Here is a 68576-nt window from a genome sequence, read left to right on the forward strand (position 1 = left end):
GTCACTCTTGAGATTTGAAACTTCTGACTTTTGATCTGTACTTTCCGGTTTCTGTGTCTTTGTGCATTATGATCCGGTTGAGGTGTAGTCTTCTGTTCTTTGCTAACCGGTTGCTTGAGAAAGTGAAGCCGGTTCCTGTGATCATTTATCTTGATCACTTGAAGCCGGTTTCTTTGAAGTGGTAACAACTGGTTATTGATGCAAGATTTCCGGTTCCGGTTTGTTCAGTACCTGCACATGAAATTTAACTTCTGTTTAGTTTGTCTGGCCGGTTCCAAAATTAATCTACTTAATTTTTCTATCAATTTCTCCCTTTTTGATTATTTAGAATAAATATTCAAAAATTGTAATGTATGGCCGGTTTTAAGAAAATTAACTTACTTAATTTTTCTATCATGTAGGGATTACATAAACAATCTTCGTCGGCAGCATGAAATATTTCGTGAGCGTTGTTGTTGAGAGTATGTGTTTTTTTCAGATAGTTTGTTGGGATGTATCATTTGGGAGATTCTCTGTGATGGAAAACTTGTACAATGAAGATCAACTGGTGGAAAACATCTTCAGTTACCACGAATGCTTGATACTTCAAGTAGAAACTACCGATCAAATGAAGATCATTCGTGTCCACTGCTGGTGGGAAGTGCCAGCTTTGGGAGATTCCCTGGGATGGAAAACATCTCAAGAGATAACTCAACAGGTGTATGACCCCAGTTATGCGTGAGAGATCCGCTGTGGTCGCTTCAATGGAGATGCCTTGAAGCTGGAGATGCAGATGAATATTGTTAAAATGCACAAATGTTTATGAAACGTAGAAATGTTTATGAAACTTGTAATGAAATTTTGTACGTCGAATTAGAATAATTATTTGTTATTTATATTTTCATGCACATGTCATTAAACATTTATAAAATAACGAATTTATTATAAATAATAAAGTATTATAATATCAACTCTTTTGGCTAATTATACGTTTCCCATAAGTGAAATCATTGCCATAATTGTAATCTGACGTGACATGTAATGTAAAATGTTTTGGCGCTTCTTCAATCATTCAACCATTCATTGGATTTAATATACAAGCGAACACATTTTCGTTCAATTTTGGCGACCTCAAATATGAATATCAAGCGAATAGTATTTCGTTTCGTAACAATGTTGTGTTTAATATAGAAACTTACAGGCGAATGATTCTTCGTTTTCAAATTCATTAGAGTATGAAGCGAACAAATGTCCGTTCGATTTACTGATTAGATACTGTGTAATGAAGCGAACAACCAATCAATGGATCAATTTAAGGGTTTTACATGAACACATCAGTTGTTTTACATTATACTTTGAATTGATCATGACATCCAAATTGCAATCAAACAATCAAACATAACGACAATGATTCGATTTATATCACTCCAGAATAAACTAACTACATAATGTAAAATATAACTTCAGACTATAATCAAACATAACTTCATAATATTGTTGAATACAGAAAAACATTCCATAATCCGTTTACATAAGTACTGCACAGATTAACCAACAAAATAGCTGTTCAAAAATACAAATGAAGCTCTAGTCTGATTCATGAGAGGATGACTCGTTAATCGGTCCTGTCAGCGACACGACCTCATGTTCGATGACGGGTGGAATGTATAGCTGAATGGCTTCGTTCACAGCATTGATCCATCGGTTGGGGATTAAAACCGTCAAAGAATTTTCAATTATTGATGCGTACTCTAGGTAAAGATGGTGAGGAGTAAGCATGAAGTCCTCCGGAGGATTGAGTCCATTCGAAGGTAGGGGATTCCGTAGGCCAAATTGTCTGTATATGACAGTTGTGCAGTAGGAGGTAGTTCCCTCAAGGCCCAACAAAATGATGAATGGAGAACCCCTCATCTCGTACATCATTACAGTAAAGAGATACCACGGAACAATGAACCTAATTGGGTGAATATCCGAAATAAAATTCGGAGGCACGAGTCCATTGACCCTTTGCACTTGTAGATTGGCAAAGGAAGTGTAGGGAATTGAAGGACGGGGCAACCAATGCAACTTGTCTAACAACCAGAGGTAGAGAACCAAAGGTGATCCACGGCGAGAATAGTTTTTTTCCTCTGGAACAAATTCGTTAAGACCAAGTAATGTCTCAGCAAGTACCAGGCTAGCCAGGTTTGGGGCGTTTCCCATCAGTGCAGGAACTACCTGCAAGATCCTTTCCGAAGGCCGTCGTCCTGCAGCCGGACATAAAAAAAAATGAGCCAGAACCACAAGCACGATCAGTTTGCTTTGTGTGTGGTTAATGGTCCTCTCAGCTCCCTGGACACGCCAAATGTACTCGTCTATGTTTGTCATATTGAGAAATCCATGTTGGAGGGTAAACAAAAGAGCATCAAACATTGTACATCCATAGAAGCTGTCGCAAATGTGGACGGCCATATGAGGATCTTGATTGACAGGCAAAATCATGAGTGCAGGACTACCACACCTAAGGATTGAAGCAAAGTCCTCTATCGTCGGGCATATGTGCATTTCCCCAATAACAAAAGAACGGGAGTCTGTATTCCATCTGCTTTGCATGTGGGCCATCAGTCCGTCGTTAACGTTTATTCGTAATAGAGGTAGAATCTCATCTACATGATAGACACTAAAAGGGACAGGGTCATCGTTGATCAGACTTAAGTATCGCTCCAGCTGTTGCTGCGATAAAACCAGCATGTCTGGGTCCATCTCTACATCCATCTTATGAGTTTTACACTAAATGACTGAAGGAAAGACGCCGGTAGATAGAGATTTGGGAAGGAAAGAGTCAAAACAGAGAGAGAGGTGAGAGTGAGAGTGAGAGTGAGGGTATGAGAGTGATGATCTTGATACAGCAGTAGTTGAAGTAATAAATGAGTTTTCATTTTGAATTGACATCAATACAGAACTCCGGTAGGGGCATTACATGTTGCGAGGATATCTTCGTTTATGAATTGGCAAACATATAGTGAAGAAGATATCTTCGTCTCGGATTTTCAAAATATGGATTGCACCAAAAAAGAACATAAGAAGATATCTTCGTTTAGGAATTTGAAAATTTATAGTTAAGAGGATATCTTCGTTTATGAATTTGAAAAGATATAGTGAAGAAGATATCTTCGTCTCGGATTTTCAAAATATGGATTGCACCAAAAAAGAACATAAGAAGATATCTTCGTTTAGGAATTTGAAAATTTATAGTTAAGAACAGGGCCACACGAAGACATAAGAATATAATTTCGTTTCAAATAAGGTCATTATGTCAATATTACGGTTGCAAGTTTATCAGTTTCATGATGTTAACAATATATCTTCGTTTAAGAATATTAAAACACACAGTTAAGAAAATAACCCCGTTTATGATTTTAAAAAAATGGGTACAAGAAGACACATCAAACATCAATACATTATAACTCCATACATTAAGATCTGAATTGCAGTCCATACATTAAGATCTGAATTGCATTATAAGTTATAATTCACTATCAAACATCCATACATTAAAAATATGTGAATTGACCTGTGTAAACATAAGAATTACTGTACAAGTATAATTCCGTATAACACATACAAATCCCTAATATCTTGATCTAATTGCAGTCTTTAACTTGAACCTATTGACATTGTGCTCAGACATAAGAATTATGTATAAATATTTTATCCTCAACGTACTCAAAGCTTCTCCGGCCTTCAAAAGAACAAGAGAAAGTATAAGAACATCTAAAATTGTTCAATGTCATACACTAACATATGGTATAACACTTACATTATTTTCGTTGATGTCAATAGACCAATCCTTCGTCGTTCCTCTATATGTTTCCATATGTCTCATTAAATATACACCACAGTCTGTCTTGTTTGTTTGGTCTTGCCAGTCCAGCTTTGGGGTCGTTATCCTGTATTTTTTAACCTTTGCAGCCATTCTTTCCATGCCTTGACTTACCAAGAAAGTCACAAAACAATCGAGTTGTTTCCTCAAAGTGACATACTTGTCCATAATTTTCATTCTATGAGGACGACCGGAGTTGTCTAGTACAATGATTTTGGAGTCTTTAATATTAACACAAACAAGGAAGAAATGTCTGGAAAAGACAACGGGTAGGAATATCTGTAAAAAGAACACAAACATTTATTATTTTATTGCATACTCGTTACTTGGAATTGAGGGATATGTACATACCACGTCAGCGAAGATGAGGTCTTCTTTTGTGACTTCGTAGTTTCTCATGTCTTCTTCAATGGATTGGGAAAATAAGGTGGCATCATGCTCCATATTAACCTGCAAAATAAGGGCAGAGCATCAAAGTCATGAACATTGAAGGATACATAGCACAAAAAAATAGAAGCACTTACATGTGAAATTGATGAGAAATAAATTATTCTTGGTTCATGCCTTGGCAACCTACGGCATTTGAAGTGCACAATTATGGACCAAGCGTCAATCACTTCGCTCGCAATTTCTTCACCCATTTTCATTGTTTGAAATAGCCGACGGGTGATATTACCCGATGCACCTTCGTACAGAACGTCACTGCAAAATACATTCATTTAGAAGACCATAACTAACTAATTTCATTTTTCAAATTTCTAAAAGCATGCGAACTAACTTACAATGGAGGCAGGTCTTCATCAAACACAAAATCGGCTAATCTCTATTCCTTGTTGGTTATTTTGTGGTCCAACATATCAGCAACCTGTTGCATGTAAGGGGGTCGAAGGTGCACAGGAATTTTTGAGATCTTCCTCTTAGGATATTCTCTAATGTTGATGCGTCCCCCCCCCCATCACCTTCATCTTCATCTTCAGAAGATTCAACGGCCTTAGAAGCCTCAACCTGTTGCTTGCCTTCACCCTGATCATTTGGTTCAACATGCTGAGATTTGGGTTCCTCAACCTGTTCCTTGCCTTCACCCTGATCACTTGGTGCAACAGACTGAGCTTGGGGTTCCGCAACATTTTCCTTCCCTGCACCCTGATCATTTGGTTCAACATGCTGAGATTTGGGTTCCTCAACCTGTTCCTTCCCTTCACCCTGATCATCGTCTTCAACAGTGGTTGTCTGCACTTTGTGTGCCTCATCCGGTTCCTTCCCTTCACCCTCATGATCAGTTGGTTCAACACTGGGTGAGTCATCTTTGTTGGGCAGAACTGAATCCTTAGGTTCGTCCTGTTCAGGAGGGGGTGACTTGGCTTGAATGTGCTGAAATACAGCCTCTACATCTTCCTGTTCAAGAATGAGTGATTCATCTTCAATGTCCTAACCTACATCCTCAACATCTTTCGGTTGCACAGGGGGTGACGGAGCTTCATTGTGCAGAACGGCATCATCGAGATCATTCGGTTCAACGTGATCTGATGGATTTTCTTGATTTGACATCACTGCATCCTCAAAATCATTCAGTTCGACCCGTGCTGGTGGATTGTCTGCATTGTCGTCCACTGGATTCTCACAGGAGTATTCAACTGGGGGACTATTGATTTTCAAGCCCGCACACAGTATAGTGTCCCTAAGTGCCTCACTTGGAGGATCTTCCACACCTACACGAACATCACCATCGTTCACCACCTTCAAGTGTTTCATGAACCCTTCAGACTCTCTTAGGTTCGGGAAACCGGCCTCAAAAAAAGGCTTCGGATCGATGTTGCGTTTCTCCAACTCCCCTAATAGGTAATTCAGCTGTTGGGTTGTATCTTTAAAAGTTTGCAGGATTTTGGATGTCAACATCTGTACATTATGAAAAACAGATTTCATTAATCTTGAAAACAGGATAATATAGACAAATGGGAGTCAATTTCTTGTTTCCACATACCTCATTATCGTCTTCTGTTACTTCAACTGAGTCAACTGGATTCTCGGGTTGTTTAGCTGCTAAGCGCGCCCTTGCACGGCCCTTCCCAAAACCACCGGCACAAACTTCTAAGTTGGTAAACTCTAACACGGTGACGTCATCCCAACAATAGATTATTGGAAATTTTTTTTCGTAGGGGATACGTTCACCTTCCACAAAAACACCATCTAGGTAGCAAATCTGGAGTAAAGGAATGGGAAACATGTTAGAAAATATACAAGAGAGGCAACAATACTTACCAATAAAAGGGTTATAGGTCCATCGAAATATGGATTTTTATCTTTACTGGCTTTTTCTTTCCAACTTCTTACACTGTCAACCAATCGTTGTAGTGTGAAGTGGCACCAGTTCAGTTCCTTTATGTTATCAACATCCATTAAGGATTTGAGAATTTTGAACCTGAAATGAAAAAAATACATGTGTCAGTATTCACAAATATAATTAGATATATAATAGGTTTGAATACATGTTTACCTTGCTCGTGAATTTTGAACTGGACATAAAAAACTTGAGACAACAAAGACAACGAAGTCGATTTTGAAATCGTTGTCTGCACTTGTGTTACTTAATATCTTGGGGATCATAGAAAGTGTTTCGGGAGCTTTTGAGTCTTCCCCGGTCCATCTGGTCTTCCAATCCCTCAAGAAATTAAAATAATCAGGGTCCTTAGTCTTGTCCCCCCCAACGGACTCGACTACGTTCGTTGCCCCTCTAGGGAGGTTCATCACGAGTTGTACGAGATCTTCATCGATAAGGATCTCATCACCGTTGTCCAATACCAGAGAACTCTTATCCGGGTCAAAACATTGGATTACGTGTCTGGAAAAATGCGCCAGGCACTTGGAGACACCCATTGTAAGAAGAGAACCAAATCCGATTTCCTTCACAGCTTCCCTCTGTTCTACGCTCAATTTAGGAATCAGTTGAGCGAGGCCATGAGGTGATGATCTGGTTAGAAATGTCAGTTTACGTTTCTTGAGGGTTTTGGTTTTTGGGGAAGATGGTGGTAACTCTTCATCGAATGGGGTAGTACACGGAGAAATATTAGTGGTTTTTGGGGGTGGTTATGGTAACTCTTCATCGACTGTTGGAGTGGATGTAGGAATAACATTGGGTTTTTTTTTAGGGGGAAAAGGTGGTGGTAAAATCTCATCAAAATGGGTAGTACTTACAGCAACATCAGTAGCTTCGACAGCAACTGTGGAAACTGATTCAGCAGTCGATGACGACTTAGTATTCGTCTTCGGATTTCTCTTCCTCTTCCTTTCATATGTAAAGTTATTAAACCTCGAAGTCATTATTTTTGGTGGGATAGCATAAATCAGTATTCAACGAAATAAAGTGAATAAACAGGTGTAAAATTAGTATAAACACAATAAGATTAACATACCTCTCTGGTTTATTGCTGGGATTGACGTTGGATGCAGGAGTGGAGGCAGTTTCGCTTTCGTTTATGCTCCTACAGACTTCCAAGACGACCTCTTGAGAGTCGATGGTATCCAATTCCATGTTGTTGCCTTGGTTCCCTGACATCTTCAGAAGAAATCCTTGTAGAATAAAAGAAATATCTAGGGTTTCGACGTTGAGTGTTTGGATTATCGCCGGGAGATAGAGAGAGAAGAATATGAACAGTTGCTTATGAAAATGAAAATGATGGAGAGTGGGATTGTAGCGGGAAATTGAAATTATATCAACTAGTAATGGAAGCGAATAAATATTCGTTCGATATCGTAACTTCTTAAAAAAATTCAAAAATTAAATTGAAAATGAAAACTGTTATTCGAAGCGAAGATTTATTCGCGGGATGTAAATGCACGGGTAAGTGAATTTACATGACAGGCAAGTTGGCTTCTCATGGGAGGGGAGGGGGTTTTACATGAACGTCAGGCTACAAATAATTGAAAAGAAGAAATCTTCGCTTTCAATCGTCTCCTCGAAAAACAAAATTAAAGCGAATATTTGGTCGTTTACTGCATGTCATTTTAAATTAATTGAATTTACATTTATTAATAAACGGAAATATAAAATTAATAAAAATAAAATAGCCAAGTAATTGAGGCGAAGATTTGTTCGGTTGCTGCATGTGATTTTTAATAAATTAATTTAATATTTAATAAACGGAAATATAAAATCCATGCCATTTGGGTCTTTACATGCACGAGTAAGTGTATTCACATGGGAGGCAGGCGGTCTTCTCTTGGGTGGGTTGTGGAGTTTACATGAGGTTTTTATTAAAATTAATTGAAGCAAATATATCTTCGCTCCTGAGAGTCTCCAAGCCGAAAAAATGAAATAAAAAATTAAATAAAATTCCTAGAAAAAAAATGAATGAATTACTTGAAGCGAATATTATATCGTTGCATGTGTTTTTTAATAAATTAAATTAATATTTAATAAACGTAAACATAAAATCCCTGTCAATTTGGTCTTTACATAGACGGGTAATTGTATTTTCATGGAAGGCAAGCGGTCTTCTCATGGGTGGGTATGGGGGGTTTACATGAGGGTCAGGGCAACGGGCGTGTAGATCTTCGCTCCCATCGCATCTCACTCTTCCCTCTGACACGGTGCCCTGAGCGAAGATATGTTATCTGGGTATCATATGAATATTATATAATTTCCTGGCGTTAACAGGCGCTGCCGTTAACGGCGTCTGGTGTGAACCCGGGCCGAAACCCGGATTCCGGATTCTCCCTCCCTCCGTCTCCTATCCAGATTGATTTATTATTAAAATAATAATGCTGCAATCTGATTGGTCCGCCACAGGGAAACACAGCAATCGGTAGCAGAATATCTGAATTGAAGGAAGAGAATGACTGGAAAAAACCTCAGTCTAGGCTTTATAATAATCCATAAAAAAAAATGTGCATAATAGATTCAAATAATTTAAAGTAATTCAATAATATAAAGCAGAATAGATTCAAATAATTTAAAGTAATTCAATAATATAAATATTTTAAAAAGTGATGCAAATAGAATATGTTAAAAAAATAAAGGAAAATATATTTGTTGATGTGTGTTTTTCATTTTATTAAAAAAATTATAAGTATAATTAAAATATTATTATTTATCAATTTTAAGTATAAAAGAATATTTTAAATAATATTTTGAATAAATATTATTTTATTAAACAAAATAAAAAAAAATCCAAAATCAAATTAATCATGTTGTTAGGGTTAGGGGCAGTCAACAGCATAGTAACTTTGATTTTAAGCGCTAAAGAGAGATTTTGAAAATTGAAAGTACTTGAGAATGGGATAAAATTTAAAAAATAAAAGAATCAATATAATTATAAATTTCAACATCATTTTTATTTTTTATAATTATATTTATGTTTAAATGAAAAAAGAAAAAATCTCAAATATTTTTTACTTTAAAGTTTGTTGTTTCTACTTTTCTAGTGTTGGACCGACCCCTGTCTGTAACAGTTGTCTCTTCTTCACTTTCTTTCTTCTTTTAAAATTTGAAATTTGAGAGTCCGTTCACACAACAACATTATAGTAATAATAGTAGAAGAAGAAAGAAGAAGAAAGAAGAAGAGAAGAATGGGGGGTTGCGTTTCGTCTGCTCTACTGATGAACCAACAACAACAACAAAAGGATTTCATGAGCAGGCAAATGGAAGGAAGAAACTCTTCTTCTCTGGGCCACCACATTGTCTGTCTCACTAGCTCCACCTATGGCCTTCTTTCTCTCGATCCTCCTAATTCCTCCGACGAAGACGACGACGAAAAACCCCCCGCACCACCCGAAATCATCAATTCATGGGAGCTCATGGCCGGCCTCGACCACCTAATAATCACCAACAACAAAGAAAGCAGCTTCCGGGGTTTTCCTCGGCCGAAGAAGCCATTGGTGGAGGAGGGTGAAGACGATGATGACGATGATAAGGAGAACTCAAATCCAAATAATAATAATAATAATAATAATAATAACAACGGGGTGCTAGAGAGATACTGCAGGAAGGTAATTGGGGGTGGACCAAAGGGGGGAGAGGAGAAAGTGGTGGTGTACACGACGTCGTTGGGAACAGTGAGGAAGACATTGGAGGAATGCAAGGCGGTGAAGGCGGTGTTGGAAGGTATGGGAGTGGCGTTTTGCGAGAGGGACATTTCAATGGACATCGGTTGGAGACAGGAGCTCACAGATCTCCTCCTCTTGTCCACCTCCTTCAACAACAACAACAACAATAGTAATAATAATAAAACTCCTACTCCACCTCGGGTATTCGTCAAAGGAATGTACTTGGGAGGGACCCAAGAGTTTATGACATTAGCCGAACAAGGCATCTTACCCCTTTTGCTCCAAGGTTTCCCCACCCCCCCTGCTTCTTCCTGCCACGGATGCGGAGGACTTAGGTTCCTCCCTTGCCTTTCCTGCAATGGAAGCTGCAAAATACTCCGGATCCAAGAACAACCCAGCATTATGGACCTTAAACAACAACAACATAATACTACAACAACAACCACCGGATCAAGAAGACCTACATCCACCACCACCCTGCAGGTCGTCCCATGTCCACACTGTAACGAGAATGGTTTGATGCTTTGCCCCATCTGTAACTAGCTATCTTCTTTCTTCTCCTTAAACTCAAATCACCTGTTTCAGTTGTTGAACAATGTACTACATCTTGTTGTTCTTACTGCTACGTAAAAACTTTAACAACAACAACAACCATCTTATCTGTCCATCCTCCTATTATTATTATTATTATTATAAACTAAATTGACACCATTCACACTTTTGTTTTCATTAGCTTGTTTTTTCAAAAATTGAAAAACTCCATCCATACTATCTTTTTTCATCACAACTTTCTCAATGCATTAAGAGCTGTGTCAATTTCATTTCCTTCCATAACAAGGTAAATGTCAATCAAACAAAGAAAAATAATCACATTATTGGCTTACAATATTATGCATACATGTACTAATCTTTTTGTTCAGCCACCACCACCACGGATTCTTTTTTTTCTTCCTTTTAAGCTAGCTAAGAAAAATGAACCATGTCCCAAAAATGGATGGGTTGCAGCTAGCAATAGAAAAGAGATTCATGGATGGATTGGTCTCTCAGCAATGATTGCATAAGTTGTTAGAATTAGGAGGAGGCTGGATATTAGGGTCTAGGGTTACGGTGAGTCTCGGCAAAGTCCCTAAGTAAAAGCTTGAGAAGCTTTCCTCTTTTCCCTTGCATATGGGCTGCTGCTGCCCCACCACCATTGTAATTGCTTTCATCAACACCACCACCACTTCGAGCTTCAACATAATCCCTGGCTGCTCCACCTAAAGCTTTCATCCATATTGGTACTAGAGTCCCTGCTTCCCCTTGCCTCAGGTACTCCTTTGGCAAACCCTGAACCTGTAGAGAGAGTCAGATTTTCATTCCATCTTTTATATATATATATAAAAGTAGACACTACTATACTAGACTCGTCTGATTATTAAGGGCTTAATGCGGTTAGTTCGATGTTACCAGTACATGCACTACATTTATCTATTAAGAAATAGCCACATATACAAAGAGAAAAAAATCAACAAATTAGAGAGGTGATATTTCACTCGTGTATAAGTGTCACTTCATGAGTGAGATACATGTAGTGCATGTACTAGTATACTAGACTCGTCTGATTATTAAGGGCTTAATGCAGTTAGTTCGATGTTACCAGTACATGCACTACATTTATCTATTAAGAAATAGCCACATATACAAAGAGAAAAAAATCAACAAATTAGAGAGGTGATATTTCACTCGTGTATAAGTGTCACTTCATGAGTGAGATACATGTAGCGCTTAATGCTAAGTGTCTTTTGCTTATACAAGAATAGAGGATTTTATAGAAAAAAATATAAAAAAACATTAATTTTATTAGCATCTAACCCTTCTATTTTATTTTTACTCCACCCCTTCTCTACAACATTCAAACACTTTTTGAGTGTTTTTAAATAAAAAGTTTGACCTTTTAAAAAAAATTAAAAAAACATTATAATAATTAAAACAACTAAAAACTCAAATAACTTTATTTTTAATCAAATAAGAATTATTTTTATAAACCAAGTAAAAATCTCAAATAAACCAACATCAACAAGCTCTATAACTAGTAATAATGGACCATTATCAGAAGAGAGAGAGAGTAGAGTGTTGTTACTGCAACAAGTAGCCACCCATGCAATGACTCCCAAGAAAGAATTGCTTTCCACACTGTTCTCTCTGTTAGACTGCATATTGCACCCAACTGCTGCAAGATAGTTGCACATTTATGAACCTGCCACCACCAAGGTGTATGAATGAAAGACTGATTGTCAGTTGTAATTTACATTTCCATTGAAACATATCTTCCTAGTTTATTATTATTATAATGTTATTTCTACCCACAAAATTTACTTAATTTACTTATTCTACTCTACGATCTCGTTTGAGCTTGTTTTACCAAAATCCTCCTCAAATATTATTTCTTTTCAATCATTCAATTCATCAACTAAATATTCTTTAACATTTTTGTAAAATTTAAATTATACAAAAGGATATTATAGTAATTCAACCCATTAAAAACCCAAATAATCTACTTTTTCATCAAACAATATTTTTTTCAAAAAACCCAAACAAAATCCCAAATAATCCAACATCAAACAAACTCTACCTTACAACAACAACTCTTCTACTTGTTGCTCTTCTAATGATTTCCTCTTCACACTAATAACCAACTTTTAAGCCCACTAGTATCCAACTCTCATAATAAACAGTAGAGAAAATCACAACAGTGAACTTCTTAATTTCTACTAGAAATAAACCTCAAGCATCTTGAAATTAATTACCCGTGACATTGCTGAAATGCCAAGCAAAGCATACACCATATTTGATATCAGTCCCTCCCCACTACAGGATAAGACCCGCACTGCCACAACATCAAATGGTTCTTCAAGGCCACATGACAAAGATCTGAACAAAGATAACAACCCAATCTCCAAGAAACCTACAAATCATCACATCAACATGCAAAAATTATAAATTTGTAAATCATCAACAAATCCTAGCATCATATCAACTTGCAATTTGAAGTGCAACAGGAAGAATAATTTGACAGTGTCTATGGAAAGCTTAGCATAGTGGTGCTTACAAGATATGTAAGCCATTGCTGATAATGCTGCTCCTCGGTGCATAGCGGTACAACATATAGTTGCCTTCTGAAAGGAAACCTCAAGCAGTGAACCAGAAGCTACTAAAACTTCCTGAAACAATGATAAATCTGTATAGTGGTTCAACTTCATATGCAAGTACTAATATCCAAAAGATGATTATCAGATATATCTGCAATCTTGGGAGGGATATGTGTAGAGGAAATTTATATAATAAAATTAGACACTTGGCAAACTAACCTTCGGAGAGCTACGGACAAATGTAAATGCAAAATTAGTGTATGCCTCCACAAGATCAGGCTCTTGGTCACATATATATGAAGAATTAATGGCCATTACTGATGCTGCATATGTAAATCTCTCAAAAGTACTGATAAATAAAGTTCTGTATTCCTCATTCCCACCAAATTCCTTAATGACAACAGAAGCTGAAAAGTTTATGTCAGGAAACAATACAATGAAAACTGAACACATAGGTGATTAATTTGAATTCTCAAGCATAATACACTAAAAAACAATTGTATGAAACAAGATCATCAGCTTTCACGGCTAGAAGGAGATTTTAGGGGTCATCAGCTACACATCATATATCTTATACTTGGTTGGATATTGAAGGCTTAGGAGTTAGAATTTGTACACAGGAATTAACTATAACATTCATGTCTGTAATCAATAAAATGAATTGAAGATAAAGGAAATCAATATGAACATTAAGAGCTATACGTGTGAAATTAATAATCAGTTTTATAGGTAGTTATACCTATTTATACAAGTGTAGGAACTGCTTTTCCTTAATTATAGTAAATCAGAATCCCTAAAATATCAAAACTAATATAATTTTAATTTTCTAAAATAACTCAACTAATTTATTCTAATATATACATAAATAAATTAGAGTAAAATAAAATAAATCTAGTTTGACTATTTCCACACTCCTCAAACTAGAGGGCATATTTTCCAAACCAAGACATGTGAGTGACTTGATTCAGCCCCAATGAGTGACTTTGAGGACAATCGACAACCAGATGGTTGATGTCAATACTCTCACAGAGAGGCGTCTGGAGTGTCTCCATGGTGGCGTCCCCTAGATTGACATAGTCGGCGTTTAAGTGTTGCAAAGATACGACAATGGAGTCTCTGAGGAGGTGATGCCGAAATTAAATGAGTGGTGAAGACAATGGTCAATGTCGAGACTCGAGGTGCGCGTGGAGTGTCTGCAGAGCGGTGTCCGCTAGATTGACAAATCAGCGTTGAAGAGGTACAACGGTGAAGATTCTGTAGAGGTGATGCCAAATCTTTAGTTGTTGATAAGTCGCCCGAGACTGAATTGGGTTGTTAATTTTTACAAAAGTCTGGCTTGCCTTGAATCTATATAAATGACCAAATAGAGTTCGCTCCCAACTAGATCGCTTCTAATTTTCACTCACATCCATCTAAACTATAAGGTTCTGATAACCTCTCACACTAGTAACTAAGAGCGACATGGTATAACGTCTTAAACAATGTTTATTCTGGTTCTGATGTTAAAGAATTTGAAGCTGTAAGCTGAAGATGAAAGACATACTAAACACACTAGCATTAATATACATAAGATGTGTTCGGCGGAGAGTCTAGAAAAACCATTATACAAGTGAAAGTAATGGCTAATAAAGAGTGCTAGTCAGGTGAGTCTCTTTGCACCGTTTTTTAGATATAGAAAACAATTAGAAGTGACTCTATGCCACTAGGTTTTTCTGCTCAACGAAACCACCAAAGGCTCTTGTCATGGTTGCAGTACATATCTTGAAGTCCTCTATGTGCTGACCAATCACAACACGGGTCCTTACAACATGTCAAATATTAAGGCCCGGGGACCATTCAAAAAATAAGCCTAAACTTGTTGCTAGAGTTTGTTGATTTGTTCAACAACCTGGACCTGAACTTGAATATATTTTAGTTTGACAAATTTTCTTGAGCCTTGGGGCATAGGATAATTATTCCACTTAAGTACGTGAGCCTTGGGGGCATAGAAGATAGGGATCCCTAGAAGATACTAAGGAATATTTAGTACTTAAAGAACACTATAAAGTGGTAATATCCAATAAACTTAAAGCTTACACATTCAAATGAACATGACATCAGCTAACCTGCTCTGATGTACCAATCATGGTTTTGGAATAATATGAAATTTGACAATAGACAATCTAGCGCTTTAGGCAACAATGTTCCCAAGTGTTGACCTGCAAACGAAAAAAGTAAGTTGCCACAGCTATAAAAAATAATATATTAATAATTAGCATATTGTTACCAGAGGAAAGAATTGCTTGTGATAGAGTCTTGCAGGCTGCCAAGGATAAACTCCCATTTTCCATATGTTTTGACCTAAAAAGCTTTTCAAGCATTGGCCAGAAAACTCCTAGCAAAGCGAGTGAAGTGTTGTCTGAAGTAGGACTAGTTGATAGAGGAACTGCCAAATGGCTAAATACGGATGCCATCCTAGAACAAGATCAGTTTTTTAGCATTTGTTGTCCAAGAAGATCAATAATGTATATTAATAGCATTTGTAGTTCAACGAAGATCAATAATGTAATATCAATAATTGGCTCAATGTAAACTCCAGATATATGTTATTCTAACGTAATATCGGGATTGAGTTTTAAATGTCTCTGGATCACTCAGAATCATAACGTATAGAGCAAGCTGATGTAAATGATAAACGGACCATAAGGCTGCAACTACAGAAGACTCTGAAGTGAATATCATTTTGAAGATGTTTACCCTAAAAATTGGGCCCAAAAAGTACCACAAATAACCAAATGATTGAACTTCAAAACAAACCTGTGCAAACCCCTTGTTGCAGCACCAACAACCAGTGTATAGTTAGCAGGATTCAGTATCGACGACTTTTCTTCGTCAATCTAAAAGAAGGATAAGTAAATATGATTGGATAATGAAGATAGATGAAAGCCTTAAATTACCAAAAGTTCTGGAGAACATAATTTTATTCGGTGAAATCCTAGCATTCATATAAATATTTCAAACCATGAACTTGCTGGACTATGTACGCAAATGAGTAGTTTTTTTATTCACAAAACAATGTCTTCCATGTGCATGGATAAGGAGGTTTCAGGCGCAAGCATGGAATTAAAGACAAGCGGAAATGTGTACAGAATAACCAACAAGACATCATACTGACAGCTGCAGGTGTAAAACAAGAACTCTTAAAATTTCACATATCATGATTGATTTTGATCATAAGATGTTATTCATTGCTTTCTACAACCCTCTGTTATAAACTAGTATAAAACAGACATAATACCATCAAGACTTTGTTGTTTGATATCATCAATGTTCCTCTAGTATGTTCTATACAAAATATCAATTGGTCAAAGGAAATATAATAGAACACATATATTCTTTCCTGCCACTATTCGTAAAATCATATATTCAAGTGGCCCGCCAATTGTGTAGTTGTTTCCAAATTACATCAATTGGGCGACCATGCCTTGTTTTAGTTTTTTTAAAAGTTCAACTTGTCATTAGAAAGGAAACGCAAGAAGCGATTCGAAGTATTACAGATTGAAGGGAGAAGAGAAACAAAAAGAATAGAGGGAAAAAAAAGGCACAAAGGAAGGCTAGCTAAATGCCAATAAGATTGAAAAATTATCATCCCATATAAAATCCCTTTTTTCGGATAGAAGCAAAAGCATGGATCGTGCCTTGTCTTAGTAGCACTCCCACGTCACTCAAGCACAAAGTTTCACCTAATATACCAGTTATCTAACTGTAGACACTCATTTTTTACCCCCAATTTATAATTTCAAATAATCTCGAGCCATCAAATTATTTTAGATTGCTAACCATGTCAATTTCCTCATAGGATACATGTTGCTTATTTGGAAGAACAGGATTATCCATGCTGCGTCCAAAAAGAGCAATTATGATGAGCGTATTTTTGGTAGAATAAATATCCTCTGAAATGAGGAACACCATTCACTGGACGATCAATTATCATTTCCAGAATCCAAATGACCCGACTCAACACATAACTAACAGATTGGGGATTTAACCCTTCTTCTCCAACTAGGAATCACCCATTTCCATACACTAGTCATATGCAACAAGAGGTGGATATCCCCCAGGCCTCTATGAGGTCCTGGGTTCGAGCCCGTCAGGCGGCAACTTCTGCGCCTGGTTAATTGGTTAAATATGTTTGCGGGCTATGTACTTAACCCGCGGGGATTAGTCGCACTCCATAGGAGCAGCGGAACCCAGCGTTCTTAAAAAAAAATAATAATAAATAAATAAAAAATAAATAAATAAATAAATAAATAAATAAATAAATAAATAAAATCAGGAGTCAAGAGTCTGCCTGGCCAACTGGGATAATTACCATGTGGTAGCCACACATAACATCAGAGTCAACAACTTAAGACATCGAAGATTGTGAAAGTTGCACTTGCATAATCAATATCAGGTCTTTCATGATTATTTTGGTTTTGTGATTCTCTTCCTAAAGCATAAATAGATCGGGAGGGTTTTGATACGTTTGTATTATACGATATGATATCAGGTTTTTATTTTCCCCCATAATGTTCAAACGTTTCTTGCGTTTTTTTCAATAAAGTTGACCTTTACAAAACAAAACAAAACAAAAAACGATATGATATAGGTGTTTGTGGGATTTATATGCCCTGACTCTAGTTAATGACTTAGCTACCTATACGATATTTTAACCAATTAATAGGGTATTTAATGGATCATAGCTTGATGATATTGTTTTCACCAATTCAATTAAGACTTAAGCATCTCAAATGTTCTCACACGAATAGAACGCTGGTAAAAGATGATATGTTGCTCAACTAGCACATGACGAGTCTTCCAAGTTAAGAGAATGTGGCCACCTTTTGCCAGTATCTTCTATAGCATTGGGAAAATGTTTGTGGAAATGTCACTCATAACCAGAGAGTAGAACATAGTAGCAAAATATAAACATGGCCTCAGCAACGTTTTGATGATAATTTAAATACAATCATACTATTCTTGTTATGACAAGAATGGATGCGCTTTTCTTTTTCTCTTTTGCGACTAGGGTATAGTCCCTATAAGAGGCCAATAAAACATTACGGCCACGACACTCACTTAAATCAAGGTGTTCTTAGTGAGAAACGAACATGATACCTTAGTTTATTAGGCTAATACTCTTTCCACTTGAACTACACTGGGTGGGTGACAAGAATGAACTTAACATAGTGGAATTACCAAATGAAGGTGATGATGTTTCTAGAGACTAGAGAGTTGTTGAAAAATCAATAATGCAATAAGCTTTGCATTAGCACATGAAGATGGAAAAAACAATAATCCTTAGTATTGGTGTAACTTTCTTGCACTCAATATGTTACTTTGTTTATACTCTAACACATTGCTTTGTTGTCATTTCTTTACTTTTATTGTGTTCAATGTCCTTTATATATCACACATTTATCATGTAAATCATAAGTCAATATTTTGAATAATATTGTCACTTTCACTCTCAATCTTAAAAGCTCAACATTTTACCGTTCCAGATGGAAAAGAGAGATATAATACAAAGGTTTAGTCAAAATACAATTTGAAGGATTTTGTAGATTCATTACCCAATACATAGAGGCAGAACACCTAAGCTCTAAAACTTGAAAAACAAGAATTTGAATACAAATTATTTGTGGAAACAAATCAATTCTGGCAATGCAGAAGACTAGAAGGACCAACAAAAATCCAATATTGCAGTGATTCTAAGCTTTGCTTAAGAAATGCTATCAAGGTGTAATTCATGATCAAATCCCAGAAGACAGAGAATATAAACAACTATGCCTTCATAGATGAAACCAAGCAACTGGTATGATCATCCTCACACCATTCATTTTGATATTTAAGATATTAGACATGTACAATCCTCCACTGGAGTGATCTTTATTGGATGCTACTATGAATCATCAAATAATAGATGGGAACAATTTAAAGTCAGATTAACAAGACCCCAACAATAGTATAATATAATATTTTCCCCCAAAAATAAAAACAATAGTATAATACTTCCCCTTGATTATGCTCTCTAGCATCTCTTGATTTTTAGTATTGCAAGGAAGAAAAGATGTGAGAGATACTTACGAGTTCACCTATAGCTTCATAAGTAGAGGAAAGTAATTTGGTTAACAAGTTGATCTTTATCTCCTTGTTCGGGACATTGCTAACTATTAGAATAATTGCACCAATAACTTCCTCCTCGCATTCTAGAGGTAAATGCTTCTTCTTCAATTCCTTACATTGGAAAGACAAAAAGTTGTTGATGGATATTGAGGAATGAAATGTATAAGTTACAATGTTCAAAATGAAATAGTCTTGCAAGATATAGGGAGCACGGAGATGGCAGTCTAATACTCACAAGACACATGATTTAAAAAATATATTAATGGAGAACCAAGAAACATCATATGTAGTAAAAGACCATGCATTCTCAGAGTAAATAATCATGGTCAGCTAAACCAATTTTGCTTGAAAACCAAAAGATGATAACATCATGATACTTTCTCAAATCGCAAACAAGTAGCAAGTAAAAGGAAACAAAGACGAGGAAAATAATCACGGATATTTTATGTTTAAGGTCCGTCTGTAGGAGTACAAGCTATATAAAGTACAAGTTGTATGGGGATATAAATTGTAGGCAGTATAAATTATTGTTGTTTGGTTTATAGTATAATAAAGAATATAATTTGATGTTTAGTAAATGGTATTTTCTAATACGTATTTATTTTAATATTATTAAATAGCCTTTATTTTATTTGGTATTAGCTGTTATAATATTTAAATTAGCAAAATGTACAATTTTAATTATATATACATTTATAACTGATATTTTGTTGTTATTAGTATTTTCATTTTGTTATTTTATTAACTATTATCATTATAATATTAATGTTATTAGTATTTTTTATTGTATTTTTAATTATTTGTTTATATTATTGTATATGTTTTTCGGTTTAAGCAAAATGAAATATTATTGTATATGAACTTATTGGCATTTAGTCTTTTTCTTCTCCTTCTGTTCTTTTGTTTTTGTTTCTCTTCTCCTTCATCTGTAATTCACTAAACGCATCTTGCATTTTACTTTCAATGAAAAGTTGATCTTTTTAAAAAAAAAATGGAATATTATTGTATATGTAAAGTAAACTTCAAGATGTATATATATTATTTATTTAATTACATAATGTCCTACTTTTAAATTTCTTTATTTATAATTATGTATTATTTATATTATTATTTTACTTAATTATGTAGCAGGGTAGGAATCATTTAAGTGAAAAAGTATTCATTTTTTAATACAGTTTAGCGTAAGGATAAAATGGGTCATTAATTGTTTTCTGTTATTGTAATAGGAGGGATATGTACATGTTTATACCTCCTCAAGGGTATAAGTTGTACTATTTTTTTTACTATTGGGATAGTACTAATATCAACCAAACACCCTTTTATATTTACTGTAGATACAGTTATATTGTCCCTATAGTCTTGTACTACGGACCATAAAAATAAGATGCTTCCTTAAAAAGTAACTCACCTCGCCTAACCATATCAAAATTTCCAAACTAGATGGCTCATACATTTCAGCAGAAGCATCTTCACAGAGTTTATGCAGAGCAGATGCACAAGCATTGGAAGAAAGAGGCTCAAGAATCCCACCAGCAAGAAACAATCTGAAAGAAGAAAAGTTAACCACTTAACGTAGGACCATTGAAGAACAGTGTGTTCACTTAACGTAGGACCATTGAAGAACAGTGAACACATTAGCTTTGAAGTGCAATTACAGAATTATTAATATTTCAAACAGTAGCGTTGGTGCCTTACAGTAAGGGTCTAACATTGGATTGGCAAGTAGATAAACATTTGGAATAGGATCCCACCACCTCTGCAAGAGATCTGTATACCTAAATAAAGGATACAACCATCCAGAAAATGAAACAAGAAAGATTAGCAAAACAAATCAAGTGAAACAGAATGTCAAGCATAAATAGCCTTATATTAAAGCCATAGAATCAAATCACTATTCCTTATGGAGGAAAATGTAAAAAACAAAGGAACTTAAATGTGCAATGTATAACCTACGATGAGCATGAAGCCTATGAGCTCGTCAGGAGTCCTAGTTGACAAGACAGCGATCAAGTTCATAACCATGGAGAGATCAAAAGCCTGACATTCACATAGTACAACATCTGCAACCTGTGACAAGGTATTAGCTCAGAATTAATGATGAAAATAATGATATGGTTAACTATTCTTAAATGTGTACCCAATTACCAGTACCATACTACAGCAATACTATTTTTTTAATGATAGATGTAGGTTATGGCTCTATTAGACGGTTATCATTACTGAAGAAAGCGGGACAATGGCATAACAAAAACAGTCACACACGCTATATAAACCTGTCCTTTATTTCAATAAGATCCCTACAAACGTAGCGATCTTTAATTTCAAAACAATGAATGAAATTGGTCCATGCTCATATTATCACAGCCCGAACCCAGCTTACAGGAACAATAGATGACATAGGCTCAAGTTGAGATAAAATAGATATATAACTTCTAAGCATGAAAAATATTCAAATATCCTTAGCAAGTAAATAAATTTCAGATTTACAAGTTTAAGCCTGCTCTGCAACATGTGTAAAATTTCCAGTCAAATGAGGCTCCATACCACATTAAGAGCGAACATTCTAACTTCCACCTCCTTCCAAGGAATTTGCAACATTGAGAAACTCCAATCACCAACGAAAATCTGAAGAAACATTAGAAGCCTTATACCAAGAAAAAAAGTTTCTGAAACAGCAAGCAAACACAATGAATTTGTATAAACTTTAATATTAAGTTCTTAGGCAGACAGTAATATTGTCAAGAGTTACTGGTGCCAGCACTTTATTCTCCTCAAAAAAGTCATGAAAAAACTTGACACGATCACTAGAGACTTTGTTTGGAGAAATTGTGGTAGAGGCAGCAAAAAAGTTAAGTGGACACAGGTGTGCAAGCCAAAACGAGAAGGGGAAATCGGAATTAAAAGCCTTGAAGAATGGAATAAAGCACATACCATCAAGCAACTCTGGGCCATTTTGGAGAGACATGATGCACTGTGGATCAAGTGGGTTCACTCCAGATTCATAAAAGAGGACTTCTGGCTCTGGATGTCGTGGTTACTCAAGAAGATCATCAGAACAAGAGAGATAGCTCACAACATGATTGAATACAAGGCTGGAGACGGAAAGAACACTCTTTTTTGGCTTGACCCATGGTTCAAGAATAGACCGATCATTCTCTAGACTGAATTTCTGAATGCTAGGATCAGACACAGGGACAAGCGTCTGAGTGTCAGAGAGGTTCGTGAGGGCAAGCGTCGTGAAATCCTTCGACAGACTAGCGAGGGAATCAGGATCTTGTCAAAGCTTGAAGCTATGTACATGGTTGACAACAGAGAAAAATATGGATTTGTAAAGCCGAAGAATACAAGTATAGCTTGGAATGGAATTAGAGAGAAAAGCCCAAAGTTAATTGGTGGAGAGTGGTATAGCTTCCATCAAAAATCTCGTTTTTTGGTTGGGAAGCTATTAATGGAGGAGTATTGACAACTAACAAACTGAAAAAGAAAGGATTTCATCTCGCTAGCAGATGCAACATTTGTTTGAAGAGTGAAGAATCCATTGATCACATTCTTCTACATTGTGACCTTGCCAAGAGCATGTGGACTCTTCTGCAGAACCTTCTTCAATTTCAATGGGATACACCATCAAAATTCGTTGATTTATGGGTCAAATGGATTGAATTGTGTTCTAGCAATAAATCGCGGACGACTGGAAACCAATTCCCCTCATCATGTGGTGGACAGTCTGGAAAGAAAGAAATAGAAGAATTTTCGAATGGAAAAGTTATGGATACGGGCGTCTCAAAAGGTTTATGTTACACGCGTTCGCCTCAATCCGAAAAAGAGGGGCTTGTACGGGATGGGAATTTTTTGATCTTATTGGCATTTAAAATTTTATGTTGTTTTCTTATTTATTGTTTTGTTTTTTACTTCCCTTTTGTAACGTTTGAATGCATCTTGCATTCTATTTAATAAAAGTTGACATTTTTCAAAAAAAAAAAATGTTTCTACCCTTTTCCATTGAGATTTATATAAAATGACTTTTCCATTGAGATTTATATAAAATGACGTAAGTTGCTTCCTCAATATATATATAGGAGAAATATAGCATAAACAAGAAAGTTGTTGTATGATAAGCACCTTTTGTATAAATGTAGATGATCGTAAAAGCTGACAAATATCAACAAAAAGCTCCACCAAGTTGATCCTAAATTGAGAAAGACCATCAGGCAGCTCTACAGTACCCTTCTTGATATTCAAGGTAGAATCATTCACCTGTCAAATATGGATTTAAATTAAGAAATTTAAGGGGGGTAAACATAATATGTTTATCTGCTTAGTTGTGGTAGTTGGGGACACTCCTTAAATAAAAAGCATCAGCATCATAATGAGAGAACATAACTGTTAACTTTGGAGTATTTAGTTTCTGCTAGAATATAAATCAAATAATATTCCATAAACAAGGGACTTGATTAGATTAAGAGAATTTAATTAGATTTAAGTTACTTGACACCTGTTTTTATGCAATCAAAATTCCACAAACAGAGATTAAATGCCCATTGTAATCAATAAGGGTCTTGTGAAAAAAACAAACCAAGGTCCTTTTAATAGCAAATAGGTTGGAAAACAAATCCAGTGATAGTTAAAAGCTATCATATCTAAACCCATTTGCTCCTATACCTCTGTGTTCAATTGCATCCACATAAATGCAAGTGGGGTAATAATATGGCAAAGCAAGAGGGGGCATATTTTGTAGAAAAAGTCTTTAACCACAAAACCGGTTCTTGTATACAAGAACATGAATACATGATTTGCATTGCTTATTCAAAGACAGACACCACAAAGGCATGTATACCTGGGCCCGCAATAGAAGGGCATCAAGTAATGCTGAGAACACAGAAAAAAATGTGTCTTCAGCAACCTTCCTATTGCTTACAGAATCCAAATTGAGGGCAAGAATAGAGCTTGTAAGGCTGCACCTGAAGAGTAAATGGATTAGGAAAGACAATAGAACATTGACTCAGTTTTAAAAACACATAGAAAGATCGAAATTGGAGAATAATTACAATGTAAAGAATTATAGATATTACATATTTCTTGGTAACATTTTGGCAACAAAATTTCGATCTTGAACTATCTAGTGCATAAGCTTATTAAACAAAGTCTAAATATCAATGTCAAATACATAAAAGCATTCAAAAAAACTAAGCACCACATAGGTATATATATGTGCTACCACAGTAATCTAATGCTTAAAATGATAAAGAAATATTGGATCACTAGTGGAAATAAAATAAAGCATGCTCCTCTATTGGCTCATTTTGAAGGAACCTAAAATGGCATTTTCATCTCTAAAACTTTATATTAAAGTTATCTGTACTAACAATTTCTCAAATTCAAATTAAAGTACTCACATGCAAGCATATTACGCTCCGCCAGCCCTATTAGCAACCGTTTCCATATGGGTATATGTGCACAAAAAACATACTTTTTTTTCTTTTTGAGAAAGGATAAAATTTTCATTAAAGACAAGATTCAATTAGTACAAAACAAGTTGAAAGAGAAATGAAACAAAGTCAAAGAAAAATTAGATTCCAATAAGATCAAGGAAGTCTCATCTGTTGCACAAACACATACATATATTTATACATAGACAAACAGAAGCTTGTATGCTCATTCATTCAAGAACTCGCATACTCTAGAACATCTGCAGCAATAAGCCAATAAAGCATACCAGAACTGCAGTGTTGAATCAGCAATTTCCCATGCTTCAGTTGGATATGCTACACAACTGCCAAAATAGCAGCATCTCAGATTTAGAACAGCTTTTTTGCTCAAAAAATGTCATTAAATAATTAATCTACTCACAAATGCATATTATTCTGAAAGGTAGACAGTTATACATCTATGCAAAAGTAGTTAAGATAAAAATAAAAAATAGCCAGATGCTGACTGTTTATAACCCATGCTCAGACATCTCTAAGTGCTTACACAACCATCCTCCTGCTAAATATGCTTTCTAAATGTCATCTTTGAACCTTTTTTTTAAGAGAACCCTGATACACAAGTAGATTATAAGCAACAATATACAAGTTTGAGACATCACATTCTCATGTTTACTCTGTGAGCATGAAAGAACAAAAGAGGGGGACATGCACTGGATGAGATTATTATGATCTCATAGGAATTTAACTTCCCTGTCCTTTTGGAGTTTTGATTTGTTTTGTTTTCTTGTAATGTAATCCGAACGTTTTTCCTGTTCTTCCTCCTTTATTTATATTAATGAAAAGTTGACCTACTTAAAAAAAAAGCTTACCTCAGTAGGGCGTCTGCCAACAGAAGTCCTTCAGCATTTGTTTCTACAATCAGACACAGTGCCTAGAGTACAGTAATCAACCAGGAAAAAGTCAGTGTTAAAAATTCTGAGATTTTCTTATAGATTTATCTGCACAAGACGACTGAATGATTTGAGACATACACCAAACATTATAATTCATAAAAACTTAAATCACTTACAGCCTGACCAATTTCTGACATCAAGCGTGCAAGACCACCAATCATTTTCTCATCACCATTAGTGAGAGCTGGGCAGAGAAGTACTTCTTTAATGAACCCTACTCTGCATAATAATACCTGTGATACCCCCTAGTATAGCCAGGTAAATTAATTAGATGAGATATCACACTTCAATAAAATTTGTTATCATAAAATATAAAGAAAGTGCAACATTATCAGGGAATATTTGGTGGAAACTCAATCTACATTTAATGTATTGCTCCAAGGGGTTCTCTTTCAAACAAAGGGATTCACTTTACTGTTAATAAACCTAAATGAAAAAGTAATGTTAATATTGATTAACTTGCCCTAGAATTTATTAGAAATAGACATTCTGCATGGCCTTTAACTGAGAGTCATTGAGGTTCTGGAATGGAATGGTTTGATTCGTTGGCCATCCTGAATTACCTTCAGTTGAGAGTCATTGGAGCCTCATTTTTTTGTGGTGTTGGTGGTCAAGGGAAAGTGGGGTGGATAGGCCCATTGTAATTTTTTTACTAGAACTCTTAGAACCCCCCCCCCCCCCCCCCCCCCCCCCCCCCCCCCCTTTTTTTATTTGTTACAAGGGCACATAAAATATGAGGGTTGTCTGAAGCAAATGCAATATGAAAAAAGAAGGCTCTATATAAAGGTTTGAGTGGAATTGCCTTTACATTATGGAACCAAAAAAATCTAAACAAGATAATGATGTGACAACAGTACCTCGTCATATACTGGAAAAGTTGCCAACAAATGTAAGTTGTTTTTCCAGAATATACATAATGTCTAGAGATACAAGGTTACACTACAATCTTGCAGTCGCAATAAATCCAGAGAGTAGCAATGCAAGAATTCAAATTAAAAGGAAAATACCTCATGTCGACCCATAAGCTCCACAAGTACTTCAATGGCCAAATCAAAGGAAAGTGGAGCCTACATCATTAGAAAAATAACTTATTGCATTATGCAGTCAAGGAAGAAGGTTAAGATTACTACAATAAATCGATGAAAGACAACCTGCAAAGAGTTGAAAACAAAATTTAGCAGCGGATGTGTTGACAATGAATCAATGGGAACCTTTGAAAAGCATCCAACCCGAACCTGAATGCATTGTGGCATGGCTAATAAGAAAAACTAAAATTGTTCTTAATCACAGAAATTTCCTCATGAAAGTAAGCAGAACAATCTCAAAAAGTTGATTTTTTAAGTCCTAACTTATAGATAATACATGAAAGAAATACCCCATTGAAGGAGGAATAGATGAACATAGCCACTCATGAAAAAATATTTTGCGACTCGTTTTTGTGACATTTCCATCCCTTCCAACAACTCCTCTACTCACATTCCCTAGTGCTATAAAATCTTTTGAAAAATGTCGACGCAAGTTGCGTTGAAAAGTTGCGCTTGACAGTTTAATGATACAAGAGATACCAGAACATTTATATCATGTACACATGGGAAGATTTAAAATATGATTGCGTTTAATTTAAAAATATGATTGTAATACAATGATGCTAACATCATTGAAGTATGAAATGGAAGCTGCTGATAATGTAACAAGAAGGCACTCATACTCCATGGCATATCATCATGAAAGGGGGAGTTTTGGATTACAACCTATATCCTATAAACACATGTAGACAGCAGGAAAGGATTACTTCAAACGAGGAAGACGAAAACAAACAACCGTGCAGAATATACTGTAGCAGAAAACTAGTTGAGGAATTGAAGAGGTTGTGAAAGGATAATTGATATTTTAATTAAACTTGACTCGCTAAATGCACCAGTAAATGCTTTAACTATACTTCTTACCCAACAAGGCACGTTCTTCGTTTTGGGAGTCTAGGCAATTCTAACAACAGATTATAACTCCAACAATAGCTTATCATCGTAATTATCTTACCCAACTCAATAAGCAACGCAATATTTTTCTGTCCCTCTCCTTGAGGTGGATGCTGCTATCAACAATATTCTCAGATTGCTGTAGCAGAAATTGGAGAACCATCGAGGTGCATGAAAGAAGCTGCTTCAAAAAAACAACATGCATATACATTTGATTAACATCAATGTCCTTTGACATGATGCAATGACAAAGACGATAAGAAACATAAATTTTAAAATACATTTAATAGAAAGATTGCTCAAAACCTCTTGCTGGTACTCGCTTCGGCGAGATGAATTTATACTGCAACTGTTAGTTTGGTCCTCTACAACTTCAGGAAGTACAGTCAGCATTTCCAAAATAGCATTATTACCACCCTCCTGTCTCTGCAAATTTTGTAGGCTGTAGAAAAGCTGCTCTATCGGCTTGCTGTGCTCTCCGGAATGAAGAAGTATAAGAGTTGAGAGTGCGAGACAGATTTGTGTTAAGAGCTGTCACAGAATATATATGAGGAGCATATTTTGTGTTCTACAACATTCAATAATAAAATAGAATAATTTCACATTGACTAAAAGAATTATATTTTCAGAAAAGATGGCATAAATTCAGAACACATCACAGGACTGGTAGTTTCAGTGGTGACAAAAGATGATGCACCTGTGGAGGGCCAGAATTAAATCTTTTAGCAGCTAAAAGTAAAGAATTGAGCAAAGTATCTTTGGCTCCAATCTGCAAGTAACATCCTTCAGATTGGATCTGTAAAATGACAAATAAAAAAAATAAAAAAATTGAGATGTCAGGTAAAATACAAACATCTTGGCTTAGACCAACACACTCTGAGAATAACTGGATATTATGATGGTTTGAGATGGATAACATTTTGCTTAAGCAAGGAATTGTCCACACGATTATGTCAGCATCATTTTCTTCAAAGAGAATGAATGAACCCCATAAGATGTTTGTTGGAATTTTGGGAGAATAAAGAGCTGAATTTTTGTTTGTAAAATAATGAAGCATATACACTCGTGATAGCTTGCAACTTGTCCAGTAGAGCACTATATTTAATCAAGCGCCCACACATCCCAGACTCGTAGTCATTAAAACCCACAACATAAATAGTCCATTTTCCCCTTTAGATGAAATATAAATATCGTACTTTCACTCGTTGAACAAAAAATTCTAGTGGTTTCCATATAAATGATTTAATATTATTGTTCATGGGTTTTCAGTGTCATGACAGAAAAATGAACTCTACTCGTTCCAGTATAGGTACCTTTCTTTTGAGAATCTGAGCGGCGAAAAATTCAACCTCAAAGTCATTTATAATTGGTGGCTGATCTGATGCAAGGATTGAAGTAGCAACCTCCCAAGCTACGTCTGTCTGCTGAAACTGAACCAGCCATTGATTTGCAGCAACGCGGTTGCAGGATTGAGAATCATGGTTGAGGATGTGAACTGCCTGTGCCACCTTAAATTGCAGCTCCATATATATATATATATATATATATATATATTTCCCTGTTTGTTCAAATCCTCAATAGACTGAAGTATATCACAGACTGGAACAACTGAACAATAATGAGGAGGCCAAGCTCCATATTTCACTATATGCTCAATTACTCAGTGGATTAAAGTAAAATCAGAGACTGGAACAGGAAAATAATTGAGTGAGGGCCACTAGAATCAGAATATTTTGAGGACTGCCTCCTCACCGCTATTTCTGCACAACTCCATGGCTTTGTCGGCAGTTGTTTCCGGTGAACCGCCTGATGGATTGCATGCGCCGGAGAATGCTCTAATAAATAATCGGAGCAAAATTCCTTACAAGGGATCCGTACGTGTTCTGGTATAGTCGGACCAGGATAAGCTGATTCTGCAATTGATTGTGCTGAGTGGTTGGTTGGCTGAGGAGGTAACTCGGGTGAAAATTTAAGAGTTCTCTTTCCTCTCTTCTTTCGACAAGCGGCGATTGTAGCACTTACGCACTTACGCTTTTTGTTTAAGTATAATAATTTTATATATTTCAGGTTCAGCAACCATTTCGAAGGATTTTTCAAGATCTTATAGGATCATCATTTGAAAGCCCACTAAGGTTAGAGCATTAATACTTAGCTGGGCACTGATTTTTGTATACTCGGGAAAGGGAATGAGAATGAATTTCGATGTTTGATGTTTGATCGGTGGTTTTAATTGCAGATTTAATTTTCGGATACTCAGGATTAATCTGATCCTCTCTAAATTATAAAATAAATTAACTAATAATAATATAATAAGGAGTGATAGAGTGAGGGAATTTGGTGAGGGCGCATCACCTTCATTGGTTGGAAAATGTAAACGTGGAAGAAAAGAGAAAAAAAACAGAAATTATTTAATTTTTTTAGCGAATAAGATTATGCCAAGTCATTCCCTCACCAAATTCCATCACCTAAATCCTAATCATTTCCCTAATATAATTAGTTTTATATAATTAATTTTAAATATTATATATTAATAATAAAATTAAAATAAATTAATTAAAATATAAAATATAAAATATAAAATATAAAACTAAAAATAAAATAACAATTTTATATAAAAAAAATATTAAAAAGTTAAATATGAAATATTTTAGCCAAAGTTATTATTAAAAAAATTATATCATGTTATAATATATTATTAAATAAAATATATTTAATTTAAATTTATCTACTATTAATATATAATATTTAAAAAACTTTTGTTTTATATTATTTATATTTAATAAATAATTATTTATTTATAATTAGTAAAAAATTAAAACATTCAACCTTTTTTGTTATAAGTATTTTTATTTTTATTTTAAAAATATATAATTAATATAATAAAATATTAGATATTTATATTTTATTAAATGATGTTACTTAAATATTTTGGTTATTTTAAACAAATATATTATAAAAATAATAATATTTTATATTTTTAATTTAATAAAAAATAAAATAAAAATAAAAATATTAATCCTAATTTTAATAATAAAATTATATTTATAATTTTCTCTTATAAATCCAAACATTATCAATGGGAATATGGATGATTAAAACTCTTAACCAAACACTACACTTTTTATCAATTATACACATTCTAATTCCACACATCTATCAATCTCAATCTTATTCTTATTTCCTTATTTGAACTAAATACCCCCTTAATGGTTTTTGCACTTGGGAATGAAAAAAAAAAGAATAATATTAAATATTTCTCAAATACTAATTTAATTCTCGAATATTCAGAATCATCAATTTCACTCTAAATTGAGAATTGAGAGGAATAAATCACCTCATTATCTTCACTCTCCTATTTTAACATTCTCTTCATAATTATATTTATAATATTATATATATTTTTATTTTATAATTATATTACAATGTTTTTTATAATTAAAATAACAATAAATTTTTAATTAATTTATTAAAAGAAATTATTTCAATTATCTAAATAATATTAATAAATTATTTAAAATATAATTAATAAATAAAAGTTTAATAATAATTACTATAACTAATAATAATACTATAATATTTTATATAATTAATTTTAAATATTATATATTAATAATAAAATTATAATAAATTAATTAAAATATAAAAACTAAAAATAAAATAACAATTTTATATAAAAAAAATATCTAAAAAAATATTAGAAATGTTAAATATAAAATATTTAAATAAAATTATGATTAAAAAAATTATACCAAGTTATATATTATTAAAGAGAAATGATTAGGTGAGGGAATTTGATGAGGGAATTTGGTGAGGGAATGACGTGCCATAATCTTATTCGCTGAAAAAATCAAATAATTTCTCTTTTTTTTTTCTTTCCTCTCACTTTTACATTTTCCAACGGTGATGCCACGTCATTCCCTCACCAAATTCCCTCACCAAATTCCCTCCCTCTATCACTCCTCATTATTAAATAAAGAGTATATATTTAACCAAAAATTGTTTATCCACTATTAATATATAATATTTTAAAAAACTTTATTTTATAATATTTATGTTTACTAGATAATTTTTGATTTATAATTAAAAAAAAATTGAATTATTCAACTTTTTTTTTGTTATAATAAAAAAAATGTAATTAATATGTGAAATATTAAATGTTTATATTTTATTAAATGATAACACACTTAAATATTTTATATATTTTAAATAATTATATATAAAAATAATAATATTTTATATTTTTAATTATATAAAATATAATAAAAAAATAAAATAGTTTTAATTATAAAATAATAATAATAATTTTTTTTGGATAGATCCAAACATTATCAATTGGAATTGGAATGAAAATGATTAATATTTTTAACCAAATACTACACTGAATCATACTCATTCTCATTCCATACATCTATCAATTACATTTCTATTCTCATTCCCTTAATTGAACCAAGCACCCCCTAAGGTATTGCTCCTCACGAGTAATACATATTGCTCATCACGAGTAATATATATTGCTCCTCGCGAGTAATATGTACAGAGTGCGTGTCTACATGCGCCACACTCTAATATATAAAGTGCCCTCGCGAGTAATATGTATAGAGTGCGTGTCTACATGCGCCACACTCTAATATATAAAGTGCCTGATGACAAACCTTACCCATTTAATTTAAAATTTATGAAGGGCGTTTCATCACCCTACCCATCATCTCTCCCTCTCCGTCTTTAGTTGTTCATCATCTCTCCGTCGCCGTCTAATCATCTCGTGAGTTTAGGGTTTAGGGTTTATACACATGCATCGAAATTGACTCTGTAAAAACAATGCATCGATTCATCGTCTCCGTCTCCAACTGCTCATCATCACCCCCTCGACTCATCGTCTCCATCTTTGTCTTTAACTTCAAAGCTCGTCTCGTCGCTCTTTAAGGTGAGTTTAGGGTTAAGAGAGTATACACCATGCATCATGCATCGAAACTGACTATGTAAATACACCATGCATCGAAATTGACTCTGTAAGCATAATAATAAGAACATTAGGAGTAAGATGTATTATCATCGAAATTGACTCTGTATATACACCATGCATCGTTAGTTTATTGTTTCTTTTCGTGGCTTAGTCTATAGAAAACATTGAAATAGTAATGTTCCTCACAATTTTTACTTACTGTAATGTTCCTAACGTGTATTACAATGTTCCTTATGAGTATTGTAATGTTCTCGCGTATTGTAATGTTCCTCACGTGTATTGTCACAATTTTTACTTACTTACTTATTGTAATGTCCCTCACAATTTTTACTTTACTTACTGTTGTTCATTTTTTAAGATGACGTCAACCATAGCTTAGAAGTTTTCTGCTATGGTTTCATAGAAATCAAATCTGTCAAAAATTACCCATAAGTTTGCAATGGATCTAATGGATAGGGCTCTAGAAACCCAATTTAGATATTTATTCAAAACCTCGGGATTTTTGTTCTCATGAACAATAATTCATCAAATGCTTCTTAGAAAATCATCATAAATTCTAAGGAGATGAAGTTCTTCATGAATGGAGAGGAGTTGTACTTTGGAAGATTCCCTACGATGGAAAACATCTTCAACTAAGTTGAAGAATGTCCACATTTGGTGGTTAAATATTTTAAGAGTAATATGATTGTTAGATTTTTCGACTTTGAGTCAAGATTTCTGCTATGCTCTAATAAAGAAGATGTATGGAAAATGGGCCTGGTATTCCTGGTTTGCCAATATCTTTTCTCCCTTGACGCAAGGAGGATAATAAATATCAAAATCCTCTGCATGGTCGATGACATTGACACTTTTCTCCAATTTCTATGGGGAAATGTGTCCTTTAGAGCAACTTTAAAGGGTTTAACAAGGTCATGAAACACCACAAGTCGATATATCTGGCCAAGAAGAAAGTCTTGAAATAAAAGAATGGGTTAAGGGGGACGTTGGATGTTGTTTATACCGTATTTGGGTTCGCATTAGCCTTCCGAGTGTAGACCTATGAGATTATCAAAATGTTTGTCCCCAAATTGGCCAATAGGACAGAGCTGTTGTATGAGCATGAGCCTTTCTATCCAAGAATATTACTATACAAATCCAGTAGGAAGAACACCGCCTCGGATCTTCACACTGCCCTGAAGGGAAAGGTTGTCAAAAAGATGGAAGTGTATGAAGAGGAGAAGATCTTGTACAGGGTGGAGGAATTTGAAGATATGAGAGGTAATTTTTTGATGCATTATTCGAACTAGATTCGAGGAAGAGAAAACATGAAGAGATTGAAGATATAGTTCATTTGTTCCTCCAAACCTTCCAAGAGGAGACTAATTACTCCCCTTCAGCCTTAGCACCTCTCATTTTGTCCCATCACCGCGACTCAATCAAATGATTCATCAACATCTTGTTTGAGATCTTCACCAACAACACATGTTCATCAAATGACTTCAACATCTGATTTGAGAGCTTCACCAACAGCACCCTAGACTGATGTTGGATGTAAATTGGATGAACTGACGAATGAGGTAAATGGATTAAAAACTAAAATAAATTTATAAAAAAGAATCAACTTCTGATGTTCAACCAACTACAAAAACTGTAACGTTTTGCCTTTAGTATAGGAATTAATATCAACCATCAATTGTTTTTGGTTTACATTAATTTCAGTTACATCACATTTATTCTACAGGCTTATTAAGTTAGGTGTTTTACGTTTTTTTTCTTCTTCTGAATTTAGATAGTTGTAATCTTTTTCCTTTGCAATAATCTTTTTATCTTTGACAATAAGAAATCTCTCTTCATTTGTTTTTTCCACACTTCATTGTTCATCACTTTCTTGCATTCCGCACAACAATTGGTATCAAAGCGGGTTAGATCTGATCAAGATTATCACTATTTGTTTTCTAGCAAGAAGATGTCTTCAATGAATCTAAAAATCGAAAAATTCACAGGGCGAAATAATTTTGGTCTATGGTAGATCAAAATGCGAGCTTTTTTTAAACAACAAGGCATCTGGACACCATTATCAAAGGAAAAGGCGAAGATAGTTGCAGGTCCTGCAAAGGAGTCTACCTTTGGTAAAATCACTACTGAGCTTGAGGTCTTGGAAGAGAAGACACACTCAATAATTTTACTCTATCTGGCTGATGAAGTGATTACTGAGGTATCAGATGAAGATACCGCAATCGGTCTGTGGTCGAAGTTATAGGCTTTGTATATAAAAAAGTCACTAACTAACAAGTTTGTATTGAAGCAACGTTTGTTCAGTCTTTGTATGCTTGAAGGTAAGTCTCTTCGTGAACATCTTGATAAGTTAAACACTATATTACTTGAATTGAGAAATATAGATGTTAAGATCGAAGATGAAGATGCTGCATTAATTCTGTTGGTATCTTTTCCCAACTCATTTGAAAATTTTGTTCAATCGTTCGTTGTGGGTAAAGACTCTATAACTCTAGAGGAAGTTCGATCAGCACTTCATATTAGAGAACTGCGTCATAAGGCGAGCGGTGAAATTGTAGACAGTCAAGAATCTGGGTTGATTTTCAGCACAGTCAACTACAAAGGGTCTGGAAAGAAGAATGATCAAAAATACAAAGCTAAGAGCCCTAGTGCTAAAGACATCTGCAATTACTATAAAGAACCAGGTCATGGGAAGAATAATTGTCCTAAGAAAATGGGCAAATATTTTACGGCTAATATAGTACATAAAGACAGAGACACCGACTCGGAGGAGGACATTGCCCTTGTAGCTAACACTTCTCTACACCCTCTTGATATGTGGGTGTTGGATTTAGGGTGTTCATATCATATGAGTTCGAACAAAGAATGGTTCGATACCTATGAAGATTATGATGGTGGAAACATTGTCATGGGAAATGATGCCATATGTAGAATAATGTGTATTGAGACTATCAAAATTCTGACTAATGATGGTAAGATACGGACCCTAACTAGCGTTCGACATATTCCTCAACTAAAGATGAACTTAATATCTTTAGGCATTTTAGATGCTAAAGGTTTCAAGTTTAGCGATGAAGAAGGAACATTGTGCATCAGTAATGGTTCAAAAATAATACTAAAAGGTATCAAGCAGAATACTTTGTATATACTACAAGGTAAGACGCTGACAGGTTCCACTACGGTCGCATCCAAATCTATGAATCAACCACCTTGATGTAACCAAGTTGTGGCATATGCGACTTGGACATATGGGGGAGAGGGGAATGCAAATTATGTCCAAACGAGATCTTCTATGTGGCCACAAGGTTACCAACCTTGAGTTGTGTGAATACTGCATTTTCGAGAAAAACCATCGTAGTAAGTTCAGTAAGGGAGTTCACAAAACTAAGGGCACACTGGATTGTATCTACTCAAGTTGAAGGTATAGGAGGTTATAGCTATTTTGTAACATTCATAGATGATTACTCAAGGATGACCTAGTTGTATCTTCTGAGACATAAGAGCGATGTATTTAAGATCTTCAAACATTGGAAGGCACTGGTAGAGAATCAAACTAGAAAGAAGGTTAAGAGGCTACGAACAAATAATGGACTTGAATTATGTTCATCTGAGTTTAATGAGTTCTGCATGGAGATGGGGGCTTCAAGACATCACACTATCCGAGTTACACCACACAAAAATGGTGTAGCAGAAAGGGTGAATCAAACACTACTTGAGAGAGTTAGAAGCATGCTCTCTAATGCTGGATTGACTAGAAAGTACTGGAGTGAGGTTGTCTTAACGACTTACTATTTAATAAATTGTGCATCGCATACTGGGATTGATTGCAGAATCCCTTATGAGGTATGGTCTAACGTCGTTGATTATTCTCATTTGAAAGTCTTTGGATGCACATCTTACTATCATGTTAATGAAGGGAAGTTGAAACCAATGACAAAATAGAGTATTTTCATGGGCTATGGAGATGGAGTCAAGGGATATAGAATCTGGTCATTTTCTGAAGGTAAAGTAATCCTCAGCAGGGATGTCACATTTAATGAGAAATTTATACTTAACTCCTCTATCAAGCCATCACTTTCTGGAGAAAATGATAATACCGAGAAACAGGTGGAGCTTGAGGTAGCTCCAATTCAAGGGATAACTGACATGACACACGATACTGATAAACCATTTGAGGAAGTTGATCAATTTGGAGTACCTGAAAGTCAATATGACATTACTACACAGCCAAGAAGGCAAATTAAAGCTCCTGACAGGTTATTTCATTCAATCGAGAGAAGAAATATCTCAACTGGTCCTGGAAGTGGGACAATCAGTCCCTCTATGAATGTTACTGAAGAAATGGTAAGTTATGCACTTCAGGTAGCTGAAGATGTCATACATAATGAGCCATCTTCTTATAATGAAGTTGTTAATAGTGGTGATTCTGCGCAATGAATTGCTGCCATGTGTGAGGAAATGGAATCATTTCACAAGAATAATACATGAGAGCTAGTTACTTTACCTAAGGGGAGAAGAGTCATTGGGTGCAAATGAATTTTCAAAAAGAAAGATGGAACCTCTAGTGCTGAAGGGACCAGATATAAACCACGATTAGTTACAAAGGGATTCAGTCAAAAGGAAGGCGTATACTACAATGAGATATTCTCACATGTACTTCAACACACTTCTATTAGGGAACTACTAGCTATAGTAGCACATCAGGATCTGGAACTCGAGCAATTAGACGTGAAGACGACTTTCTTACATGGTGAGATTGAAGAGGATATATTGGTGAGTCAGCCTGAAGGGTTTCTTGTTCATGATAAGGAAACACATGTTTGTAGTTTAAAAAAGTCTTTATATGGACTTAAACAGTCTCCTCGACAATGGTATAAGCGGTTCTAAATTTCATTATTGAACATGGTTACAATAGGAGTGCATATGATTGTTGTGTCTATTACAACAAAATCGGTGATGGTTCTTTGATTTATTTACTCTTGTATGTAGACGACATGTTCATCGCAACCAAGAAACTGTCGGAGATTCAAAAGCTGAAAGACATTCTTAGTTCCGAGTTTGATATGAAAGATCTAAGTGGAGCACGAAAAATTCTAGGCATAGAAATAGTAAGAGATCGAGTTCAAAAGAAGCTATTTCTTTCACAGAAGAATTATATTTTGAAGATGTTGTCTCGTTTTGGGATGAGTACAGCAAAGGCTCTAAATACTCCTGCAGCTATTACTGATCATTTGTCTGTATTCGCACCCCAGTCTAAAGCTGAGAAGTTATATATGTCTTATGTACCGTATGCTAGTGTAGTGGGTAGTTTAATGTATTCTATGGTATGCACTAGACCTGATATTGTGTATTCAGTTAATATTGTTAGCAGGTTTATGTCTCGACCTGATAAGGATCACTAGCAAACGGTAAAGCGAATATTTTGTTATTTGAGAGACACATTCGATGTTGGTCTCATTTATGGGAGTAATAACCAGTGTCTCGTAACTGATTATTCGGACTCAGATTATGCTGCATATATCGATGGTAGAAGATCAATGACTGGTTATGTTTATACCCTTGGTGACTCTGTGGTTAGTTGGAAGGCAACATTACAGTCGATTGTGACGTTGTCCACTACCGAGGCTGAGTATATGGCGCTAACTGAAGCAGCCAAGGAGGGTATATGGTTGAAAAGATTAATCAATGACCTTGACATCCATCATGATCAAGCAATTTTTTTTTGTGATAGCTTAAGTGTTATTTGTTTGGCGAAAGATCAAGTGCATCATGATAGAACTAAACATATTGATGTTCACTATCAATTTCTTTGTACTAAGAGGAGAATTAAGTTGAAAAAGATCAGCACACATCATAATTCTGCTGACATATTCACGAAGCCGGTCTTACTTAACAAATTCACTCATTGTTTTGTTTGAATTTGCTAAATGTTGACAGTTGAAAGTAGCATGATAAGGTTTTTCTTATTGGGTGATACTTAAGGCAAGGTGGAGATTTGTAACGTTTTTCCTTTAGTATATGAATTAATATCAACCATCAATTGTTTGTGGTTTATATTAATTACATCACATTTATTCTACAGTTATGCTTATTAAGTTAGGTGTTTTACGTTTTTTTTTCTTTGACAATAAGAAATCTCTCTTCATCTGTTTTTTCCACACTTCATTGTTCATCACTTTCTTGCATTCCGCACAACAAAACACATGAAAGATTGAGAAGGAGAAGTAGGAGAAGATTTATGAAGAGGATGAAAAGTCTTTTTATGTGATAGTCTTCTATTGATATACTACATTAGTCTCTTATTCATATACTCTAAATACTATAAGTGGTATATTCCTTTTATGTCACATTTACACTTCTTTTTATGTCACTAATTTTTATGTTACACTTTTTTTATGTCATTTTTACACTTCTATATAGAGATGCAAAATTTAAACATGAAGGTTCACAACAATCTATAAGACTTTTACACATTTGGACCAACTCCCAACGAACCATTCGAGACAAAATCTAGATATCAAGATTTGTTGGAGCTGGTACAAATGTGTAAAAATATTATAGAGAGACAAAGTTTGAGCATGGAGGTTACAACGATCTATAAGACTTTTACACATTTGGATCAGCTCACAACGAACCATTGCGTGAGGAACATTAAAATACGCGTGAATAATATTGCAATACACATGAGGAACAACATTACAATACGCGTGATAAACGACATTACAATACGCGTGAGGACCAATCTGTCTTTATTCATTACTATGAAAAATCTGTCTTCGTTATCTTCATAAAATCAGGTCACTAACTAAGAAATCATCAAATAAACTAACTATAACATAAAATGCACGTTAACATACCCATTTGAGAATCCGATGGTTCTTCTTCAACCGTCGGAGAGTCGTGGGTTCTTCTTCAACCGCCAAAGAGTTGTGGGTCTTCTTCAACCGCTTCTGGTTGTTGATGTTGAACGAAGAGTCATAGGGATGGGGATTAGGGTTTAAGGAGAGGTGAGTCGTGGAGAGTCGTTAATGTTGAGTTGGAGAGTTTAGGGTATAATATGGATGAAGAGGGAGAGAAGATGGGGAGATGAACTGAAGTAATTTCTAATATTGGGAGTATAAGGCCCATTAAGAGCAAGATGGACATTTTGCCGGCCGAAAAAGTCATTTTTATAAAAATTATCAAATGTGAGTCATTTTTCTAATTTCCCTATTATTAGGGTCATTTGGTCAAATTTCCTCTATTTATTATTTTTTTTTAAGTTTGTGTTTCCCATGGTCCCTTGCAATGAAATCCAACTATTTACATCATTAAATACTCATAACATGAATATTTTTTTGAAAGGATAAAATAATTTTAGTTGGCACAAAGATATGGACAATAACATAAAATTCAACTCATTAAAAAAATTATCATAACTTATCTAAGCTATAAGCTATAAAGGTAGAAAGAATAGTTTTACTTGGTAAATGTTTGGGTAAGGACAATATTAGTACGTTGAATCCGACCAGCTGGTTGTAACGTTTGGAGAGATAAGGTCAATATTAGTACGTTGAGTCTGACCAGCTGGTTGTAACGTTTGGAGAGACATTTCTACTATGTGTAAGTCATTTCATGACAGTGCAGATTCTCGATAAGCGACAGCTCGTCGATCAACTTTTAGAATGATATTTAGTGCAATATAAGAAGTATTGCATTGTCATTCTCAATCCTCTCTTTGACCGCAATTTGTAAAAAAAATCGTTCAAAGACATGTTCGAATAGTTTCGTGAGTAAAATCAGATACAAGAGAAGAGTTAATGATATACATGTAACATTAAATGAAAAGATGTTGCTCTTAATGGGGCACAAGGTGATGATTCTTTCTTCGCGTGATATCTTACGTTGACAAGATAAAAATTCCTTTAAATTTGATTAGTATAATGAATGGAGGGATATTAACCGATAAGAAATGAATTAAAAAATAGTGTATTATGGTTAGTCGCTACAGAATGTATTGTGAATATGTGGAGATATCACATCACGTGCTTTTGCATTGCAAATGAGTGACTGATTTGGAGTCTACTTTGAAACATGATTGACATTAAGTGAATAATGTTTGAGTAATCGTTGGTTGTTGAGATGTTTGGATAAAAACCGTGAGCTCAGTTGAATTGAGTTGATAAGTTTTTATCCTAATTATTTTATAGTGATCGTGGTCGATCAATGTGTTTACTCCACAGCGTTATTATTATGACAATATGAGAAATCTCTTCTAAAAAACTTGTGAAGACAGTATGAACTCATTGATATCTTTAAGAGTCTCTAAGCTCGTTAACGCACAATTTTATGTTAAGTTTGTTCATTGGCGTACTCTTATTTTATTATGTTTTAATTGTTGCTCTCAAATAGTTAATCTCGTTGTGTTTCGGGTGTGTTTAGTAACGAAATGAACACTCATGTTTTATATTATTTTTGTCAGTAAATGACTATCATTTATATCATATTGCATTAATTTTTTAAAAATATAATTACGTTAAGTGACTAATTTATTCGATCTCAATTGGAAAAAATGATATTATTAAAAATAATGTATTTTTATAAAATTTACACAAACATAATATTAACATTGTCATGTAAAATTATAAAATAGTAGGAATTTAAAAATATTAAAAAATTAGGTCAATGTTTATTCGATTCTCGACCGTCAATAATTGAATACCCAACCTGAAATGGTTTCGATCCAAAAATTTTGTTTATTCATTTATCCCATCCGATTTAGTCAGGGCGACCGCTACCCAACCTGATGGGTAAAAGTTGTCATGCCTATTTAGTAAGGAGCGACTAAAATCTTTCCCAACTGAGATTATTGTGTTTTGTTCTGCGAAACCCATCCTTCTTAGATATCCAATTTGAGATATTTGTTACATTTTTCTTAACTCAAAACCCTACCAAAAGTAATAGGAAATAGCAACGATCTGTTTAATTTAAAATCACAAAATCAGAATAGGTTAGTGAATATATAAATAGTGACCCATCTACCAAAATAACTCAAAAGATAAAGAAGTCATTAATTTCTTCATGCTCATATATCTAAGCGATTTAAACATATACACATGTAGAAAAATTAAAAAAGGAATAATATTATTCAGATATTAATTGAGATTTACATGAAAAATTCAGATATTTAAAAAATATTGAGTGTAATAAAAGAAATGACTAATAACAAGCAACATGTTGAATATTAACAAAGTAACATGTTAAATGTAAACAAAATTGCACAAATTCCACGCCCTCAAGTTGGTAATAGATATTAAGAGTGTCCAACTTGCCACATATTTTCTCAAAATCGACTTAATAAGAGCTTTGACAGGAATGTTAGCCACCTAAGAGGAAGAGCCTTGGGTAGCTATGAGAGCAGAGAGGATGCTGACGGAGGGATAAAATGAATATGACAGCGAGTTGATTTTGAATCGCCAGAGTGTCACTGCATGTTGTCATTGATGACAACGAGTTTATTTTGAATCGCCGGAGTGTTGCTGGATATGATAACAACGAATTGACTTTGAATCGTCGGTGATTTTAATCCATTCTTCACTTCGTCAAAGCAATGGCTTTGACTCTTACTCTTAACTCTTAAAGTGATAATTTTTTTGACAAATGAAATGTTGAAATTTTTTTTGAGTATAATAAAAATAAGAACAAACAACATGTGATTGCACCAATTCCAAGAAGATGGAGAGATAATATAATAACATAGAAATCTTTCTAATTATCAAAATGAATAAAAAAAATGAATTTGTATAAAGTAAAATATATACTTCAACTTCTTTTGTGTTAGAACTTTCGCTCATAAACATAAAAGCAAGGTTCTTGCTTTTTTGAAACGATTATGATACATATCGAAAAAGAACCTTGAAAACATTGTTTCTCATTCATTTCGATAGAAGAAAGTTCAGATCATTCATCTTGTTAATTTCTGATTACTCACAAATACCCCCCTTCACTCCATCCCACGCCCCAAAAAAACAAATACATTATATAGAATATATACCAGTAGCAATACATATCAATGAATAACTCCTTTTTTTATTTCACATGTTCCAGAATTATGTACTAGACTCCATGAAGATCAATGTTTTTTTACAAAGAACTTGAGACGATGCTCTGTTTGAACTCGGTGTTCTTCCTCGTCATCCTCACTGCTAGCTAGTTGATCAGATAAAACCAAGATTTCTGGTGTTATCAGTGGCAACATAAACCATTGTCCAGTCATTCATCTGAGTTTATTAGGAACAAGTTGAGGAATTCTCCCGTTGCAATGATCCTGCAGCATGACAGGAGGAGGTCATAATTAAGACAATAATATTGCAGCATGACAGGAGGAGGTCATAACTAACTAAGACAATAATATTGCAGGTCTTTGCTCTATTACTCTTATATGGAAAGACATGGGATATAATAATTCACTAACGTATGTATATCTTAGAATACAAGTCTCAGACTCCCAGTTTAAATATTTCACCACATAATTAAGCTTCAAATGTTCAATCTGAGTTCTCTTCTTGTTTGGTGGTGTTCCTGAGTGTCAAATTTAGGGAATTGTAAGTAATTCCTAGGAATTCAAAACATAACTATATTAGAATTCAAATCCTTGGACTTGAGAATTTGAATTCCAAAATCTTGTGCCACTGACAGCTAGCATTGTTGGCAGCAGGGTGTAACCCCCCAAGATCAGACAGCTTGGCCTCCTCCAATCTCTTGGAGAGACCAGCATCACCCACACGTCATCAGACTTGGCAATTACTATTGATAATTTGAGACTTTTACGAATCTTTTGGAAATCAAATAGGAATGGAATTGAGATTGGTCTTGGAATTTAAAATATCAAATCCAATGGACTGGAATTGGAATTGGTCCAGTTCCACCCCCAAACAACAAATGCAACCTTAGGATTTTTCTCAATTCCAATACCACACAACTAATGCAACCTTATGATTTATAATATCAATTAATGTTGCCTTTTTGAAAGGGGGAAAGTATAGAAGTTTTGTGATGGAAAAAAGAAAGAGGAAGATGATAAAAGACCTGCAGGACAGGGTGATGCTTTCCTTGTCCAAAATGCCAACAAGCTGACCTTGCAGACCTTCAACTTGCTCCATAACTGGAACTTGATCTATACCATTTCTCACCATAATTGTCTGAGCAGAAAGTATATTCATGCAAGGAGTTACAGTGCATGGTATTTGGGAACTTTTTCCATTCAAATGACATACTTCAGATACTAATATCTCCTGCACCATTATTTAATCTCCAAATAGTCATCTACAGCAATAATGACAACTACAATTACAACAACAAGAAATCAAGGAGACACAATGTATCAAATAAATTCTCCGAGCAAATAGTTAGTTAAGAAAATTGAAGCAGAAGTTTCCACTAAAACTTGTTGCGACACTTTAAGCACAATAAGAGCAGTATCATACCTCAGGTCTTCTGCTTTTTGCCTCTTCAGACTGACTGAATTCTTGAATGTCCCCAAGAGTCAACAAACTAATTAGTACATTATTGTCATCAACAACTAGCGCACATGATTGCTTCTCCAGAAGCATGAGGTTCACTGCCTCTATTAATGGAGTGTTCGACAAGGCAGTCACATATCTGGTTCTCATGGCTTGTGAAACAAGAACATGTTGTCCTAACTCCTCTATGTTATAATTATAATCATCTATACAGAGGGAGCTCTCAATTTCACAAAGGTTATTAGCATCGGACCCTTTTGCAGCAGATGTACCAATAGTGGAAACCTCATCTGGGTTGGAAGACATCTCCCCACCTTCAGGTTTCTTCAAACCCCCAATATTGGTTCTCAACGTGTTCCCCGATGTAATCCACGAAGACATTCCCACAGCTCCTAGAAGAGGGAGAACTATTCTATAGTCCTGTGTGAGTTCAAAGAGAAGTAACACCGCGGTAAGAGGTACTTGACAGACTCCTGCCAAAGTGGCAGCCATACCAACCTGCACATCCAGCGCCATGTTGGTAATATCAGAAAATTACATTTAACAGGAATCTGGTAGTTAAAGCATAATTATACAAACAATAATGAAATTTATGATTCTTCAGCATATAATAACATGAATACATTTAGCGGGGGACATGGTTGTGGGTTGTCATGCTAGTTCTCCTTAATTCAAAAAAAAAAAACATGAATACATTTACAAAATAACTTTCTCCAAAAGCTTAATATCCACTCAGCAAGTGATATTCACTATCGCCATAAAAAAACATTTGGTTTACGAGTATCCTCTAATGCAAGTCAAACAAACACCAAACAATTGCGAAATTGAAAGAAATCAACTAAAGAACACGAAGGAAAAAATGTCTACATCCACTTTTGAAGCACACTTTAGTTTTACTTATCAAAAATGTTATAAAAGTATTACAGTGATTCTCTCACAATTAAAACTCATACACAACTCACAAGCAAACAATGCTCTAAAGGCAAAGACGTGGCCTCCAAATTACAATCCGGTTGCACCTTTATAGAAGCCCCAACCAAGTCAACTACGATGCTTTGTCCAAATCGCTTCAAGAGCTACCCAAGTATTGCTAACATGTTGTCCTAGTTGTGTTACGAAAACAAAATATCTAATTTCTTTTTGTCTTAATCTTATTTTTCTGTGCCAAGATTGTGTACCAAAGATTAGTTTCCTTTTGTATAATCTTCTCTCTCCTTGTACCAAGATTGTGTACATTCCATATGGCTTTAGACCTACCTAATAAACTATTATATTCATTATTCAGTTATATCAATGGCTATATCATGTTGGAACCAATAAATTATTATTTTGAAAGGATGAAAAACATTTCATTGATCCACATTTCTGTGAAGATCACAAAATTGTGGTGAAAACCACCCAACTAAAACATTACAACACAAGTATTGACACAATTTGTCATAAGTTCTAAGTCAAACGGAAGGGACAAATAAATTATCTTGAACATATATAGACAGAATATCTATGTATAATGGTAATTTAGAATTGAAAGAGATATGCAACCAAAATATGAATTATACACATGTCAAAATCCTGAGTTTTCTTGTGTTAGTATGTAGAAATATACCAGGCCATACGCTTGAGGTGATGCTACATCCAAGAAAGATAGATGAAAGAAAGGCTCTGAGTTAGTAACCGCATAACTAACAATTTTTCCATAGGCCATTCCAGTTGCTGCACCAATAAAGAGAGATGGTGCATAAAAGCCACCCACTAGTCCGGAGGCCCTGCATAGAGAGGTTGCCACTATCTTGACTGCTACAAGCTGAAGCAACATATCAGTAGTGAGACCTTTGACGAATGGCCGAGATTCTAGTAATATGTCAACATTCTGAAAACCCCAATAGAGTATTTCTGGATATGCTAATGCCATTAGCCCAACAGATAAGCCACCCAGAATTGGGAAAACAACCTTTGGCATCCCCATGTTTTTGTGCATATTGTCAGCAGATACCAGCATGAATGATGTACACTTAGACAGGGTCAATGAGACCAAGCCACAAAGGATACCCAGCAAAAGATACAGTGGGAGTTCTGAATAATAAGTTGCAATAATATCAATATGACAAACTTTACTATAAACCCCAAACCTTGAGGCCAAATCTATCCGTGTGATAGAGATAAGCCTCAAATATAATATGGGGTGTTTTTCTTTCATGCAATTCAATATGTTGCCTATGATGGGATGCTAGTAAGAAAGTTATGATGTGTGATCCACTTTTTTGTTTTACTTTTTATTTATCTTAGCATAGGACTTGAATCTCACATGTTCACCTCATGTTTTTTTATATTATTATTGGAAATAAACTACAGCTAGCCATGTTAAGAAGGAGAACATATCACCTTTTGATGTGTGGTGTTGCATGCTTTAGATTTCTTGGGAACCCCTCTTTTTGCATTTTTAGTACTCCCAGAACTGAATGCAAACACGTGTTCTTAAGCTTTTCTTTTTTTCATTGGAGCGGGGAGGGGGTTTAGTACTATGTATTATTTATTGTTTATCATTTTTTAAATTTACTCAATTTTTTCACAAATACTATCATTAGAAATCAAGGAGGGGTGATAGACAACCATAAATATGTAATATGCAAAGCAACATGACCCTAAGGATGAATACCCCAGAAGAGGGGCAACTTAGCATACAAAGTTCAGCAGACGTAGCTTGGAGTATATCTCCCCCGAGATGGAAGAAAAAATGGGTAATATGTCTTTTCAAAATCATCTATTTTGTTCACATTAGTTCTCATGAGTTTTTATCATTCTCTATGTGTGATATGTTGTTATTTCTAATGTCAACTTATGTTTCTGTAATCAAGTTGTTGTCCCAAATGTGAAACTGCATGTAGCATAGGTCTTCTGCTAGTAATTGCACAATGCACAACTGATAAGGTAAACAGGCTTTAGCATTAAACATGGACAGCTACACACAAATTGGAACAGAATGAGGAGTAGATTAGTAATTACCAGTTGGAGAATGGAAATCATATTCTGGCACTGTAAAGGCTGGTTCAGAACCAAGCCCAATTTCTGACACAACCGATGCTATAACAGCACTGAGTATGACCATTGAAGTCGTATTTGCAAGTGATGAGGATGAATCTGATGTAGATGGCCACAGAACTGACTCTACAGCAAAGAAACAACCAGCAACAGCTGCATTGAAACCTGTTTCATGGTAACATTAGGGTCAAATTATGGAAAAAAAATATTTACTACATGGAAATATGAAAGAAGACTAGGTAGGTTGAAAGTGTAACTAGGAAATGAGATGTTATTCCTTGAGCGAACTTGAAAGTGGCTACTAGCAACAGAAAATGCTAACACAATATAGAAAGTGGGATATGTTTGCAGGTTTATGTTAGTTCAAGCTGGGAGGATCTTCATATATTGCCCATGTTAGTGTTCTCTAATTGTTTTTTTACCCAAACCATGTTTTAGACTAGGGACCAATTCCACACAAGGCAGGAAAACAACAAAACTGACAACAGCTAAAGCTGCAAAATTGTTAATGATGTATTGGTGATTGATCACCAATCAAAAAGATATGCTTCAGCTTGTCACTACCTTGGAAATGAATATCTAAAAGTTGTATACCTCCACTGTATCTAGCAATGGTGCATACACATGAACCTTAGTGTGCATCTTCCAATATAATAGCATGAAGGATTATCATTTGTTAATTCTTGCATTACACATCACATCGAGACATTATATGAAACATGCAGGTGAGCTCACTTAAGGTCCACATGATCTTGAAATTCAACACGAATCTTGTGAGGGAACGAAAACAGAGATACCACCATGATAGAAACTGGACTCCTTCAATGTCTCACTAGGACTGCTCCTTATTTTGAGTTCTCGGTTTAACACGACAGAAATACCATCATGTGCTATTACAATATGACTTGTTCTGGACACCCCCATTAATCATGTTACCGAGTCAAACCATCTGAGGATAACATTAAGAATCAAGCGGAAAATATGTACCGCATTGGCTGTCAAATAAACGAGGAATTGGAAGAAGCTTGCTGACATATCGTTAGTTATAATGGTACCATAGTGAACTCCCTTCTGGATTAGGTTGCAACTTTCCAATTTCATGTTTATTATTGCACTAATAACCATATCAATAGGTAGCAAAGTTTAGGTATATAGAAAGAGTGATACAAATAAAAACATATTTGCATGCCACCAAGTTGTTTGTACACATTTTAATGTGATAACATATTAAGCAAGCAAGACCATATACTTTTATCCTTATTGTTTTATGGTGGACTATATGGCTCGAAAGAAACCGGAGAACATTTAATAACTAAAGCAGGCCGATGATGATCATTCATAAAGTCATTATCATGACAATGTCGGAGGTTAGATCGGGGAAGCCCATGAATCGATAGGCGAATTCATTGCTCTTTTGAAAGACCTTCGGGCCAATTAATTTGTTATTCTTTTTGTTTTTGATTTTTGCATTTTCATGTTATATTTTTGGCGTTGCTTAAACGACTTTTCTTTAATTATTGCATGGATCATTTAAAAGAAAAAGACCTGCAGGAATTTTACTGAATCACGTGCATCTGATTCAATGAAGAAGAATGATTAGAAATGTGCAAACCTGAAGAAATGCCAGCAGCAGAGCCTGCAGCAATGAGAGATATTTGGTTAGGACTACGGAGCACAGTTCCAACCCCCTTGGCAATTGATGCACCAATCTCAACACTTGGCCCTTCTGGCCCTAATGAATTCCCCGTACCAAGGGTAACAGAAGCAGCCATTGCCTTCAGAACTGGTTCTAGAGCACTTTTAAAATTAGGTCCCAAAGTACCACGTGTAGAAACCTCTAAATAACCTCGGGCAACATTCAAAATACTAACCACGAGCCCCCCACAAACTGGAACTGCAACTACTCTCTGCCATATTGCCTCAATAGGCTCCTCTCTCAACCATGAAGCACCTCTATATGGAATCCCATCCCAGAAAAGGTCCCGCAATTCATGCACCTAACATTAAAAAAGTTTGAGATGAGGAGTGTGCATGATTTTGTGGTCGGAATGGTGATTGCCATTTAATTATGGATGTTGTTACAATAGCAATAGGTACTTGTAAATTTTCAGAATGAAGCTTGCTTTTCTGCAAGTAATAATTGAGGATCTAAGCCGGGAATACAGAAACTTCAAAGACTAATAAAATGAATGGTGACTGGAAGCTTCAGATACATATACACCAAATGGTTTTTAATGATATATCTATTGGACGGCAATGTGTAGGTGGGTAGAATCAAAATCATATATAAAGTAGTGTAAGAGATGTTATCAACACAGATTAACAAGGAAAATAAAACATCTCCACACAAAAATTAACACCGTAATGTGTCTATACAGAGGAGGCTTATAAAACACCCATTCAATCTTAGGCGACATTCTCTCTATCAGCAAAATTAAAAAATCTTGTTCTTTATCCTGGGCAAATTCAAACACTAACATGCACTGTATCGTCATTTACTATCCACCATAAGTATATGCATGTATGTATGTATATACGGAGCGAGAACATAAGGTACTTCATCTAAACAATAAAAAACAGCGAAAAGATGTTTAGTTCAACGTTTAGCACGAACAGAACCGAAGAATAACATGACTTACGGAGATATTGAAAATGACGACACTGACGCCGGTTAGAAGGCCGATAAAGCAGGCGGAAATTATAGCTGAATTTCCTGAAGGAAAAGCCTTGGTAATCGCTGTAGAAGATCCTATCTTGTTGTCAGTAGTAGCGAATTGGTCTCCTTGTCGCTTGGCCGGGCTGTCTCGATCGTCATCGTCGGGTTCAAAATCGTGAAAACAAGTTTCTGATTGATTAGAATCAGGTGCCGCTCCCCGTGGGCAGAGTGTAGGCATGTATCTTGAGGAAAGAGGAAATTGAAGTCTATGAAAAACGTTGTTGTTGTTGTTGACGAGCTTCTTCTGAATAGTTGTTGTACTAGTAGTAATGTAGTGGTAAGAAGGCCGGAAAGATGATCCATAGCTGAAGTCGAAGATGAGAGGGAGGGGTGGAGTGAGAGAATAAGAGTGCGTGTTCAACAGTAGTTGCCCCATAATTTGCCCTCCCCCCGCCATGCCCAACATCACCGGCGCGTGCTTCTATACGGACCCCAAAAGTAGTCCCCCTTTTTTTAATTTATCTTGCAACAATAATAATAATAATAATAATAATAATAATAATAATAATAATAATAATAACTAAAAAAACTTACTTATTTTTAGCCATATATAAAACTTATTTATTTTTATTCTTTAATAGAAAAGGTCCAAATATATATATATATATATATATATATATATAGATGTTTTAAGATATATGATAAAGAATAAAAACAATAATGTAAGAAAAGATAGGTTGAACATTAAGAAATTTCATGGGTAAAAGAACGTTACTTTTCTTCTCTCAAATTTGAAGCCGCCGGGGGCCGTCGGTATAACTTCTAAGTTGCCGCCATCACATCATGATCTTTTAGTTAGCATATGCCACCAGCCGCTTACTTCATGGCCAGTAAATGGTTGCCTCCTGCCGAGCTGACGGCGAGCGGCCGCCCTGTGCTGCAGCCGGGTGAGGTGGAATGTTTTACCCTCTCTTCCGTCGACCTTGAAACCGAAAACAATCCTACTCTTCCCCCTCTCAGATCTGGACTCCTTATCCTCACTACGCATCGCCTGTTGTGGATCCCCAACGCCACCGCCCCTCCCATCGCCACCTTCTCTGTCTACGCCGCTGGGATCCCCCTTAAGTCAGTGTCTCACATATTCTCCATGAAGAAGTCGATTAAATCTATATTCGCAAGCCCTAAAGTCCGATTCCAGGTTTTTACGACTCCAGAAGGGAAGTTGGACGTGCAAGGATCGAGTTCCACGGTGATCACGCTTGTCTTGAGGGGAAAATCCGATCCCGATGCTTTCTTGGTTAAGTTATGGGAGGCGTGGAGTGGAAGAGCATGGGAGAATTCGCGTCAGGAAGGGCCAAGTGATTCAAATTCTGTGAACTTGCAATCGATTGATGGATGTTCAACTGGTGGGAGATTCAAAATGCCGGTGGTCGGTGTTGCAGGCATACTTAGGAAGGAGCAGGAGATCTGGGAGAACACGGATAAAAGCCTGCAAGAAGCTTTCCAGGATATGAATGCTCTCATGGTATGTAAATTAACTATAAGCAGCGAATTGCACTTACTCTAAGCTGCAAATGCACCTGGCTTCTCTCACGGGTCAGGTCGATTCAGATTTCAATAGCATGAGCTTGGAATATGACCTCTTGTTTTTAGGAGTTGAGACTGTCTTTCCTATTCCTTCATTGTGGGAAACAAAATAAAGGAGATTATTCTTAAAGTTTTTATTTTTTAAAGAGGTCAACATTTTATTAAGATTAACTTAAGTTGAACTCCAGTAATTTTAGTATTGAGTTATAAAAATCATTCTCACCTTAAAGCTGGAATGACCTGTTTTATCCCGACAAACTTCATCAGATATTTTGTGTTCCCTTTTTGCTCACTACTGTTATATCTTTTAAACTAGTTGCTTAGTTACTGATTTAGTATATGTTTGTATTTCCTTATGCACACTATACATAAAAAAAAAAACTTTAGTTTTTAGCAGGTTAATGGTCAATCTGGTAGTACTAGATAGTCATCTTCTGCATATTTGTTATTGAACTTCATTTACCTATGTTAAATAACAGTCCTTGACATCCGACTGGTGTACCTTATATGCATATGGTACACTCAAGGATCTAGCTGAAGAAAGATGAAAATACTTTCTAAAGAGTGTTCAATAATCTGATCTGTAAATTTTTGTATCTGATAAGACTCGCTAAGCAGTGATTATGAATTTTGGTGGTGCACGCTGAAATTCTCTTGCTTGTAACCTTAGGAGCAAGTTGGTGTTTAAACATGTGTATCGTGTCATACGTTAAGGCACTGTAGCATAGTACTCCCCCCCCAATGTCAGGGAGTTAATTTTCATGTCATTGTACTTCTGCTATTTGGTTGTATTTTCTTACCCTATGTTGTAATCATAGCATAACATATAATCACCACGGCTTTTCTTAGAATACCAAGGAGTTTTTCTGGATGTGTATAATACGAGTACTGGTCCACAACACAGAAAGGGCCCAACTAAGGGCTTGTTTGATGTTTGGTTATTGGGATAAAACCCAATTTTTATCTCAAAACCCAAACATCTTATCAACAATCTAATCATCAATTTTATCCATTTAAATACCAAAACTACCCCTCTCTCTAAGCCACCTTATCATTTCTCTCTCTAATCCACAATTCTCTCACATTCACCATACCCTCTCAACTCAGTGGTAAAATAGTCTTAAAATTTTAAAAATCAGTTTTTTTCTAGTTTTTATCAAATAAGGGTTTTTAGGAAAAAACTCAGGTAAAACCCAAAAACCCACTTCCTCAAACAAGCCCTAAGTGTCAATGATGATGGCCCATCTGACCTAGCAGAAGCTGTTTTTGGAGTTATAGAACTAAATAGTGTCAGGCACAAGTAGATCTTGACCGTGCTCCTGAATAGACCCTTTTTTCACTGCCCTAGTCACCATCTAGCCCATTCCCCTAAAATGACTTAAAAACAGGTTAGCAAATAATTTGGTCGCCTTCTGTCATCTTCTTTGGGCATTTCTTTCCAAATCTTAGACAGTTGCAGAGTAGGTTACAGGGTCATAGAGTTAGCTGGATAGAGAACTAACACTTGGCATGTAGTCTGTGGAAGAGTTTCTAGAAGTTTTATGCCTGCTCTTTATACAATATTAAAAAAGGAAAGAAGATAAAGGTTCAATGTGGAAACTGATCAAGTATCAACATGATCAAGCAGACAAGCAACCAAAAGCAAAAAGAAGAAACATGGTCATTATGCTTCACAAAAGAACTGCAACTGAACTCATGGAATGCGTCACATGGATGAAAAGAGTGTCAGAGACAATGGTGGGGGAAAATGAATTATATGATAAAAAATCATTTACATGAGGAGGTATTTATAGGTTGTTTAATACCAATGAAGCTATTTATAGTGCAGATAACATTTCCACCTTCTAAAATTGCTGCATTTTCTTTGCCAGTTTTTCTATTGCCTTTAGCATCCTCTCCCTCAAATGAGGGCACAAACTTGCATCCACTTTATAATAGGGTGAATCTTTCTAACATGTTTGAATACACATATTTTTCTTTGTAGTTAAATGAGTTACCCGAACATTGTTGGGTTGGTTTACATACTTTTAGATCCAATTTTCAGAGCTCTAAAGTATTGGTCCTCATTTTACAGAGCAAAGCTAAAGAGATGATGATGCTAGCTGAGAAGATGAGGCTTAAACTTCTGTCAGGGTCGAGTAACCAAGCTAGTGGTCTAGTCGATGATGAGTTGGGTTCCAAAGAAGAAATGCAAAATTGGTTGCTAAGTGTTGGTATCATTTCACCAGTTACAAAGGAGTCTGCTGGTGCTTTGTATCATCAACAGTTGTCACGACAGGTTCTCTTTTTGCCCCATTACTTTTGGAAGATCTCTCTCATGAACAAAAATTTGGCAAGATATTTTCTTCTCCGGTTCTAAAATTAGTGGTTTGAGTTTAGGTATCACTAGAATTCATACTGTTATATTGTGCTTGAGGTTCTTGTGAAATTTTGTATTGTTAGGTTTACGTTTCAATGACAGAACCATTCTATACCAAAACACTGAAAATAGCCAAAGTAATTTTTTCTATCAAATTATTGCTATCTATCCATCAAAGTGGATGTAACAACATCTTCTCACTGTCTAACCCCACTCTATGAAGTAACGAGTTGAGTTAGTGTTGGGAAACTTACCCCGATTCTCACTATCCATCAAGGTTGACGAACCATCTTCTCACTATCTAACCCCCAATATTACAAAGTAACCAATTGGATTAGTGTTGGGAAACTTGATCATTTTTTCTGCTCACTCCACTGAAGACTTGCGGATTTTTCTCCTTCCAGTTGCATATACTGAAACTTAGAAGTTGTATCTAAGAATACTAGAAGAGAGGCAATGACCAGCAACCTTCGCAACAATCCATACCTTGTTTTGCTCCAAACTTTATGGCATCGCTCGAGCATGACACTCCTTGTAACATTCCTTGATATAGTAAGAGAGTAGGGGCATTAGAAGATGAACAATAGTTTCACCATCATTCTCTGCAGAATGGACAAAATGGATATGCAACTCTCATAAATATTCTCAACATGTCTTTCGTCATTATCCTTTCATGAAAAACGAACCATGTAATGAACTTATGCATAGGAACCATATTTGACGACAAAACAACTTTCCACAGACCAACCTCAATCTCTATACCTGATGAGATCCCAAGCCTTAGTAGAAGAGAACGAGTTGTTTATTTAAGGTAACCCAAGAATCATTAGAATTAGAACTCCTTGGTATATTGAGTACAACGTTTAAGGAGAGATCTCGCATAGCATCTTCCATTCCAAATATATGAAATTTTAGCAGTAAGACAAGAAGCATTAATAGCCATGCTGGTTAAATTCAACAAGGAAATAAGCAGGTCTCCTTGGTGCCAGGTATCAAGCCAAAAGTAAGTATCAATCCTAGAACATATTTTGTAACTTTGAAGTAGCTTTTAAGAGTGAGAATGTAGTATAGAGCTTGCCAGTAACTTTGAATTATTGCTGATAAATTTTTACTTAGAGTGCTTCTTTTATAGTGGCTTGAATATTGTACTGACTAGATCAGGTATCTAGATTTCTCTGTAGGTTTTGGGTTTCCAATAGTTATTCACCTTTATGTGGATCCTGTCAATCCTATTATTTTCTGTTAGAAGGCTTTTGGCTTTTTGATAAGCATCTTCTTCTATTGCTTAGTTGGCAGACTTTGTCAAATCTCCTCTGGAGAGAGCTGGAGGAATGATTAATCTGATAGATATTTATTGTCTCTTCAACCGAGCCCGTGGTACTGGTATGTGCTATGATGTTTTGCCTTAGTGATTTGTTCATTATTTTCCTTTATTCAGTTTCCACTATTTGTGATCCATACAATATAAGAAGGTGAATATCAGAATTGGCTCTCTTCTGTTCAGAGTTGATCTCACCAGATGACCTACTGCAAGCGTGTTCAATTTGGGAGAAGTTCGACGTGTAAGGATTTATTTACCTTGAAAGTCATTCATGTTCTTGTGAATCTCTCTAATCAAATATAGCCTAGTTCCAACCATCATGGTTATTTGATAATGTTCTCTATGACCTGTTGGTTTCATATTACAATGTAAAAAAATAAATACTTCAGGTAAATTGTATATTTCAATAGTACTTTTATTGTTCCTTGGTCCTGTTAATTCTTTAACTTGATATCCATTTTTGTATTTGTTATTTGCTTTGTAGTCCTGTCATGCTTCGGAAATTTGATAGTGGTGTCATGGTGATCCAGAATAAGTCCCACAGTGATGAGGAGGTATCATGAATTGCTACTATACCCATCGTCTTCTACTCTTGTGTTGTATGCAGGACAATAATTGCTTTTAATTTCCTTCATATTTTGGAGTGATAAATCATGTTTTAAATATTATGTTTGGTGTGTTAAGTTGCTAATTGCTTTTTTAGAAGAATTGCATACTGGAAAAAAAATCAAATTTAAACCGTGGTAACAAAAAGTTGTTTTGACTGTGAGTATCAGAAAATAAGAAAACCTTATTGTGAACATTTTCCATTGGAAGTCTTTGAGAAAGAACATACAATTATTATCACCCAGAGGAAAGAAAGAGTTTACAAGCGGTAGTATGATTTCTACATTTCCTTGGAAAAGCAGTTTGTGTGTGTCTACTTACGATCTCTTCAGAGATTGTATTATTGGCATTGTTGGCCTCTTTACAAAGAGCCAGGAGCCCTGAGCTTTTGAGAATGCAATTTACAGTCTACCTTAAGTGAGTTAGTTGGCCCATCCTTGTGCAAAGGTAATTTTTCAGAAAAAGAAAAGTCCTTGTGCAAAGATACATGCTACTTTTTAAAACAAAAACTAAATTTGGATGTATGGCCATTTTTATATATAAGTTAGTTTTTCACAATATGGGTTACATATCGAATTTACAATGAATCAGCCTTTTATAAATCTTATATGTAATTACTTCTTTGAGCATATTGAAATCTAATTTTCTGTAATTGTGTTCCATTTTTCTTTTCCAGTTCTTTTTGTTTTCTTTTGAATACTTCTCGCATTCACAACAATTTTCTCATTAATGAAAAGCTTACCCTTTATTAAAAATAAATCTTATATGTAATTGCAATCAACAATTGCAAGTCGCTTGTAGTAATTTGTGACTGTAGGAACGTATATATTGTAGGTGCTTTCTAGAATTAAAGCCCTTGTCCTGAAGCCTTGTGCCCTTAAAACTGGCATTAGTGCCAGTGATGCGGCTATGATATTGGGGATTGCTCCAGGTATGGCTAAAGAACATCTTCTTAATGCTGAGAGCAAAGGTAGACTCTTTTTCCAACCATGGACATTAAATAAGTGTTGATGAATTGCATCACTTATTATTTCGTACTTCTTTCTGCAGGTCTACTCTGCAGGGATGTAAGCCCCGATGGTTTCAGATTTTATGTGAACCTGTTTCAGGAAATCAATCTGGATGATTTACATCTGTAAGTCTAAATGACTAAGTTTTCCTGAATGATGGTTCTCACCTGATTTGATATAACTTTGTGTGAGATAGATAGGGATGGAATCTTGTTTCTGCTTAACTGAATTTCACCTATTTGTAGGGGAGTCCCCTTGCTCTTTGCCTCAATTGGTTGTTAGAGAAGAGATTCATATAATAGAGACTGTAGAAAAAGGGAGTGGTTTAGGTATTTTTAATTGGCTATTTGCTATATGGAACTTAATTAATTCCAAATTGGTTTCTAGTTACAACACAGATTTTACGGGAGATTTTCCGCCATATCTCTAATTGAACCATCCTAAGTCCAGTTGTTGCAGTTCCACTTAATGTCTGATTGATTGAAATTTGAATTGTCAATACAAATTTATTGGTGGAGATGTTGAAAGAGAGGAAAGAAAGGATCGCCGTTATAGGGGCATAACTTTTAAACTCTGGGAGAAAAACGTTAGTGCAGGATTGGGGAGGCAACCACATTAAAAAATAAACAATGATTTCACTATGAGGATAATCAACAGGAAATGCGAGTAGTCAGCCCACTGACATTTGAAGTAAGGAGTTCCTAAAGTTTACCAACATTCTCTAGAACATTACATTGCCCTTCTGACTAGTCAAAAGAACTCTTTGTAGTTTCTCAGTTTTGAGGCTTGAGGCAGCGAGTTAGACTTGCTCTTCACCGTAAGGAATAAAGCGAGTAATAGTAAGATTTTGCATAACTATCACTATACAATACTTCTCTTTTTCTTCTTATGCCTAATATAATAATAACAATAATAAAATCACTTTTGGAGCAACAATTCAGGAAACCGACATGGATAATAATTGTGGAAAATCTGATAGAATGTGTCACAATTTAACCAGGAAGGAACAGTACTAGAAGTAGTATGGTCTTGGGGTAGTATATAAATTCCTTAGTAACCAATTTGATTCCAGAAGGCCAGTTAACCAGATATATTTTAATAGCTAGGTTTCCTTTATATTCTGTTCTGTCAAGGTGTTTTGTAAGGTCGGGAGCAGCACTAGAAATGTTGCAAAGAAAGAATTAAGTTTGTAGCTCTATCTATTTCAATCCAAGTGGCACCTTCTTCTTTCAATTAGGTCACATCTCCTCTGTGTATTTTCTCTCAGTCTCACCTCCTTCTAGTTCTTTTATCTTATTGTCACAGTTGTAGTTGTTACAAAATGTCATGAATTACTTTCAGTAGCACATATAAGTTAAACATCATAAAGTTGTTTTAGACTCACCATCTAGGAGTTGAAGCCAGATTTGAACAGTACATCAGATTAATAGTTTGTGTTTATAATATATAGGAAAGAAAAAGAGAACGCAGGAGAAATGTAAGTTCGCTGGGGGCATGTAGGTGAAGGATATGTGAGAAATGTCCTACCACCTACTTGTTTCAACCCCATTTACTGTTGTATCTTTTTTTATGAGGTTTGGATTATGATATGAAATCTTATGGTATGAGAGTACTTCTTCTGTATCCCCTCCCCTTCCCTGACTCTAAATAATTAGGATAAATAGAGTTTGATTCTTTTGGGATGAATAAGTTGGGCATTGTTGTTGTACAGACTTCAAGCTTACGGTGTGTACAGTTCATGGGTTGGTGCTTCTATTGTTGCCTCTATCATCTAGGTAGGTTGGATTTTTGTTTTGCTTCTTCTTTACCCATTCTTATTGTTCTTATTGTTGATTGATATTGCTTTTGTTGCATGTGAATCATCATCTAGGGGAGGTTGATGAAGGGGGTGGATGATGAGGGAGGTTCATTTTGGTGTTGGAGGTGGTTAATTGATCAGTGTATATCTATTAATGATATAAAAATTATACCTGGATTGGAGAGATAGATACACTGTAGCTGCTTGTTAGATGTTCCACCGTCCTCCCTAACTTGTGTCACATCACAAAGGAAAAACATGTATCCCCTAATTTTCTCCATTTCATCAAAGTGTGTTTCTTTTTATATACAATAATTTTAATTACCATATCTTGTTGTATACTAGATGGCAAAGAGCATAACATAAAATGTTTCATCAATTACATGGGGACAAAAGTCGATCAGAATAAAGTCAGTGAACATATTTTTTTTTCCAACTAATCTTGAGGTTCAGAATCAATAATAATAATAATAATAATAATAAACTGTCATTATATTTTACTGTTCGTTTGTGAATTTTAGGCCAAAAGTAAAATTTGTTACAAGAAATTTTCATGTTATCAATTTTTTTGCTTAAACTGAATTTTGATTTTTTTATGTTGCTAAATATTTGATTTTGAGGTTCTTATTTACAAAACAATGAAAAAAAATGTTAAATTTATATTTTACCATTTATTTGAAAAGTTTGATCATAACGAGAAACTTTGTATTTGAGAAAATTTGTTTGATCTTATTATTTACTAATAGTATCTAAATAAGTTTACTTAGCATAAATGATATTCTTGTTAAGAATGATTAATATAATTAAAATATTTAATTATCAAGTGTTTCAAAATTAAAATTGCTACTATTTGGTCGTTATATCAAGTTCTTATGCATGAATGAAATATTTTAAATGTACAAATAAAATTGACATTATTGAACTAAGTTTAAAAATAAATATTTTTGTTGTATTCATTTTCTTTTATTTAGTTTTTGGATTATTCTAGGTTATTTTCCTTAAATTAAAAAATTGATTTCAGATTTCAATAAAGTTAATAGAATAAATAGTCTAAATTATGGGAAAACAATAATTTTTGTCATAGTGTTTTATCATAAAATATCACTTTAAATAATATCACATCAAATCCTAAACCTAAATGTATGAAAACAAATTATATAATAGAATAGGGACATAAGAGAATAATTGATTTATTTGAGGAAATTTGTTCTTCGTTCAATGTAGGACGGTAAGAGTCGCGAACACTTAGCTTCTTTTGGCTTATTAGAGACATATTCAATCGATCATTGCGAGTTGTTAAACCCAATCAATCGTCACATCAAAAATAAAACCCTAAATAAATAGTCTCTCTTGCTAAAGCTGTATCTTTTCGTTTTTCACTTCTCGAAATTCAGTCTCTTTTTATTTTGATTGATTCTTCACGGCAACAACAACTTTTGCTCCTCGCCGCCTGAGTTAGGGTATTCGAATATAGAGAGAGTTTTGCTTCAGTTTTGATTGAATTGTTCCTTTGTATATCACAATTTTGGGACATAGAAACCTTCAAATATAGTTCACCTGATGAAGTTTGACGAGATTTTCTTATATTGGGATCATCTTTCCATAAGATGTCTACTTTTTTAATGGCTGGAAATCCTGAGATTGCATTCCGAAAAGGAAAATGAACCAGTTTTATCAAGAAAATAAAATCCAAAACAAAACCATATCCTAAGATAATGAAATATTTACCTTTTATAACAGTCTGAAGTGTTAGAGTATAATATAATATATTTGTAAAATATTATTACAATATTATAAATTGTGATAATATCAATATTATATTATTTAGTTTTCTTATATGTCAATTATAATGTCTATATAATAGACATAATTTATGTAACAATTAATAACAATTAAATATAATTTTTCTCTCTTTAATTTAACATGGTATCAGAGTCTTGTTATCGTCCATGAGTAAATCAACTAATAGTCTTCCGCTACCTCCATCAATGGTTACCTTAGCCATTGATGGAGGACTCTAATAATTTATTCTTATATTTTTAATAATATCTTTTTTCTTTTTAGATATTTAGATTGGTTTTTGGTTTGGTTATGGTGGGTTGTTGATTTTTTGAAGAGTTTGAGAATCTTCAATTTGGTTTTGGTTGTTGTTGAGAATAGTGAGTTGAATTTGGTTTGGGTTTTCCCTAAGTTTGGTTTGATTGGTTTTGGTTTGGTTTGGTTTGGTTGTCGTGGGTTGTTGATTTAAGTTTTTTTTAAAGGAGTTTGTAAACTTGGTTTGATTGGTTTTGGTTGTTAATTTTGATTGGTCTGAATCGAAGAAGAGTTGTTAGTGGATGGACAATGGATCGGGCAGAAGAGAGAAGTGAAGGAAAAGAAGAAGATTAAGAATGATGCGTAACTTCTTATTGTTCGCGCTTTCCTTTTCTAATTTTTAAACTCTCAATACTTATGTTGATTGCATGAGTTTGAGTGGGGATATTACAGTAAATATAATATATTTGTAAAATATTATCACAATATTATAAATTGTGATAATATCAATATTATATTATTTAGTTTCCTTATATGTCAATTATAATGTCTATATAATAGAATAATCTATGTAACCATGAATAACAATTAAATATAATATTTCTCTTTTTAATTTAACACGAAGAAAGGGACGCATTACGATTCGTTTAAAAATCTCTATGTGCTCCTTCGAATTCGGGAATAGTTCATCAGTTCTAGCTATTATACAAAACATTGTATTGGGTTTTCTCGTCTGTTTTTCGTCAACAGAACATAAATCTGAACATAAATCTCTGTAGAAATCGCAAAGTTAATTCACTGTTAATATACCACAAAGGAGTGACAAATAATTTGCAAGTTAATTCAATAAAATATGAAACAAATGTGTTATAAAAGAAGCCTTACCCTTTATTTATATAAACAATTGGAATATTCACTTTCCGATCTATAACCAGAACGAAGCGCTCGAATTGCATAAAGCATATCATGTTTTCTCCTCTTCGCCACCTCCTGAAAACGAAAAAAAAATATATGTTGCCTTGAAAAAGAAATTCGGCCTCGATGATAATAAATGTAGTAAATTTTAATCCACGAACCTTCTATATATGGAAATGACAAACCCATGAACCATCATTTTTGTTACTGCCACGATGAAAGCTTATAACACCAAGAAAAACGAATTAGAGAATCACGAAAATTAGACATGTAACATATTAAATAAACTTATAGGCCTCACCATATCATGATTGTTGAAACCACATTAGATAAAATCACCCTCTCGAGATAACTCTGAACATCAAGAGCCGCGTATTCTGAACCATGTCTATTGTTCCTTACAACCTTCGAGAAGATTAAAGTTACCGTTTTAGCCCTGGTTCTCTTCTTTACATCGTACTCCAAGACTTTCTGTTAAAACAGTTGATTCGAAAATTATCAAAGCAACAAAACTAAAAGGAAAACTTATGTTTTTTTACATTAAGTTTTAAAAGAGGAGACGTTTCGACAATGCTAACCGGCTAATCCAATGCACTATAAGCAGCTTCCGAAATTACACATGCAGCCAAAGAACTAATAGGGTGGCCACCTTCCGAATCAGCTTCGGATTTATAAGAAAACTGAATTTATTATATTCGAACATCAACCAAAATGCCTATACAGAATAAGATCGATTTCAGTTTTCAGAAATAAATGTACGGACACATATCGATTATAAGAAGAAATAGAACGTTAAAGAAGGCTCTCTAAAAGTTTAGGTAGGTTTACAAACATGCATTTTAAACAAGAACAAAATCTATAAAAATTAACAAAAACTTAAGCAAAGATATCTAAAATTAGACGCTTAACTTGAGAAATGAAGAGAAGATTACCGATAGTGAGAAAAATCAAATTACATCAGCGTTTACTGAAGCTAATTGAATCGAACTCTTGCAAAATCGTCGCCGGTTAAGTGAAATTTAGGTGATAATCCAAGGGAACAATTATTACATTGATTGGAATTAGAAAATATTTCAGAGAGAAAGAAAGAGAGGATATCAATGTGGCTGAATTTCTGGTTGAGCAATCAATTGCTATTCTTTACCTTTTTCTGCATGAAGGAGATACAACAAAGAGAAACATTGTTCTCTCTCTAGAATGCTAGTTTTCTTTTACTTTTTTCTTCATGAAGAAGATACAATTATTCCCTTTTTTTGTTGAATCTCGAGTTGAGCAATTAATGATTGTTGTTTACCACGTTATATATATATATGTATATGTTTAAAATATATGATTTAGTCCAGATGGCTTTAGACTTAGACGCGATTGTGGAAGTCAGGTGATCAAACCAAAAAATCGAACCGATCAACACCCCTAGTGAACATAATCCCACTATGCGATTTATTTTGCCGTAGGGTTGGAAGAGAAAAGGGCATGCATAATGGGTTTTATATCCTCTTAGAGATGCTCTATGATCTCAAAGTGCATGGGTTGTTTATTCACGTGTATGACAAATTTATTATATTTTAACCTCAACCAAAATGCCTATACAAAATAAGATCGGTTTCAGTTTTCAAAGGTAAATGTACGGACACATATCGATTATAAGAATAAATAGATTGTTACAGAAGGCTCTCTAAAATCTTATGTAGGTTTATAAACATTCATTTTAAACAAGAACAAAATCTATAAAAATTAACAAAAACTTAAGCAAAGATATCTAAAATCGGACGTTTAACCTGAGAAATGAAGGGAATATTACCGATAGTACGAAAAATCAACCTTGCATCGGCGTTGCTGAAGCTAATTGAATCGAACTCCTGCAAAATCGCCGCAGGTAAAGTGAAATTTAGGTGATAATCCAAGGAAATAGTTGTTACATTGACTGGAATGAGAAAATGTTTTAGAGAAAGAAAGAAAGAGAGGATATCAATGCGGATGAATCTCGGGTTGAGAAATCAATTGCTATTGTTTACCTTTTTCTGCATTAAGAAAATACAATAAAGAGGAAACATTGTTCTCTCTCTAGAATACTAGTTTTCTTTTTACCTTTTTCTGCATGAAGAAGATACAACTATTCCTTTTTTGTTGAATCTCGGGTCGAGCAATCAATGGTTGTTGTTTACCACGTTATATATATGTATATGTTTAAAATATATGATTTAGTCTAGATGGCTATAGACTTAAACGGAATTTTGGAGGTTAGATGATCAAACCTGAAAACCGAACCGATCAACACTTCTAGTGAACAGTCCATACGCATATTTGTGTTTCGGCTAAGAAGAGACAGAACCCAATCCCATTATGCGATTTATTTTGCCGTAGGGTTGGAGGGGAAAAGGGCACGCATAATGGGTTTTACATGCCCGTTGGAGATGCTCTAAGATCTCAAAGTAAATGTGTTGTTTATTCATGTGTATGACAAATTTATTATATTCTAACCTCAACCAAAACGCCTATACAGAATAAGATCGGTTTCAATTTTCAGAGGTAAATGTACAGACACATATCGATTTTAAGAAAAATAGAATGTTAAAGAAGGCTCTCTAAAATCTTAGGTAGGTTAACAAACATTCATTTTAAACAAGAATAAAATTTATAAAAATTAACAAAAACTTAAGAAAAGATATCTAAAAGCAAACGCTTAACTTGAGAAATGAAGAGAAGATTACCGAAAGTGAGAAAAACCAACCTTATATCGGCGTTTGTTGAAGCTAATTAAATAGAACTCCTACAAAATCGTCGTCGGTAAAGTTAAACTTAGGTGATAATCCAAGGGAACAGCTGTTACATTGACTGTAATGAGAAAATATTTCAGAGAGAAAGAAAGAGAGGATATCAATGCGGCTGAATCTCGGGTTGCGCAATCAATTGCTATTGTTTACCTTTTTCTGCATAAAGAAGATACAATAAAGAGGAAACATTGTTCTCTCTAGAATGCTAGTTTTCTTTTAGGAAAAAAGCTCACTTAGACGTATGTACTTGTACAACTAGCTCACTTAAACGTATATACTAATAAAAGGTCATTTAAACGTATTATCTATCAAAAAAAATGGCTCATTTAGCCTCTTTTTGTAACCATGGTTAACTTTTATTTTTAAATTTATATATTTATTAATTAAATACTAATATATTTTCTCTCTCTTTCCTTTTCATTTATTATTTCATTTATTACTAATAGATGAACCCTCTATTTTTATTTATTTTATAATTTTTTATTATTTCTATATGAGTATTTATAATTGATTATTTTAATTTTATTTTATATATATGAACATTCATCATTAATTATTTTAACTCTATATTTCTTCTTCTTTTTTATATTCACATTAATTATTAATTATTTTAAAATTGTTTGATCCCAATAATTGAATATAATAAAAAATTCTTTCAGCAATAAAAATCCTTCAACACAAAAATAAATTAATTAAGAATTAAGAATTGAATAATAATAAAAACTCATTCATCAAACACTAAAAAAAGTAATAATCAAATATTAGACAAAACAATTCATTTACTACATAAGTCATGAATAAAAATTAAATAAAAAATTATTAATTTCATTTTTATTTATATTAAACTAAATAAGAAAAAATTCTTTTTCATTTTTATTATATTAAATTAAATAAGAAAAAACCTTTCAAAAAAATATTACAGTAAAACATAAAATTTATAAATAAGTTGTTAAATTAAAAAAAAATGAGAATTTAAGAAATACTAGAAATAAAAACTAATAAAAAAAAAGATGAAATATAAAAGAAAAATTAATATTAAAATAATAAAAAATTTAAGAATAAAATAAATTACCTAGTTTAATTAATGAAAAAGAAGGAGAGAGAAAATATATTAATATTTAATTAATAAATATATAAATTTAAAAATAAAAATTAACCATGGTTATTAAAAGAGGCTAAATGAGTCAATTTTTGATAGTACATATGTTTAAATGATCTTTTATTAGTACATACGTTTAAATGAGCTAGTTGTACAAGTACATACGTCTAAATGAGCTTTTTTCCTTTCTTTTAGCTTTTCCTACATTAAGAAGATACAATTATTCCCTTTTTGCTGAATCTCGGAGTTAGCAATCAATGGCTATTGTTTACTACGTTTTATATATATATATATATATATATATTTAAAATATATGATTTAGTCCAGATGGCTTTAGACTTAGACGGGATTGTAGAGGTCAGGTGATCAAACTCAAAAACACCGATGAACACCTTTAGTGAACAGTCCATACGCATATTTGCATTTCGGCTAAGGAGAGAGGACCCAATCTCATTATGCGATTTATTTTGCCGTAGGGTTGGAGGAGAAAAGGGAAAGCGTAATGGGTTTTGCGTGCCCGTTAGAGATGCTCTAAGATCTCAAAATACATGTGCTGTTTATTTACGTGTATGACAAAATTTATTAAAACCTCAACCAAAACGTCTATACAGAATAAGATCGGTTTCAGTTTTCAGAAGTAAATGTACAGACACATATCAATTATAAGAAGAAATATAACGTTAAAGAAGGCTCTCTAAAATTTTAGGTAGGTTTACGACATTCATTTTAAACAAGAACAAAATCTATAAAAATTAACAAACTTAAGCAAAGATATCTAAAATCAGACGTTTAACCTGAGAAATGAAGAGAAAAATACCGATAGTAAGAAAAATCAACCTTACATCGGTATTTATTGAAGCTAATTGAATCGAACTCCTGCAAAATTGCCGCCGATAAAGTGAAATTTAGGTGATAATCCAAGGGAATAGTTGTTACATTGACTGGAATGAGAAAATGTTTCAGAGAGAGAAAGAAAGAGTGGATATTAATGTGGTTAATCTCGGGTTGAGCAATCAATTGCTATTGTTTATCTTTTTCTGCATGAAGAATATACAACAAAGAGGAAACATTGTTTTCTCTAGAATGCTAGTTTTCTTTTACCTTTTTCTACATGAAGAAGATACAACTATTTCATTTTTTTGTTGAATCTCGGGTTAAGCAATCAATGGTTGTTGTTTACCACGTTATATATATATGTTTAAAATATATGATTTAGTCTAGATGGCTTTAGACTTAGACGGGATTGTGGAGATTAGGTGATCAAACCCGAAAATCGAACCGAGGAACACCCCTAGTGAACAGTCCATACACATATTTGTGTTTCAGCTGAGGAGAGAAAGGACTCAATCCCATTAGGTGATTTATTTTGTCGTAGGGTTGGAGGAGAAAAGGGCACGCATAATGGGTTTTGCGTGCCCGTTGGATATACTGTAAGATCTCAAAGTACATGTGTTGTTTATTCACGTGTATGACAAATTTATTATATTCTAACCTCAACCAAAACGTCTATACAAAATAAGATCGGTTTCAGTTTTCAAAGGTAAAGGTACGGACACATATCGATTATAAGAAGAAATAGATCGTTACAGAATGCTCTCTAAAATCTTATGTAGGTTTATAAACATTCATTTTAAACAAGAACAAAATCTATAAAAATTAACAAAAACTTAAGCAAAGATATCTAAAATCGGACGTTTAACCTGAGAAATGAAGAGAAGATTACCGATAGTAAGAAAAATCAACCTTACATTGGCGTTTGCTGAAGCTAATTGAATTGAACTCCTTCAAAATTGCCGCTGGTAAAGTGAAATTTAGGTAATAATCTAAGGGAACAGTTGTTACATTGACTGGAATGAAAAAATGTTTCTGAGAGAGAAAGAAAGCATATCAATACGTCTGAATCTCGGGTTAAGGAATCAATTGCTATTGTTTACCTTTTTTCTTTTTCTGCATGAAGAAGATACAACAAAGAGGAAACATTATTCTATCTCTAGAATGTTAGTTTTCTTTTATATTTTTCTGCATGAAAAAATACAGTTATTCTCTTTTTGTTGAATCTTGGGTTGTTGTTTACCACGTTTATATATATATATATATATATATATATATATATATATATATATATATATATATATATATATATATATATATATATATATATATATATATAATTTAGTCTAGATGGTTTTTAGACGGCCTCACCGTTTGTTTTTTAAATATTAATATAGTTCATAAAACTATTACAGGATAATTTTTATTAAGTTTAATATAATTAATAATGTAAATAACTTAGATAAAAATTAAAATAATAATTTTATAAATATAAAGATAAAATAGTTTTTTATATTTTTTAATTTTAAACTGTTACACAATTTTATATAAATTAAACAAATTGATATATTATTTATTTTTCCAAAATAATTTATATGCATTATCTATTACTTAATAATTTATTTTTGTCATAATTTTTTATTTTTCTTATTATTTTTGTTTTTGTTTTTTTTTCTATATTCTTAATGAGTACGTAAATTTTCACATCCTCTTTTATATTTATATATATATATATATATATATATATATATATATATATATATATATATATATATATATATATATATTTAAAACTTAGTTAATTTAACTTTTCACATTTATAAACTTATTTTTTCTTCAACTATATATTTTAAATTTATAAAAAAAAAATTAAAATTGAGTATTCTTATCTTTGATTATATTTCATATATTTATTTTATTTTAGTAAGTTTATTCATGGGACGATTTAATTAATATTTTCATTTGTTACCTGTATTAGTTTAATACTTATAATATTTTTAGCCGAGTGAATAAAAAATCCTGGATTCGCCTCAGGTTTTGTTCGAGTTCTAAAAAATCCAACCAAAATCAATTTTCTAATTAATCACTTCTCAACATCACATCACTCAATTTTTAACCAAAATACTAAAATATCCTCTATTTTAAATTATTATTTTTTATTTTATTTATATATATCAATACTCTTTAAGTTTTTTTATAAAAAAATAATCGTTACATTCTCAAAATCATCACCAATAATTTTTTTTTTCTTTAAATTTTTTAAAAAACCTCAATACGAACAACCTTTATATATAAATCATCACCATTCCCTTTTTTTTCTTTTTTTTTAATCTCGGATGGAGAAATCAATTGATATTGTTTACTTTTTTCTGCCCGAAGAAGATACAACTAAGAACAAAGAGGAAATTAACATTCTAGACGAGAGAGAACAGTCTAGTTTAATTTTTTTTTAACGCTAAATGCACAAGGGTTGAAATTTGGGAGGAACGACTCCTTGCATACATGTTTTAACTAATTTTTTCCTTAATATATATTTTTTCATTCACTCTCCTAAAATACTCATCTTCTCTCTAAAT

At 34.1% G+C, this 68576-nt stretch overlaps 4 protein-coding genes across 10 annotated transcripts; 2 read left to right on the forward strand and 2 right to left on the reverse strand.

Moving 5' to 3' along the window:
• The first annotated feature begins 9368 nt into the window (after nucleotides 1–9368).
• Nucleotides 9369–10568, forward strand: LOC124940468 (uncharacterized protein At5g39865-like). The gene has a single exon (XM_047480991.1). It carries the CDS (start codon nucleotides 9407–9409, stop codon nucleotides 10424–10426), a length of 1020 nt encoding a protein of 339 aa, XP_047336947.1. The 5' UTR covers nucleotides 9369–9406; the 3' UTR covers nucleotides 10427–10568.
• Nucleotides 10569–10679: 111 nt separating this feature from the next.
• Nucleotides 10680–29578, reverse strand: LOC124937483 (transportin MOS14). Of its 5 annotated transcripts, none has more exons than XM_047477750.1 (24): nucleotides 28827–29573; nucleotides 28211–28309; nucleotides 27820–28044; nucleotides 27575–27694; nucleotides 26689–26772; nucleotides 26545–26604; nucleotides 25654–25770; nucleotides 25454–25515; nucleotides 24872–24928; nucleotides 23993–24116; nucleotides 23278–23412; nucleotides 21703–21783; nucleotides 21112–21225; nucleotides 20854–20933; nucleotides 20567–20702; nucleotides 19120–19269; nucleotides 15808–15887; nucleotides 15278–15465; nucleotides 15117–15209; nucleotides 13231–13418; nucleotides 12972–13083; nucleotides 12670–12827; nucleotides 12003–12119; nucleotides 10680–11215 (listed from the first exon to the last, which is right to left on the reverse strand). In XM_047477750.1, exons 1-24 carry the CDS (start codon nucleotides 29037–29039, stop codon nucleotides 10973–10975), a joined length of 3036 nt encoding a protein of 1011 aa, XP_047333706.1. In that variant the 5' UTR covers nucleotides 29040–29573; the 3' UTR covers nucleotides 10680–10972. The 5 variants fall into 5 exon arrangements, 4 of the variants coding, with proteins under 4 accessions (XP_047333706.1, XP_047333705.1, XP_047333704.1 ...); XM_047477749.1 differs by having other exon boundaries at nucleotides 23993–24110; nucleotides 25654–25782; XM_047477748.1 differs by having other exon boundaries at nucleotides 25654–25782; nucleotides 28827–29572.
• Nucleotides 29579–42450: 12872 nt separating this feature from the next.
• LOC124937725 (chloride channel protein CLC-e) lies at nucleotides 42451–50165 on the reverse strand. Of its 2 annotated transcripts, none has more exons than XM_047478045.1 (7): nucleotides 49650–50165; nucleotides 48623–49007; nucleotides 46975–47175; nucleotides 45578–46044; nucleotides 43936–44469; nucleotides 43538–43650; nucleotides 42451–42776 (listed from the first exon to the last, which is right to left on the reverse strand). In XM_047478045.1, the coding sequence occupies exons 1-7, from the start codon at nucleotides 50130–50132 to the stop codon at nucleotides 42722–42724; spliced, it is 2238 nt and encodes a 745-aa protein (XP_047334001.1). In that variant the 5' UTR covers nucleotides 50133–50165; the 3' UTR covers nucleotides 42451–42721. The 2 variants fall into 2 exon arrangements, with proteins under 2 accessions (XP_047334001.1, XP_047334000.1); XM_047478044.1 differs by having other exon boundaries at nucleotides 42453–42776; nucleotides 43538–43743.
• Nucleotides 50166–50397: 232 nt separating this feature from the next.
• LOC124938341 (vacuolar protein sorting-associated protein 36) lies at nucleotides 50398–58676 on the forward strand. 2 transcript variants are annotated; one of them, XR_007099400.1, is made up of 10 exons: nucleotides 50398–51191; nucleotides 53328–53531; nucleotides 54902–54995; nucleotides 55117–55174; nucleotides 55418–55487; nucleotides 56374–56509; nucleotides 56590–56674; nucleotides 56795–56878; nucleotides 58261–58324; nucleotides 58420–58676. XR_007099400.1 is itself a non-coding variant. In XM_047478762.1 (9 exons), the coding sequence occupies exons 1-8, from the start codon at nucleotides 50529–50531 to the stop codon at nucleotides 58322–58324; spliced, it is 1374 nt and encodes a 457-aa protein (XP_047334718.1). In that variant the 5' UTR covers nucleotides 50399–50528; the 3' UTR covers nucleotides 58420–58676. The 2 variants fall into 2 exon arrangements, 1 of the variants encoding a protein (XP_047334718.1); XM_047478762.1 differs by lacking the exon at nucleotides 56795–56878 and having other exon boundaries at nucleotides 50399–51191.
• Nucleotides 58677–68576: the final 9900 nt, after the last annotated feature.

Source organism: Impatiens glandulifera, chromosome 5, assembly GCF_907164915.1.
Source record: "Impatiens glandulifera chromosome 5, dImpGla2.1, whole genome shotgun sequence".
Taxonomy (NCBI): Eukaryota; Viridiplantae; Streptophyta; class Magnoliopsida; order Ericales; family Balsaminaceae; genus Impatiens; species Impatiens glandulifera.

What these genes read in the sequence shown, in the direction of transcription:
- LOC124940468 (XM_047480991.1), top strand. Translation starts at nt 9,407, where the DNA reads ATGGGGGGTTGCGTTTCGTCTGCTCTACTGATGAACCAACAACAACAA.
- LOC124937725 (XM_047478044.1), bottom strand. Translation starts at nt 50,132, where the DNA reads ATGTTGGGCATGGCGGGGGGAGGGCAAATTATGGGGCAACTACTGTTG. An exon ending in CAAAAAGCAGAAGACCTGAG is followed by an intron (nt 43,744 to 43,935) that starts GTATGATACTGC and finishes ATAATGGTGCAG; the next exon opens with GAGATATTAGTATCTGAAGT. An exon ending in AGCATCACCCTGTCCTGCAG is followed by an intron (nt 42,777 to 43,537) that starts GTCTTTTATCAT and finishes GTCATGCTGCAG; the next exon opens with GATCATTGCAACGGGAGAAT.
- LOC124938341 (XM_047478762.1), top strand. Translation starts at nt 50,529, where the DNA reads ATGCCACCAGCCGCTTACTTCATGGCCAGTAAATGGTTGCCTCCTGCC. An exon ending in ATTTGGGAGAAGTTCGACGT is followed by an intron (nt 55,175 to 55,417) that starts GTAAGGATTTAT and finishes TTTGCTTTGTAG; the next exon opens with TCCTGTCATGCTTCGGAAAT. An exon ending in AGTCCCACAGTGATGAGGAG is followed by an intron (nt 55,488 to 56,373) that starts GTATCATGAATT and finishes TATATATTGTAG; the next exon opens with GTGCTTTCTAGAATTAAAGC.
- LOC124937483 (XM_047477748.1), bottom strand. Translation starts at nt 29,039, where the DNA reads ATGGAGCTGCAATTTAAGGTGGCACAGGCAGTTCACATCCTCAACCAT. An exon ending in TTGTCCGTAGCTCTCCGAAG is followed by an intron (nt 13,084 to 13,230) that starts GTTAGTTTGCCA and finishes TCATTGTTTCAG; the next exon opens with GAAGTTTTAGTAGCTTCTGG. An exon ending in AGCAATGGCTTACATATCTT is followed by an intron (nt 12,828 to 12,971) that starts GTAAGCACCACT and finishes GATGATTTGTAG; the next exon opens with GTTTCTTGGAGATTGGGTTG.